General features: G+C 40.7%; 3 protein-coding genes across 5 annotated transcripts; 1 reads left to right on the forward strand and 2 right to left on the reverse strand.

Annotated features, from left to right (window-relative positions):
* Positions 1 to 16,726: 16,726 nt before the first annotated feature.
* Positions 16,727 to 22,927, forward strand: LOC128742573 (phenoloxidase-activating factor 2-like). 3 transcript variants are annotated; one of them, XR_008412263.1, is made up of 6 exons: positions 16,727 to 17,053; positions 17,126 to 17,214; positions 17,273 to 17,351; positions 17,434 to 17,533; positions 21,986 to 22,784; positions 22,854 to 22,927. XR_008412263.1 is itself a non-coding variant. In XM_053838976.1 (5 exons), exons 1-5 carry the CDS (start codon positions 16,982 to 16,984, stop codon positions 22,720 to 22,722), a joined length of 1,077 nt encoding a protein of 358 aa, XP_053694951.1. In that variant the 5' UTR covers positions 16,727 to 16,981; the 3' UTR covers positions 22,723 to 22,817. The 3 variants fall into 3 exon arrangements, 2 of the variants coding, with proteins under 2 accessions (XP_053694951.1, XP_053694952.1); XM_053838976.1 differs by lacking the exon at positions 22,854 to 22,927 and having other exon boundaries at positions 21,986 to 22,817; XM_053838977.1 differs by lacking the exon at positions 22,854 to 22,927 and having other exon boundaries at positions 17,288 to 17,351; positions 21,986 to 22,817.
* A 4,748-nt stretch (positions 22,928 to 27,675) lies between these two features.
* On the reverse strand, positions 27,676 to 37,418 carry LOC128739936 (uncharacterized). Its single transcript, XM_053835437.1, has 14 exons — positions 37,096 to 37,418; positions 36,869 to 37,028; positions 36,386 to 36,451; positions 36,279 to 36,330; positions 36,146 to 36,213; positions 35,935 to 36,089; positions 35,239 to 35,869; positions 32,675 to 33,075; positions 32,404 to 32,488; positions 32,053 to 32,104; positions 31,920 to 31,987; positions 28,582 to 28,986; positions 28,143 to 28,523; positions 27,676 to 28,086 (listed from the first exon to the last, which is right to left on the reverse strand). Exons 1-14 carry the CDS (start codon positions 37,416 to 37,418, stop codon positions 27,676 to 27,678), a joined length of 3,258 nt encoding a protein of 1,085 aa, XP_053691412.1.
* An 8,993-nt stretch (positions 37,419 to 46,411) lies between these two features.
* Positions 46,412 to 49,424, reverse strand: LOC128743848 (sodium-coupled monocarboxylate transporter 1-like). The gene is made up of 7 exons (XM_053840530.1): positions 49,171 to 49,424; positions 48,886 to 49,111; positions 48,775 to 48,826; positions 47,777 to 47,844; positions 47,555 to 47,709; positions 46,877 to 47,507; positions 46,412 to 46,810 (listed from the first exon to the last, which is right to left on the reverse strand). Exons 1-7 carry the CDS (start codon positions 49,422 to 49,424, stop codon positions 46,412 to 46,414), a joined length of 1,785 nt encoding a protein of 594 aa, XP_053696505.1.
* Positions 49,425 to 60,948: the final 11,524 nt, after the last annotated feature.

The following is a 60,948-nucleotide window of genomic DNA, read 5'->3' on the forward strand; positions in this document are numbered from 1 at the left end:
GAACATCGAATTTCGATGATTGATTGCCTTTGAATATTCATTATCAGTTTAAAACCAATCGTCTAGACAATATTCCACCCTTAACACAAACAATAGTGTCTGCATTAGCATTTGTTTGTTTGTCCGGAAAAGGACGAACGCAGCGGACAAATGGCTAACGGCACCAGCATAACTGCTGCTTCTGATTTTATTACACGTTAGAAACCGAAAGAAATGCGGAAAATACCTCGAAAGTTGAGAGCAATGAATGAAAATGGAATAAAGCTAAAGAGAAATATTTGCCGTGACACTACTGTACTCATGGATGATTCACGCCAAAAGTAAAGCGCGCGGTCGCCTGCTCACTAATCATTAAAAGGCATCGAACATCCAAAAGGTTTTGAATACTTCGACAAAAGACTTGCCAATTTCGATTATATTTCTTTGAAATTTGTGTTTTTGACGTAGGACTACGTCTTTGTTAACTATACTGGGACTGGGTAGCACTTTGTAAAAACGAAAATAGAAGTGGAACGTTTGAATGAAAGATTTCAAATGCTAATAACTACTAAAATACTGAATGAAACTGAAAAATTTATATGTCGTCGGATAGATAAAATAACCAGCAATTTTATGGGGAGGTAAGAGACCGATTTTAAGGAGGGAATAAGAAGGGGCTCCCATGCAAATGAGAGTCAAATTTCCTCAAAACTCGAGAACTAATCAAGCAAATGGAACCAAATTTGGCATGTGGAAGTTTCAGAAGGTAGGATTTTTTTCTATGGTATACTGAGACCCTTTCCCTTTCTAAGAGGCAGGGAGGGGGGCTTCCATACAAATGAAATACAAATTTCCTCATAACTCTAGAACTGATCAAGCAAATGGAACCAAATTTGGCATGTGGGGGTTATTGGAGGTATGAATTTATTTTATGATGGTTTGAGGATAAGGGCTCTCATACAAATAAAGCAGAAATGTTTGCCTATGAGCCATATTTTCTGCTATATAACAAGTGGTAAGTTGTGAAAGTAAACTAGTAAAATCTTCTCGGAGCAAAAGGCAGTGAATCGACGCCGCTAACTTACGTGCCTGGTTGCCATTCTTATCAAAAGAGAAGGACATTCGAATGGCACGTCATATTTGCGATGAACGTGCTTTGGCTTTATTGTTATTTGTAACCAATGGCCCTTTTAAAGGCCACAAGTGAGTTAAAGTAAGATTATTGAAACATGTCAAACTACGCATAATCATATTCAATACAATAATCTGGGGCTGGTCATTCATTACCATTTCAACCTCTATGATGCACACAAGTGATTTTTAAAAGAAATCTCTATGTCTCAATGGTTGCACGCCTTGTACTTATGAACCCCCGTCCACGTCCACGTTCAAAGCGACCATTGCATTCAATAAAGAATTAAATTTGAATATTTCGATCTTTTTTAAAAATTTAATTAAACAATGGCACTAACAGATTCTTATAAACATACATATACCAGAAATGCAGTTTACATTAGTCCTTGATCTAATGATCTGATATAGTCCTACGTCACCCTTTCGTGCAACCCTTAGGACTGTATACCTTATAGTTTTTTTGTTGAATTCTTATTATGGTTATTCTGAGTTTTGCACACTTGCAACTAAAAGGTATTTTTAAAGACTATAGACATCAGGACTATTAAATATCTGCCGATAAGGTTATACGCCCTCCACGGATAATCTGACGGTGGTATGCCAGTTTGTATCCCGCATTTTGCACCTTACTGGACACCGCAGTCTAAAAGTGCGACTGGCACAAAAAGTGCGACAATGCAAATGCTGTGAGTGAGAATGAGAAAGAGTGACAATTCCTATGTTGCTATTTTGTCATATACGTTGGCATTAGAGAAAATAATTTGGAATAAAATCCAGGTACAGCTGCAAAGCACAATATTTGTACTAGTTATTACTTTAACATCTCTACCACAGGGATCTCCGTAGCCGCAAGGTTGCCGAGTCTGCTTTGACAACGAGTGGCCGTGGATTCAAATCTTAGTAGAATCAAAGTTTTCAATGTCAAGCAACTTTAGCATGGGTTTATTCTCAGGCCCTTTATTACCCTTCCTTCATGGTGAATTCTATACTATAGGAAACCTCTTGACAGTGCAAAAGTCACTCGTAGGTATAGTTGAGTGTATTGGTCAGAGAAACGTAATGGGTCGTCGCCAGGAACGGCTATATGAGGTGAGGAACGTAACGTAAAGCTAGTTGTGAAGGAAGTGTAAACCACATTCCAAATTAGCTAGAATTTGCAGCATTTAACTTCTTTTTTGACCCCCAATCGAATTCCGATAGAAAAACGGAAAATGAGTGAGCACACGTACTTTGCGGCGACGGACGTTAGACTGCTTCAGCCGCGCGAGATTTGACCGAGACTTGTGTCGGTTACGAAGGTTGTTCACAACGGAGAGTTTAGGGCGCATCTTAATGTTTTGGGCAGCGATCGTATCACGCTCTAACTGCGCGTAGAAGTCCACCTCTTCATCATAGAGACTTCAGATCATCATCATAGATACCGTACCGAGGGCTGTGCACGTTGATGATGCTTATGTTGAAGAACCAGCACTTGATTCCCAAACTGCACATTCGGCGATTGATTGGCCACTACCCAATCACACGTTTCCGCATCTAGCCCATTGCTATGAAAGCTATTCCCAGCTTGTTGCGACGTAGATTTCAAATAACCCCTGTTCGGATAAAATAGTGATACAGTCCTGCGGCTTATTTATTATCGACAGTGCAATAAAGAGTAAGTGGAAGGGAATCTAACCCTCTTTTGTTTAGTCATCGCGACAGTCCACGCTGCAACTTCTAAAAGGCGTCGCTAAATTTATTATATACTAGCTGACCCGACAAACTTCGTATTGCCACAAATCAACCTGTGTTGTACATAAAACATGAATCTCGGATGATCTTTGTCACAATCTCGAGTTTTGCAAGTTTCTGAGGAGCTCAACCTTAGATGATTCATTTTGGCAGTTACGTAACTATGAATGCATCCCAGGTAACCAATAAGCATCACCAATGCTATTCAAATATAGGCCAATAAGCATTTCAGTCGCTTTAAGTGCTACTTAAATGCTATTTTGGCAAAATATACAGCTACTTTACTGATAACCTTCTTATAATGCTGACAATGCTAATTTCCAGCTAATTACCGACACGAAGAATTTGAATACAATTTTGGATGCCAATTTACAACACCTTTGCAGTCAAAAAGCTAATATACAAATACGTGCAGTATAAAATGCCAGATACGCTGATTTGCTGCCTATATTAATGCTTATTAGTTACTAGGGATGAGTAGTTTAATATACAAATTTGCAATTTTTCCTCATAGTAAAGTAGAAAACAACTCCCCTGTCCCCTCATTGCATAGCCAGAAAGCGGATAATAATATTCGCCATGATTGTACAACATTTCGCCGAATATCATTTTGCAGAAAACCTTAAGCGGAATGTACCATTTCACGGAAAACTTTTTTGTGGAAAGTACCATTTTGCGATCCTCTCCCTACTCGCTGTCGCACAGTGGGACCATTCTGGAAAAAGGCGGTCAAAAGTTTTGTCTCGCTTTTCCTGACGTTTTCGAGCTTAGGTGTCTTAGGAGAATTAATTGACGTCATTAACAATTTTTTGAAAACATTTTCGTTTGACAATATTCTGTTCAGAAATCAGATTATTTCAATAATTACATAAAATCATGATTCATTACTGTTAACATACCTTGAACATTTACGTGCACGCTTTATGTCTTTGATACGGTACTCTTGCGGTTCTTCCGAAAGACGACCGACTGGTAGAACAGCTGCATCTATTATTTTTTCTATTACCGTGAATTAACGACAATATCGACAAACGAAGATGTTTTCAGAAGATTGTTAATGACGTCGGATCCATTGATTTCAACTTTAAGAAGACCAACAGTAAAAAAAATCAATGCGGTTGTTACCAGCAGCATACAAACTTTTACAAAAATCCCAGAACGAAAATAATTCTGCAACAGATAACGAAACAGACGTGGACGAGGTCCTGTGAAATTATTATGAACATGTACGAACAAAAAAACCCTGATAACTTACTAAAACCAGCATATATGTATGTAATTCATCATTGAAATAACCAAAATGCCCGGCCAGACCCGGCCAAAATTTTTTGGCACACTTATACTACATTCTATGGCGGTTCAAGCGATGCTAACTTTAGCTGCCAGTAGCTGCCTATTTACGGAAAAAATTAGTTGTAAAACCGTTAAAACTTATGCTTCAAATCCATTTTTAAAGCAAATAAAGCAATATATGATATATATACCTTCTAGAAAGTTACGTATTTTGATAGTATCCAAAAGTTTGTAGAACATGTCGAACCTGTTAGATGAGGTTTTGTGTACAAGAAGTTTAAAAAACTGATTTTAAGGGGGTCACGACAGAAAGTCAATTATATTTCGCAAACCATATGATGCAGATACATAGTATCTTCGGCAAAGTTTAATGAAATTCAAAATTCACTTTGCCGAACCCCGAACACATGACCATGCCATCTAGTTTCTATAAAAAATTAATTTTTTCAAATTTGTTATCCCCTTAATATATAATTATATGAAAATGTCATTAGATGCAGAATACTTTTTTATGAAACTTCTCCTAAGACACCTAAGCTCGAAAACGTCAGGAAAAGCGAGAAAAGACTTTTGACCGCCTTTTTCCAGAATGGTCCCACTGTGTGTCGCTCATTCCAGGAAACCCAGGAAGACCTAGGAAAACAATTAAACCTAGACAGTAGTGATTTTTGCGGGGAGTTGCCTCCCCCCAGTGGGCGGCACCTCCGACGGCGGGTCGCCGGCAACATTCGTGGCCGTCTTGTCCTGAATGATCTAGAGTTACTATAGATAGTTTTTGTGGTCTTGTTAATGACTAATGTTTTATGGAAGAGTCTCGATTTTCTCAAGTTCGATTAGTTTTTGAGTTTCTGTTTTATTTGTATGAGAGTCCATATCCCCCTACCACAGGGGTGAGAGGTCTCTAACTATCATAAAATAAATTCAAGACTCCAAAATCTCCCACATGCCAAATTTGGTTCCATTTGCTTGATTACTTCTCGAGTTATGAGGAAACTTGTTTTTCATTTGTACAGGAGCCCCCCCGCTTAAAGGGGAGAGGAGTCATAATTCCCCTTCTAAAGAGGGGAGGGGTCTCAATTTACCATAGAATAAATTCTTGACACCAAAAACACTCACATGCCAAATTTTGTTCTATTTACTTGATTAGTTCTCGAGTTATGCAGAAATTTGTGTTTCATTTGTATGGGAGCCCCCTCCTAGTGGTGGGAGGGGTCTCTAATCATCACTAAAACCTTTCCTGGCCCCAAAAACCTCTACATGCAAATTTTCACGGCGATTGGTTCAGTAGTTTTTGATTCTATAAGGAACATCCCGACAGACAGACAGACAGACAGACAGAAATCCATTTTTATATAGAAGATAATATAAAGTGTGTTAATTAAAATTCTAAATGTAAACGATAATTATCAATTTTAGTACATTCAAATGAAAGGTATGTTAGTCAGTGATATTCCCGCGCTTTACCAATAAAACAAGCTAATTTTCTGTGTAGGTTAGAGTCATCGCACAGAAAACAATCATCAAGAATAGGCAGACGCCAAAATTCTATTGTTTGTAACCACAAAAGATTATATGATTTCGGAAAATTTGTCATCGAACGATCTCAGTTTAAGACTAATTGTAAGTAATACCTTAAAACTTTGTTACTCCATATTTGTTCAATAAAATTGATTTCAGTTCGAGTCTCGTCGAACAAACGGACTACGAAAAGTTTTAACACAGCTCATGTGTGTTGCTACAGCTCTGGTAAGTGGTATGTCCATCTCCGAACGTATGTACCGTTGAGCTCCTTCAGCATAGAGATTGCTGACGTTTACCGCACGCACACTTCGCGCGTATACGTCTACGCGATTTGTATTCATCGCGAATTTTTATTTTTCCATAGCGAAATCGTTTCCCAATGCACACAAACCGTCAATACAGTCACACACTAGCAACCCTTATACATCTGAGCCTTAAGGAGAAACCAAAAGTGGCTCATATGTTCGTTGAAAACATAACGTTTATTTGAATGTTGCATTAGTATTAGTAATATATGTCAAATAGCAGAGCTTGCAAATGTAAACACAGCTGATCCGCAGCCAACCGCACCGACTCCAAATTCCCGAAATATGGTTTGTTTTCTTTATCCAGACATTCCGATTCATTAAAGATTTCCAGCAGCAACTGAATAATGCATAGGGTCAATAGGATAGTTAATTAATCCGTTTGCATTGAAGGCCAGTTCCGTGTGTTTACTTTACTCTAAGCTTTTCTATGCGTCAAAAGCTGAAAGCTCTTTAAAAGCTTATTGATGTGGCGAAACTTTGAGACCGTGGTGCAGTTTTTTCGGAAATCGCTAGTGCAAAGAAATATGTGCGCAACCAAATATCTATTAACTAATTCCAGATTGTACGTTTTATGAACACGTAATGATCTATATGATCAGTTAAATTTATTTTCCATTAACAATTATGTTTTGCTGAGCGTTTGTTGATATATAGCGGATCGATAAATGAAATGACAAGTTTTAGGAAATTAGAACAGCACTGGAAGCACTGATTACGTGGCGAAAGCGTGCTCTGCCCATACAGATGCATTTTTAAGGCACCAAACAATACATGCATCAAACGGTAGCCATCCAGCCATCTTTGAGCCATTTTCGGTTTCCCCTTAAGGCCGAAGCAGCGCAAGTATCAAACAGTGTTGCTGCGATCGAGAAAGATAGCATTTTAAAAATCTTAAATATTTCTTAAATAACGCTACGGCATAGTTTTTCGAATACATCATTGTGTGTACCTGATATGTCATGTCACTACAGTTGGGTATTCAAAACCATCTAATAAAAGCGCACTCTCATTGAAAATTTTACATCGTCTTTTTTCTCTCTCTAGTGCGCTAACTCGGCCTTAAGTCTATGTGAAATATACTCTAAGGCTCAATAATAATAAATAGACAGGTTAGGAGGAAAGGCATGTTTGATTATGTTAGTAAAGAAAGCAGATTCAATGAACTATGTGATCAGGGCAACTATTTCATGTGGTCAAAAAACAATAACAACAAAACAAACTTTGAGACGTAGCTCCCAAGCGCTTCGATTACTTTTACTGTACGCTACAGGCGTGGTACTAATACGCTTATATCATCTGCCTAACCTGTGCTTGATTATCATTGTCCAAAGCTTGCTGGTACTTTGTAGTGTGTGATTTTTTGAAGCTTTGCTCCTCTTTTGCCAATGTCATGAATAAAATCTAAATAGAACCAACATAAGGGCGTATGTCGCGAATGTAATCAAACTGAAATATCATTACCATTAGAAAAACGGTAGAAAATGCTACATATTAAACACCAGTCTCAGAGTTTTTGAAAAATTTAGAAAAATTTTACAAAATGAAATACATGTAAAGAGGCGAAAGTCGTTTTCCACACGGTAAACAAATTGTCATGCTTCTTTCGCCCCAGAATTGATACAGTGTAGAAAAGGGCGAAACTAGCATCAGCTTATTTTCACATGTGCAAACAAAATACCCTACTCAAGTAAGTGCTAAAAGTTTTACGCATTTAATAAAAATGGATTCAACACGGAATATTCATTCGGAGTTCAATGGTCTTACGATTCTGCTAGGTAATATCTAATATTCTCATCAGCAATCTTATTTATTCAGTATTCTACACAAACAGATGCTGCAAAAATGCTTTTAGATCCAAGTTATTCTGCACAACGTACATGCCAACTAGTAGAAGACTCGTGCATTGCACTGAAAAGAAAAAGTTCCGTAGCAACGCTGCATACGTTGGCCAAAGCAAGAAAACTGAACCCGATGATGCATGTAACAAGCTTTGCAGGTATGTAATATATTTCCTTTGACGTTTTTCGAGAAAATTTAAAATTACCTCATACAGACAATAGCTAACTAATTTTGGGACATTGTTTGAAAATACAGTTTTAGGAAACAACAAAACCATCAGCGAAGTGACTATTAACAGCTCAAACGACGCGTCCTTCAATTAAATGTTTTCTTACTCAAAATATATGATCGGATTATTTTGTAAATTTTTAGCAATTTGTTTGCATCGACTCCAAAAGATAGTTATTTATCAGTAGATTTTGCGGAGAATCAAATCGTACATTCATATGTAGATTGTACCGACAATCCTGAACAAAATGTCATTAATGATGAAGGCGAATCCGACAAATAACAATGTTGAACAAATAATTAATTTCAAACATATATCTTGTTTTTAACACTAGATATACCAGACCAGTCATTTTGACTGGTCGTGCAATTTCAATTTGAAATTTCTACAACATCTAACATTTGATTTTAGAAACGATGTTATGACTTTTGTAGCTATAAGTAGAGAATACATTTTATGAACTTAATGTTACTTTATATATATTAGCAGCAAATATAATTTTTGTTTTTGCCATTTATACCAGCACCAGTCAAAATGACTGGTGCAAGATTCTATCAAGAAATGTAGCATTTCGGGAGAACGGTGAGTCCGAAGCATGAAATTATTCAGTAAAATGCCGTTCCTAATGGTTCTAGGTCATTTTTAAAGAGTTTTGTCGAGAGTCGGTCCTTTTCGGCGGTTCTATTCATCAGCTGACCGATTTCTCGCCGGATCTCTTTGAGATCGGAAGTCGAAACGCTCTTAGGCTCTCATACGTTGACCTTTGCTCCATTTCCTTTTGCTATATCAGCAATTGAGATCCCTATCAAAGAACTGCTTCCACTCACCAACCACTATACGCTCGTTTGTGGCCAGGTTTCCCTGCTCGTTTCTATACATATCAGGCCTCGGTGTGTATCCTTTACGAGATCGGCTCACCTTCTCATAGAACTTGCGCATCTCACTAATCTGAACTAGTGGTTCTAGCTCTCCTTCTGGCGTTTTGCAGCCTCACTGATGGCCGAACGTATCCTGCTACATTTATCTTCGAGGGTCGAAGCACCTGGCCACAGAGGAAGGCACATAGTATGCGCGTAGTTCTCATCACATTCCGGGTTGTCTAATTATCGACTGTTTAACCGAGGGTGGCTTTGTCGTGAGGTATATATTGTCGATAATTTTGAGCGCACGTGTACTGCTACTAGGTAATGATCTGAGTCGATATCCGTACCCCGTAGGGAGCGTACGTTGGTGATGTTCGAGAAAACCCGACCTTCGATGAGAATATGGTCGATTAGGTTCAATGTTAGTTGGTCAGGTGATCTCCTGGTGGTTTTGTAGATCTATCCCAAGTAGCACACTTTTGTCATTTCTGGTTGCTGCAACCTATTTATGATTGAAATCAGTCGTTAATCGGTTACCACAACTAGTTTATGACAACTGTGCTAGTAGGGATGTGGGAAAAGAATGTGTTTCTGATCCCCAGGCCTCGGGAAGCTGCAAATTTGATGCATCGCTGGCCGTTATCACTATACATTGCTTCCCTGTCGATCTGATCGTTCATGTCCCCAATGACGATGATATCCCGTGGCGAGAACTCGAGCAGCTATCGTATGTTGCCTCCAGCTGGACATAGAACGCTTTTTTCTCGTCGTCGGGTCTACCTTCGTCCGGCCAGTGCACGTTTATGATGGTGTAGTTGAAGAAGCGGCCTGTTATCCTCAACACACATATCCTCTCCCGATCCTGCATTCTGTCCATCACTACGAAGCCCGTTCCCAGTTCGTTAGTTGCTCCACCGTTCTGGCAAAATTGGGCCTTGCCGCCACGGATCCCCCAAACCTTCCCGCCTTTGCGACAGATCTCCTGTAGTGGCACAATGTCGAACTTTTGCGGTTCTAACTGAACGAGCAACATTCTGTCGCAATCCACGAAATTTGGTTTTTCAGTTCTAGGTAGGAAGCATCCATTCCAAATCCGTGTTTCATCGCCTGTTCATGCTAAATGTTTCGAGTTGAATTTTCTTGATTTTTCGTAATATTATATTAGATATAAAAAGCTTGCCTGACTAGGGCTATGCTGCCGAGTCTCATGATGGGGCTGCCATCGTATAGTTCCGAGACAAGACAGTGCCTCCTTGCCTGTCGGTATACGACCTTAGTTACCACCAGGGTTGATTACCACATCTCTGCTAAGATTGCTCGTATTCCGACTGGTAGGATAATCAACCTATTTTGGACCCCATCTGTAGCTGTACATAATTTTGACACTTACAGCAAAATCAAATGAAAGTGTCTAAATTATGTACAGCTGCAGATGAGGTCCAAAACAGGTTGGTTACCCTACCACGAGGAGGTGAAGATAGAAGTTGCTGGATAAGAGGCTAAGGACCACTATAGGGTCTGTGTTGCACATTATTCAGTCGTTCACCAACCGTTTCTTATCCACCAGTCATTTTGACTGGTTTTGGTATAAATAGGTATATATAAAATGCTGTATATCTAGTGTTAATATCGTCCAATTACGCCAGTTATGCTGTATTACAAATGCGGATTAGATGATGCACAGTAATTCGTCATGAACTACAAAGTTTTTCAGTTTCCTGAACTTACCACCAATTTCAGTTAAGCCGATACTCCTTCCACAGAAAATGTTAGAAGACCTCAGAAAATGGATAGATTATGTATCAAAAAAAAAGAATATTACGCAACTCTGTTGAAGCAGTTAATGCCACCGAGAAAAGGAAGATCAGTAAAAAATACGGAGGAGGACGATTTTGATAAGGACTTGGAAATTGGGTATTTTAGCGGTATATAGCTGATAGCTTAGCGGTTTCCCGATCGATTTTAAATATTTTTGCACCAATCGATCGGAAAATCTACGCATCAACCTCAATATAGAAACCTATTGATTTCAAAATACGCCATCATAGTTTTAACGTATTTTTAGAAAAAAAAAGTGACAAAATCTCCCCGTCCCAAGAGATCGAAGATTCTTTACGACGATTGAACTTAGGCCAATTTGATATCTGTGCTTGGGATGTACGCCACAAAGAGTGACAAAGTCTCCCCGTCCCAACAAAATTCCTAACGAACGCGATTAAACCTAGTCCAATTTGATATCTGTGCCTGGGAAGTACACCAGAGTGTCAAACCACCCCTCTTTTTCAACCGGTGTTATCGTTTAAACATTAAACCTAGTCTAATTTGATGTCCTGAACGTAAACAATTTTATTGAAATGTAAAACCACCCCTTTCATTCAACCAATATCACCTTTGAGCATTAAATCTAGCCCAATTTGATGTCCTGAAAGTGAAACTTCATAGAAAAGCGAGCGACCACCGTTTTCTTTTGCCAGATTGTATCCATATACTGCAAGAATTTGTTCGGAACTATTATCTTGTTCGGAAACAGAGCTGAAGGGATATTTGTGCATGTGACGTAACGCATTTTTGCCCAATTTCACCAATTCGATCCCTTTTTATCAGTAGTACCTACATCCTTGCCATAACACACACACTTAAAAAAGCACCGAATGTGGTAAAATTATGCAGAAATCTCAACAGCCGACCGTTTGGTAAATTTTTTTATGTCACCAAACATTACTAAATATCCGTAAACGTCGATATGCACCATCGACATTTTTACCGGACGTTTGGCTGTTGAGATTTCGGCAAAATTTTACTGAATTCGGTACTTTTTATTTAAGTGTGCAATACATTCTCTACTCTTCCAAAGAAATGACAGACGCACGCTATGTCTGAAAGGTGCGATTATGCAACTTTGATGTACATAAAATTTTCTTTCACAACATGTTAGTACAGGTCTTCACGATTCAGAATATGCTAATTTAAAAAAAATCCATCGGGAAAAAATTGAAAAAAGTCAATTTGAATATTTTAGCTATAATCAACCGGGTACAGGTGTATGCGGTTGGTAAACGGCTGGATAATGCGGAATATAGACCCCATAGTGGTCGTTAGCCTCTTATCCAGCCACTCCGATCCCGACCTCCTCGTGGTACTAGCCGGAATACGAGCAACCTTAGCGGAGATCGGGTAACCAACCCCGGTGGAAACTAAGGTCGTATACTAACCGGGAAGGAGGTAGTGAGTCTCGGCACTATAAGATGGCAGCCCCATCACGAGACTCGGTAGTGTTGCCCCAGTACGGCTACACACCTAAACAACACAAACTAACAACATTCAAGCATATACGGAGCGGAATATTCGGCATCGACCTAGGCGACGGAATAAGGACGACGAATGGAGACTCGGGACTTGGAACTGCAGATCGCTAAATTTCGCAGGTTGCGAGCGGGTGCTGATTGAACAGCTGGAACCCCGCAAACTCGGCATCGTAACTCTGCAGGAAATCTGTCGCAAAGCAGAGAAGGTATGGAAGATCCATGGCGGAAAGGCCCAGTTTTACCAGAGCGGTGGCGCTACCAACGAACTGGGGACGGGCTTTGTAGTGCTGGGCGGAATGCAGGATCGCGTGATTGATTGGAAGGCGATCAACGAGAGAATGTGTGTATTGAGGATAAAGGGCCGTTTCTTCAATTATAGCATCATTAACGTGCACTGCCGCACGAAGGTAGACCCGACGATGAGAAAGACGCGTTCTACGCGAGGCTGGAGGCGACGTACGACAGCTGCTCGTCACGGGACATCAAGATCGTCATCGGGGATATGAACACCCAGGTCGGTAGGGAAGAAATGTATAGACCGGTGGTAGGACCCCATAGCCTGCACACCGACACAAACGATAATGGCCAACGATGTATAAACTTCGCAGCTTCCCGAGGCCTGGTGATCCGAAGCACCTTTTTCCCGCGCAAGGATATCCACAAAGCCACCTGGAGATCACCTGACCAACGTACAATGAACCAAATTGACCACGTTCTCATAGAGGGCCGGTTCTTCTCTAACATCACGAACGTACGCTCCCGTCGGGGTGCGGATATTGATTCTGACCATTACCTAGTAGCAGTACATGTGCGCTCAAAGCTGTCCACCGTATACCGGACACGTCAAAGCCGCCCTCCTCGGCTGAACATCAGGCAGCTAGACAACCCACAAGCTGCCGAGAACTACGCGCTAGTACTGAATGAGGCACTGCCATCTTCCGAGGAGTTAGGTGCTTCAAACCTCGAAGACGGTTGGGGCAGAATACGTTCAGCCATCGGAGAGGCCGCTACCACGGCACTAGGTATTGAGCCTCGGAGTACACAAAATGATTGGTTTGATGGGGAATGCCAACAAGCGGTAGAAGAGAAAAAAAATGCTTGGAGAAATTATCTAAGTATTGCCACTAGAGGGAACCTGGCCAAGTACCGACGAGCTAGGAACCAGTTGACCACGATCCTGAGGAGAAAAAAGCGCCAAAAGGAGGACAGAGATCGTGAAGAATTAGAGCAACTATTCCGAGCTAATGACACGCGCAAGTTTTATGAGAAGGTGAACCAAACTCGAAAGGGCTACACACCGAAACCTGACATGTGTAGGGACGAGGGAGGGAATCTAATTACAAACGAGCGCGAAGTGGTCGACAGGTGGAAGCAGTTCTTCGATGAACACCTCAATGGCGAAGTCGCAGAAGGAGGCGGAACGGAAATTAACCTAGGAGCGCCCATGGAAGATAGTGATGTCCTAGCACCTGATCTCCAAGAAGTCAAACGAGAAATCAGGCTGCTGAAGACCAATAAAGCGACTGGGAAGGACCGACTACCGGCAGAGCTTTATAAACATGGCGGAGAAACGCTAGCAAAGGCTCTACACTGGGTTATTTCGAGGATTTGGGAGGAGGAAAAGCTACCGGAGGAATGGATGGAAGGAGTGGTTTGTCCCATCTACAAAAAGGGTGATCGGCTAGACTGCTGCAACTATCGTGGTATTACGTTGGTAAATGCCGCCTACAAGGTACTCTCCCAGATCCTGTTACGCCGGCTGTCACCGATAGCACAAGGTTTCGTAGGGAATTATCAGGCGGGTTTCATGGGGGCTCGCGCAACTACGGACCAAATTTTTACTATCCGACAGATCTTGCAGAAATGTCGGGAGTACAACGTGCCCACGCATCACATCTTTATTGATTTCAAAGCAGCATACGATACAGCCGATCGAGACAAGCTATGGCAGATAATGCACCATTACGGTTTTCCGGACAAACTGACGCGACTGATCAGAGCTACATTGGATCGAGTGATGTGTTTCGTACGCATCTCTGGGACACTCTCGAGTCCCTTCGAAACGTGACGAGGGTTGAGACAAGGTGACGGTCTATCCTGCATGCTGTTCAACATCGCCCTTGAGGGGGTGATCCGACGAGCGGGCATCGAAACGAGAAGCACGATTTTTACCAAGAGTAGCCAACTTCTAGGCTTTGCAGATGACTTCGATATCATTGCCAGGAACTTTGCGACGGCGGAGGCAATCTACGCCAGACTGAAAGCGGAGTCTAGGAGAATTGGGCTAAAAATAAATGCGTCGAAGACCAAATACATGAAAGGAAGAGGCTCAAAGGAAACAAATGCGCGCCTCCCATGGACGGTAACCGTTGACGGCGACGAACTAGAAGGGTAGAAGAGTTCGTGTATTTGGGATCGCTGGTGACCGCGGACAACAACACTAGTAAAGAGATCCAGCGGCGCATCCAAGCGGGAAATCGGGCCTACTTTGCCCTTCGTAAAACGCTACGATCAGGAAGCATACGCCGCCGCACGAAGCTAACAATGTACAAAACCATTATTAGACCGGTAGTTCTTTATGGACTTGAAGCCGTGACGCTGCTTACGGAGGACATACGCGCTCTTGCCGCGTTTGAGCGGAAAGTGCTGCGGACGATATTTGGCGGAGTACAAACTGAAAGCGGAGAGTGGCGGAGGCGTAAGAATCACGAGCTACAGGCACTGCTTGGGGAGACTCCCATCGTACATCTAGCGAAAGTTAGCAGGCTACGGTGGGCCGGACACGTCGTAAGGATGCCGCACGACTGTGCGACGAAAATAGTCCTCTTCAACAACCCCACCGGCACCAGGAACAGGGGGGCCCAACGTGCACGATGGCTCGACCAGGTCGAAAGCGATTTGCGACTTCTGAGACGACTAGGAAATTGGCGACGAGTGGCCCAAGACCGAGTTGAATGGAGACGAGTGCTTGAAACAGCACGAGCCGCCCCGGCTCTATGCTGCTGAAGAAGAAGAATAAGTATACAGCTCTAAAGGTTGTACGAAAGGGTGACGTAGGATTATATCAGATCAATAGATCAAAGACTAATGTAAACTGCATTTCTGGCATATGTATGTTTATAAGAATCTGTAAGTGCCATTATTTAAGTGAATGTTTAAAAGAGAAGCGCGAAATATTCAGATTCAATTCTTCATTGAAGGCAATGTAGACGGGGATTCATAAGTCCAACGCCTGCAACCATTGAGACATAGAGATTAATTTTAAAAATCACTTGTATGCATCATAAAGGTTGAAATAGTAATGAATGACCAGCCCACAGATTATTGTTTTAAATATGATTATGCGTAGCTTAAAATGTTTCAATAGCATGTTACTTTAACTCGCTTGTAACCTTTAAAAGGACCATTGGTTACAAATAACATTAATTCACTGTCTCTTGCTGTGAGAAGATTTTACTAGTTTACCATTACAGCTTATCGCTTGTTTATTTGTATGAGAGTCCTTATCCTCTTACCACAGGGGTAAGGGTTCTAAAACCATCATAAAATAAATTCATGCCTTCAAAAACCCCCACATGCCAAATTTGGTTCCATATGCTTGATTAGTTCTCGAGTTATAAGGAAATTTGTATTTCATTTGTATGGAAGTCCGTCTTAGAAGGGAAGGGGGTTTCAGTATACCTTACAAAAATATCCTGCCTTCTAAAACCCCCACATGCCAAATTTGGTTCCATTTGCTTGATTAGTTCTTGAGTTTTGAGAAATTTTTTGTTTTATTTGTAAAGGAGCCCCCCCCCCTCTTACTCCTGCCATAAAATTGCTCTCTTACCCCCTCCATAAAAATGCTGGTCATTTTATCTATCCAACGACATATAAATTGTTCAGTTTCGTTCAGTAGTTTAGTAGTTATTACCATTTGAAATGTTTCATTCAAACGCTACACTTCTATTTCTGTGTTCACAAATTGCTACCCAGTCCCAGTATAGTAAACAAAGACGTAGTCCTACGTCAAAAATGACAGCCATGCTTAAGTTTCTAGTCTAAGTCTTGTTTTAATCGTGCAATTGATATTACACGTCATGCCAAAATATATTTTGACACTAATACCGAAACAACCATTTCGGCGAGGGACCTGATTGATAATCATTCAACCTTTGCGGTATGAATAGCGCACTAAACCCAATTCATGTTCTGAGTGGAGGGAATTTCATTGATAAATGTGTCCACATGCTACACTAGAGTGAAAAATGAATATGCTTAATACAATCAAATATTTTCATGCACTTTTCGTCATAATATAAATTAAAAAGTAATATTAAGGAAAAATGACAAATAAATCAGTAAGGCATGCGTTCTTACCACTAAAATTATGAAAACGTTTTCCTTTTGGCATCGCTTTATGGCTAATGAAACGAAACCTGCACTCACTGTAATTATTTACATCTAGAATAACTCTCAGCGAACCAATTCGTAACAAGCGCTCAGTTCAGTTGCAGTCGTTGGAGACTTCGGAAGTCACGTTGTCGTATTCACAAATAAAGCGGAAGTGTTTCGGGGAGGTCGGTCAGCGATTGATTGGCCGCATTAGTTCTCAGTGCAATTCTTGTTCTCATGTGTATTATCTATTTTATGCATTTCCAAACTTCTCATAAAGTGAACGATTGAAAATGACTAAAGGACTCCAACAGAAACAGCAGCAGCACTACTACGATCAGTAAACGAAAAAAAAAGTCAACGATAAGCAGAGCACGCACTCTTTACTTCCATTTTTATGAACAGATGCGCTGTCGATTGTGTGCACTGGTGATCCTGTTGCAGTTTCTTGTAACAATATCAGCCAGAGAAAAGCGGGTGAGATCAAAGGCTGCTACCTACATTGTTTCTACTGTGCATTAAAATAATTCGGCTTTGTTGCATTTGTAGAAATGTATCGGCGGACTTTGTATTCCACCAGAATTATGCCGACCCGTCAATACCAACGTATACGACGAAATTCATCTGGACTTCTTCAGGTAGTATCTATGTTGCATCGGAAAGTGCATGCCGGTAATTCGGATATTCGGAAAACAGTTTCGATCGTTCCAGCTCCAACGAGTGCCGACGCGGAAATCTAAAATGCTGTCCATATGAACGGATTGTACGAGCGCCGGTATGATCGACTACAACAACTGATAAGCCTTGTGCATATAATGTAGCGTGGTTCGCTGTATGTATACTCTTTGCATTTGCAGGAGACCGAGGCGCCGGATGAGAATGAGGTGGTGTGCGCCGCGAGAAATAACAACGGGGTTGGCAACTTCATTTACAACGACAAATCGAAGGCTAAATACGGTGAGTAGCTGCAGATTAAGAACAAGCTATGGATGCATTCCGCGTTCTTATTGCATGTATTATGTATACATTTTAAACACGATTTTTCGCTCTTTTTTATGCGATGATTTTCAAACGGTTTATATCCCCCGTGTAAAAGCAAGGTTAACTGTATTTCTAATCACCTCTTACTTGCGTATGTGCAGTTGGATGCCATGAATTTTAATCACTTAGGTGTGTAGGGATTATGCAGCTAACGAATCCTCGGTAAAACATTTTTATGGAGGATCTTGAACGCGGTAATCATGAATCCATTTAACGGGCTCAATGAGGTTTTAAAAATGAGACTGCAGTCAACAAATTGTGCTGATATTTAAAAATAATTGCAAAATAAATAAAAATCAAACACTTCATAAAATTTAATTGAAAAGTGAGAACACATGGAAAGGCATCTTTTCAATACGGCAAATTATTTTTTCTCTTTTTCATAATGTAACTAAAATATAAAAATAGCACAAAAATGCCAAATTTATATTTGGCATGAAGAACTATTGAGCTCTCAAAGTAAATCTTGGTTGTATGTGAAAATGTTCTGTATACACTTACACATATGTATATGTATGTCTAGTAAATCACAATTTTCCAGCTCGAATGAATGAACGGCAAATCTCATACCTACAAACGTTCTTCTATGTAATCATTTGATGCAAATGTTGAAGATATTATCAGTTAATGCCACTGTGTAAACCTTTTTTCTAGTAGCTAAGTAAGATGTAACACTGTGATCGACTGCTGAGACATTTTAGAGAACAATATCTTCTGATCAATGCTAAAGATTGACTGTTTGTCATGTACTGTACGGATCGTGATCTGTGCATGTAGCGATAACTCACAGATGTGATCAAAATCACTGATTTTCCATGCCTGCGCTAACCTAAAATTTCCGGTGTTCATTAACTACTGCTAATCTTGAAATATTTTACAAAAATTAGAAAAAATTGCGCGTCGAATGCAACTGGGTTTATCTAAAAATGACTTACTTTGTAGAAGTTATGGTCGTTTGAATTTCGTCAAAATTTTGCCTGTCCCGATCATTTTGTCAGCTCGTGGTTCATGAGCCACTCTCGACATTCCGTTTATACTTCTTCCATCTAGTACGTAAAGAACTATCTAGACACAGATTGTGCCTCTTCCACCGCCTCTCAATAAAAAATAACCCTTCAAAATAACTCGCCCAAAACTAACCCAGCAGTGTTGGTGGAGTTTAAATACGTCGTACGTCTAATAAGGCGTATGTGGAGTCTCCTTTTTATTCAGTCCCCTGTGGAGGAAAAATTCAGTAATACAGGCGATCCAAGGGAAAGAAGAAGTAGAATCCGGTTATAATTTTCTCCCACTACAGCATGCTTCGATCAGCTGATCACTCAGCCCAGGCAAAGAAAAACTGTACACCTTCAATGGCCCTTCCTTACCTAATTTTTCCCTTCACGTCTTGTTCCACTCTGTTTGGATAGGTACTTTAAATACCTTTGTTTCATTGCTCTTTTCTACCGTTCCCTATGTCAATTGTAAAGTGTGACACATATATATTCGAACGAAAATCATTTTATCATTTTTTTCCGTCGGCACGGCGATTCCGAAGTGATCTTTTCTGATGAGAAATTGTTTGTTCCTCAAACCCCACATCATGCTCAAAATGATCGGTTGTGGTCGGTTTCGATCATCAACCTTCCAAAGCACAAACAGAATGTACCACGATACCAAAATCCATTAGCGGTCATGGTATGGGGAGGCATTTCATAGGAAGGGAAACTTCCTGTTGTATTTATTGAAAAGGGAGAAGTCAACTAATTTACTCTGCATATCGATTTACCGTTGTGCGAGCAAGACAGTATCGTCGGTTAGGTCAAGGTCATTAAGTTGCATCATCGTTAGAGTATTCCAAGGCAATCCTCATCCAAGTCAATTGCTCCAACTAATGTCTCACCCATAACGATGAGAAACAGAAGCGGTGATAAAATGCAACCCTGTCTGACGCCAGCAGTAACCATCATAGTCGAACAAGACTCCATTGTGCAAAACCTTGCATCTTGCACTCGATGAAATGGACTAGCCTATCTGGAACTCCTCTACGCCTATGTGTGCCCCAGATGTTTTTGCGGTTGAGTTGTTTAAACGCCTTTTTAAGAGTCAACGAACACTGGAATGCGTTAACCTGCGCCTAAATGATGCGGAGCGTTGTGATATGGTCTACACATGATCAGCCAGCACGAAATCTAGTTTGCTGCCGCCGAAGAGTTGACACGATCTTCTCCTGAAACCCGGTTAAGGATTACCTTACAGAATTCTTTAAGGGTAATACAAAGCAACGTGATGCCACGCCAGTTACCGCATTCAGTTAGGTCTCTTTTTTAGGAACTTTGACCAGTATGCCCAGTCCACCGGAAAAGTTGCAGTTTTCCATGTATTTCTGAATAGCTGATGCATCATCAGGGCTGACAAAAATAGGTTAGCTTTGAGCATCTCGATGCAGTCATGGCGCCTCAGAGTTGATGCGATTAATACGCAAACTAATGGCACTGCGCACTACTAGTTTTGTTTTTCTCTGACATATGAAACTCGGAAGAGTTGTTCAAAATGTTTAGTCCATCGCTTAAGCTAGCTCTGTCCTTTAGCGGCATCTTTGTATTCATCCTGGCACCACTAAGGCGGCGAGAAATATCGTACAACAAACGGATATCACTATTAGCGGTAGCGGTTTCTCCTTGTTCGGCTAGGGAGTTAGTCTAGGCTCTCTTGTCTCGCCTACAAGCACGTTTAACAGCCCTCTTCAGTTCGACGTATCGCTGACGGGCAGCTGTCTTAGCCGATCCGGTTCGCGCTCGCTCAATGCCGGCTTTCGCCTCTCTCCGCTCGTCGATTTTCCTCCGAGTTTTATCCGAGATCCACTCCCTCTACCCACTGCGCACTTTGTCGAGGGATTCATCACTAGTCGTAAGGAAGGCGTTCTTGATACCGGTTCCTTGCTCTTCGACGGTTCCACCAGGTGGCAACTCCGAGGCTCGGGATTCAAGTTGTTCGACAAAGGATCTTTTCACCTCAGTCTTCTCCAATCGGCGCTCCAATATCATTGTTACGTTCATTGGGTGCATCAAGAAGGCTCCTTCGCCATTTTCGGCTGACGCAGATGTGGTCAATTTGGTTTTATGTTCAGCCATCGCTGGTAACCCATGTGACCTTATGTGCTGGTCTATGGGGAAAGACCGATCCACTAATGGCCATGTTGTTATTACCACAAAAGTCTGTAAACAGCTCTTCGTTTCGCTCATATCTCCTAGGCCATGGCCTAGCCCATGACACATTCAAGGTTCACGTTGTTTGAGCCAATCTTCGCGTTAAAGTTGCACAAGTGAATGTGGATGTCTCCCTTTGGGATTTTCTCAAACACGCTATTTAGCTGCCTGTTGAAAGTCTCTTTCTCCTGCAGGTCAGCAGTATCTGTTAGTGCATAGCACTGGATTGCTGTAAGCCCTACTAGCACGGTTGTTACAAAGTTGATGTGGTAACCGAAAAATGACTAATTTCAGTCGTAATTCGGTTGCTACAACTAAATCGACTTACAGTGTGCTACTTGGGAGGTTTCTAACTCGTGTTCTGAATCTGGCTACGATTATTCTTTCGTTTAGCAGTTTCACCTCGTATTCCAGAGTAGAGCAAAACTTGCCGGATGATGTCTTATGTTCGCCAGTAACAGGCCAGCGGACCTCGCTCAGCTGCAGGATTTCAAGCTTCAGGCAACCAGCATCTCTTGAAGTTGAACCAGCTTGCCCTTCTAGGCAAGGGTCAGTATATTCTATGTTCCGATTCGTGTCCGTGTTTTCATGCTAATGGCCGTTGCCATTAATCCAACTCGATTTCGTCTTTCATCTTTTGTAACGTAGAATTTTAGGGTATAGTAGGGTGTTAACCTAAGGTCCCTACCCTGCTGGCGAGGCTGCCGTCTTAAAGTGGGCGAGACCCACTGTGCCCCCTTCCCTGTTTGCGCGCGACCTAGGTAGCCTTTTGCCAACGATTCTGACAGAAATCCGATCGGAACATGAAATATGCGCTGTTTGTAACTGCCAACTAAATCAAACTACCAAAACGATAACAAAAAACAGAACGGCCAGTTCATACAAATTTCAGTATATTTAGGGTTGTCAGTTGTTCAAATTAAAAACTAACCCCGCTAGAATCGTTCAAATTAGCAGGGGTCCAAAGTATACAAACAGTATGCTTAGGAATCCGTCAATAAATGAAACTTTAGTCGGTGAGAAACGTATAAACTGTATAACTGTAACATGTAACACTTTTCTTTTTGCTGAAGAATTTACTTTTATGAGCTTTAACAATTAGTCCATTCATAGATTATGATGTAACAGAATATGTTGAGCACAGTTAGTACCTTTTCGTCACAGCATTCATTTATTGCAGGTGAATTTCCCTGGATGGCTTTCGTCTACACTGTACAGGCCGAGTATGAAATCTATCTTTGTGGTGGAACGTTGATCCAGTCGAAGGTCGTGCTTACGATTGCGCATTGCATTGAAGGTAAACATCCAGATCAGCTACGAGTGCGCTTCGGTGAATGGGACCTAGAAGATATGATCGAAATATATCCTCCACAAGACCGAGCCGTGCACAAAATTATAATCCATCCACATTTCTATGGAGAATTGCTGCAAAATGATATTGCCATACTGTTCATCGATGATCACGTGTGGTTCACTGAAGTCGTCGGAACGGTGTGCATGCCACCTCAAAACTCCAACTTTGACGATAAGCGTTGTGTGTTTTCCGGCTGGGGTGAAGATGTAAACGGTCGGAATTCATCAATTCTAAAAAGAACGAAATTGCCGATAGTCCCTAGAGGCCAATGTCAAAAGGCTTTAAGAAAACAACTGAATGATCGGTATTTTCAGCTACACGAGGGTTTCCTTTGTGCTGGTGGTGAATCCGGTAAGGATGCCTGCAAAGGGGACGGAGGTTCGCCGCTTGTTTGCAGAATACCGAACTCAGAGAATCAGTACTACCTCGTGGGAATCGTAGCATTCGGAGCGGAGTGCGGGGCACACGGTGTGCCGGGAGTATATGTAAATGTTCCTTACTATCGTGATTGGATTGACGGAGAGATTGCTAAAATGTATCATGTCGACATATTCGTGAACTGACTGGAAATAAACCGTTAGATAACAAACTTCATTACTGTTGATGAGTTCAACTGCACAGACTGGTAATAAATTTAATTAACTACTAGGTTCGGTCTTTGTAACAACTCGAAGTAAAACTTGTTCTATTTCAGATGATTATCTTGCTTCCTATCTAAACTGATCCGAAAACCTGTTTGAACTCCTTCATGGTGATAGAAATCAAAACAACCATAAAGATATTTTAAATCCTATAATTAAACGCAATAAAGTGATTTTTATGACCATAGAAAAGCATTGCATACAACTTGTTATTACCTCTTCAAGAGTTTTTTCGGTACATATTGCGAATGCACCCCGCGGGAAATAGTTACAAGTAGGAGACGTGATCGTAAAGCGAATAAACCAAATAATTAAATCAGCATACTGGTCAGCATTCCGCCTATGTAGATATATGACGTGTATGTATTTTCCGACAATTTAAATTACAAATCATTCGTTGGATAGAAGCAGACATGCGATAAACCGTTTATAATACTTTCAACATAATCATTACATTTTAATTATAAATTGTACAAACTTTATGTTGCCGGTGTGATGACAGCGACGAGAAGAATCATTAAACTACCACTTTAAAATATTATCTGAAAAACGATGAGACAAACATTCAAATAAAATTGTAATAGAAATCAACTTTCCATCATTAAAACATTTCAGGTTTAATATTATCAAAGTAAGACTTAGTTACCAATAATTTTGTTTTTTGATGATTGGCCAACTGATGAATGTCGGATGTACTCTTAAGTGTCCTAAAACGGTGACGATTCGAGATCTATAAACTGCTGCTACTAATGACATTTTCTGCTTTTGTAACTCTGAACCAGGTATATACATAGCTCGTTTGTGAGGTTTATCTTCATCCAATACCCCTTCGGAAGTTCTCTGCTAAATCCACACCGAGTATGTATATGTATGTATGTATGAGGACTTCCACATATCTTAGCAGAACAACTGTTCATAGCAATGGGCCTGTTTTGACAAGGGGAATTGTACAAACATAACGATTGGTCACGCTTACTAGCTCCTGTATGAAGGGCCAAAAAGGAATCGGTCAGCAAACACATCACTTGCACGTACCAGGGGTATTTAAGAATCTCCTTCCAGAATCACATGAGTCAATCGTTAAGTAAGCCCTCCCAATGCAGAATGACCCCAATAGGTGGGGAGAAGGGTCCGCTTATTATCCACAATATGTTGTTAGCCGGGCCAAGGTTAACCTTAGGAAGTTGACCACTTCACTCTCCCTAAGCAAACTGCTTCAAACAAGTACCCTGATGGGTCCCATTCATTGATGTTAGTGTTTTTGTGTAGTTTAAAGGTTTGATTAATTACTTCTGTCGTTGCACTTATTTATAGTCTTTGGGTTATAGGTCATAGTTGTATTATGCTCTTCTATATAATGTGTTATAATGGTGTATTATTGGATCACAATGATGTATTAACTTTAAGATAGTTTCCATTTTCATTTTATTTTTGGTATTTGAAGTGGTTTCATTATGCTTTTCAATTTTAGGCAATCCGAAATATGGATATAAGAAAAAAGCTACGAGAAATAAGTTTACCAACACCGAAGGTTATGTACTATCAACCTATTTGACCTGGCCGAAATCGCGCGCGAGCAGTTATTAGATACCGTACACATTTGTCACTATACGCGAAAGCCGTCTTGAGACAAACGGGTTTATTTTGGCATTTATATCAAAAACCGTAGCTGCGCGAGATACCTTTTGGCATCCTTCGATCATAAAATATACTAAAAAAACCCCTAAACACTATCGGGGAGCTGTTCAAAACTATCAAATTTTGATATTCAATAATCATATAATGGAAATTACGCGCGCGGTGTTCTTAGCTATCCTGTTTCACGATTTCAATGAGCGAGATACCTCGTTTATAACGCTTCAATATAAGTCACGGTTTATAAACACGTCAATGTTAGGTGAGCTCAAGCAAATTCAAAATGAATTTTAGAAACAAACGCTGCCGGAAAAATGCAACGAGCGAGGCACAAAAGCAAACGATGCGAAATTGCTATACGAAACGACACTCAGTATGTAAGCACCAATTATATGAGACTGACTTTGATACTCGAAAATTTTCTTGTAAAGCCAATAATTACGAAAATAAGATATATAATATATTTATTATAAATTTAATATATCTAATGGTAATGGAACTCATAAGCAGCCATAATTTGTAAATTTACAGCGAAAAATACTATGCACATGTGAGATTTATAATGGTTCGAAAACCATGTTACAACTTAAATTTATTCTACCTGAGAATAAAAATCAGGCATAATGAAACATTAGCTCGTTTAGCTATTCGCTAAGTTAATAAGCATTTCCTCTTACCAACACTAATATGCAGAGATATAGCGCCCTACACGCTTTGTCTGCTAAATCCACACCTAGTATAAAGTCAACCATGCAGAGCACAGGTCTATCAATGATTAACCTCCCAGTTAGCCTCGAGGTAGGACGCGGGTGTAACAAGCCAGTTGTCGTATGTTCGAATCTCGGCTGGGAGAGGTTGTTAGAGTCAATAGCTTCTTGGCAACCCCGCAAATTTCTTGTACTGTAACAAGTAACAGCTGGCTACGCCGTTTATTAAACAAAAATAGTAAGTTTCAGTATTATGTGTAAAAATATATCCTTGTTAGAGAATATGTCCACAAATTTGGTGATATTTCGTAATCACCAGACAATATTGGTCAAATTTTATTCGCTAAATTATAGCATGTTATTGATAAAGAATCAATGCGATCCTGCATTATGTCCATCACTATAAAGCCCGTTTCAAGTTCATTGGTCGCTCTGGTAAAATTGGGCCTTGCTGCCACAGATCTTCCACACCTTCTCGCATTTGCGACAGTTCTCCTGCAGTACCACGATGCCGAACTTTCGGGGTTCCAGCAGCACCCTGTCACCGGCCACAAAATTCAGCGATCTGCAATTCCAGGTATCAAACATTTATTTCTTGTCCTTGTTTCGTCGCCTTTGTGCCTTTGTCTATGCTGAATGTTTGGAGTCGAATTTTCTAGATTTTTCGTAGTTAATTTGGTTTGAGTGGTTGCATTACTAGGACCTACCGAGTCTCGTGACGGGGCTGTAGTAGTGCCGAGACAACACATTTGTTAATTCAGCCGCCCGCTCTGGATCAAACGTTGTCATGAGCCGCTCCTAATCTGGAAAACAATCGCGCATTTGGTTGGAGAATCGTCAAGCCATGGTGACATGAGAACAGACGCTCAAGGCTGACAAGACTATAAGGCACCGATGTTACGCATTATTCAGCCCTTAACCAACAAAAACACCACTATTGTTATTGTCAGCCGAAACGGGACATCAATTGGTGATAAATACAGCGGTTGGTGCCTCCCAGTTGGCTTCGAGGTATGACGCTGGCCTAATAAGCCAGTCGTCGTAGGTTCGAATTTCGTCTGGGAAAGGCTGTTAGAGTTAATAGGATCGTAGCAACTGGCCCTGCAATTGTCCTGCACTCTAACAACTGGCTGCGAAGTCTGTCGTAGAAAAACAGAAGGTCAAGTTTCGATAACGGAATGTAGCACCTAGGCTTTGCTTTTTTACAGCGGTTGGTTTGGGTTGTCCTTTCTGCTGTATTGGGGATATTTAACTATAGCTGCTTATTATTCCATAATATTGGCAAATAGAATTCCACTTTGATTTTAAGAATTGTGCAACATGAATTGTGTAAAAATAACATTTCATTTATTTTGTAAAGATATATTTTTATGGTTAAAGACATTAAGTCCCGTCAAATGAAATATCGGCACGTGCTTGATGAATAAAGTAAACGTTTTATATAGCACCTGACATTTCAATAAGAGATTAATTAAGGAATTAGTAATTGGACACGTGCAACTTTAGTCTTCATAATGTGCAGGCTTATCTATTCGCTACGTGCGCGAAACGATGCTGCCACCTGGATAAGTTTGTCCGATTTGTGAAGCAGAATAGGGATTTGTTAGAGAATATTGCTGATTGCAAGGAAAATTGTACCATCCAAAGTGGGATATCGCTCATAAAAGTGCTATTTTACTTTAAATCGTTTCGGTATCTTCGGTGCACTTTTTCGTTACATTCCAAGCAATAAGTGCGCGGAAGAGACCGAAACGATTTAGGCTAAAATAGCACTTTTAAGAGCGATTTCGCACTTATGAATTGGACAATTTTTCTTGCAATTAGCAATAATACTTTGTAAAAGCTTTCCCAAATATTGCATATGGCAGTTCCATGAAAGTACAAGAGATTAATTTGTGCTAACAGTAGTTAATTTTTTCTACATAAATGAACATCGAATCACTATTAAGATTTAAACAATGGATTATCCACAGAATAACAGACGTAACACTGAAGCATTGCTAAATTTATAGCAAACTACTCTGACCTAAAAATAAAAAATAAGAAAACTTATCCAATTTAATTCTACTATGTGTATTTTATTCAATGACAGATACGTATTTCGCCTACGACTTGCAGGCTTCCTCAGAGTCTGTTTTCGAGCTCAGACACAAAACGAAACGGTTCGAAAACAGACACTGAGGAAGCCTGCAAGTCGTAGGCGAAATACGTATCTGTCATTGAATAAAATACACATAGTAGAATTAAATTGGATAAGTTTTCTTATTTTTTATTTTTAGGTTTCGTATTCTACTAAGACGCTCCAAAAACTTCAGTCAAACTACTCTGCGTAACGCGAAGACTGCACTAGGTGATGCTAGTGTTTTTTCTAAGTTTTAGGAGTGTCACTGAAACGATGTTTTGTTGGAAATTTTGTTCGAAGTGTTACGTCTATTAGTCTGTGGATTATCGATTTGCAGATATTTTAAACTATACCACAACATTGATCCTGGACATCATTTCACTATAACGGGAAAACGATGTGGTAATATATTTATTCTGGTTGACGAATATCTACATTAACAGGTGAAATTTCATTCAGTGGAGTTTGTTCAGCTTTTTCAGTCCTATTCGAAATGAATTTTCTAATGAATGGTGCTAGCAGATTCAAGTCTGTTTGAGTGCCCTCAACGTTTCGCAGCAACAAGCTCATTACGGATCCAACGGTGCACGATACGATGGTGCCGAAAAGAGTGAAGTAAAGATACGACACATGATGGAGAGTCTTTTCCATCTCGTCAAATGTTGGCTGTGGTTTATCAGTTATTGTATATTGGTATAAACATCCAGAAACGGATACCTCTTTGCTGGAATAGATTATATCACCAGTAGCCAACGATGCTTGTGATCTAAAACAAAGGTAACACATCGAAAGTAATCCAGCAATTCCTCCGTACAGTGCTCCCTGAAATTAAAATTTAGTTACTTGTTTATACCTTCTTCGAGCATTCGTTTACTCACTGTAGCTGTAACCCAGGGCATCAAAATGCCCATTACAAAAAGTCCAAACAACGGACCACCAGCAGTTGAGCTAAGCGTCATTGTGAGTTGCATCACAGCACCCAGGTGCTCCACAATGTAAATGAATATTACCGAAATGGCTCCAAACAACAGAACAGATCCTCTAAGCACATAACTTATTTGAGTTTCTGACAGATTATTTCCAAAATAGGGTTTACAAAAGTCTTCATAAGTAATTGCTGCTAAAGCATTCAAAGCTGACGATAAAGAACTTAGTGCAGCACTAAATATTCCCGCAACGAAGACTCCGGCAGCCCCTGGATAGTCTTTAAAAATATCCATCACAAATAGAGGTACTAGTTGATCTTTGGCTTTGGCTAACTAAAAAGTTTAAAGAACATCGTTTTATTACGTTTACTATAATGCTTGGATAACATACATTTGTGCTCAACGGGTCACATTCGTGATATGTAGCGTAGATTAGCATTCCCAAACTGAATAATATAGAAAAGGTCAACACCAACCCGCAAATGAACCCCCTGCAAGCTTTCCTAGCATCATTCAACGTTGGTAACGACAAAAACCGTTGGATCATATCTTGACTGCAGGAAACTCCGTACGAATACCAAACCGTACCACCAATCAAGATTGTCCAAGCGGAATGCCGAATCGTTGGGTTCGGATCAAAGTTTGGTGCTTCGATTCGTTTACTGCTGAAGTTTCGTTCCCAAATGATTGCCGGACCACCAACGTCGATTACCCCTTTTACCAGCACCACCAGCAGAGCGCCCAAAGTGACTCCCGACTGTACAACATCCGTCCAGATAACCGCTTTTAAACCGCCCTAGAAATATTATAGAAAGACTAGAAAATCAGTCATTCATATAGAGTAAGGAGGGGTAAAAGTGCGACGGGGGTAAAAGTGTGATTCAATGATTTATCGATGCAGATTCCGAGTAAATTGACTACAGCATGTATGGGTAACTACTTTGACAACTTGAATCTAACGTAAACTTTGGTTGCTTACGAAGCATAGTTGCTAAGTTATGTGCCAATGTTATGTTACACGGCAAATACGATATAAACAGGAGAATATTACTTGTTGAAAATTTGTAGCAGCGTTTTACATCACTCACATACAGGGATGCCAGGTAATTTTTTGAAAAGTCTTCACGAAGCAAGGAAAAATGTCTTCATTTGTCTTCCTTCGGCTTTCCGCCCATTTAAACTGCATGGTGAAGACATGTCTTCACATGTCTTCAAGTGAAGACATTTCACTTTTTTGTAACAAAAATGTCTTCAAAATGAAGACATGTCTTCACTTCTGGCATCTCTGCTCACATATCTGTTTTGAAAATACAGTGGAAAGAATTTACAAAATATATTTCGCTTTTCCGTAATTAAATCAAACCCCGTCAAGCGCCTAGTGGGGTAAAAGTGCGATTCACGGACGGGGTAAAAGTGCGATTCTAGTGAAAAGCAGAGATGCAGAATTGAAAAAAACTTAGATTCATGGTCGAGGCAAAAATGTATAGCAAATTATATACAGCTTTATACACTATATAACAGTTACTAGAAATGGAAAATCTTCAGAAAACTTTGTGCTCTACAGATTTTGGCCGAAGAGGAAAACAATGTTTTTCCGCTGATGAAACAAAAAACAAACGTTTGGAAAAGTTTCAATCTGTCGGAGGCTGCAACACACCCACGCAAAATAGGAAAGGTGCAAATTGAGTATATTTCTTACTGAAACATACCGCAGATTGAAGATAATATGGTTCCGTTAGCTACTACTGTGCTAATTTCATGGATTCTAGCTTCGCACTTTCGCCCCGCAGTATGCGAACTTTTGCCCCGCGGGTGGGGTAAGAACGCACTATTTCACCGGGCCCACTCTTTATTACAGCGCGGCTCAGATACACCCTATCTCAATTCAGATTTCCACTTAACACGACACACATACAAGCAAAATAACACACAACAAGACAAAAATTACCGTTATCTAATCTCGTGGTCTCCCTTATTGCGGCGATGGTGTGTAGAACGCGGTCCCCGAGGTACCTTGCTGACGAAGGTGACGATCAGCTAGCTGCCAAAACACAAACACGTGCAGCTAATGTGGTGTTTTATCTTAAGAATCGTATCACAGATGCCTGGTTCTTCTTGAATTTTTATCCACCCGTAACCGTTTTATCGAACCGGCAAACACGTTTACCGGGCAAACGCTCTACTTCACACGCGGCCACAACGTACGGATCAAACGCGTATCTCGTATGCTTACTCGGGACAAAATCTCTCTTGCCTTATCGCCCTTTTGATGTCCGCCATTCGCCGCTTGGATTTTTTTTTCGGGTCGCGCGTCGCCCAATCGTCGCACGACGACGATCGAGACTCCCACTTCAGCTCTCGTTGCGTTGTGCAACATGCACACATACTATGCGATCACCCTTGCTGTCTCTGTTGCCGAATTCAGCGACCAAACCCAGCGCTTGGTTTCTATTTACCGCGGGAGACGTACGAGCTATCTATACCTAACCGTTTATTTACATATGACAAATTATCTAACTATCTATCTGGACATTTGGACAATCGTTCACCGATCGAAAACCTAACACAAACAAACTAACTTCGGTGAACGATTTCCGTGCTTAGTGGTGAGCACGGTTGCCAAATAAAACACAAAAACAAATCGTTTCCACTCAGTAGTGAAATTGTGACCGTGAAGGTTACAACTTGATCAAAAGAATGAAGAATTTATATTGCATAACACTATTATTCCAGATGATTTATAGTTGAATGTGAAGACATTAGTTACTGCATCACTATAAAATATATTTGGTTGTTGTCCTTCTGTATCCAGCTTTTTACGACCCATAATGGCGGACGTGTTCGTAATATTTGAACACCATTTTTGACATTTCCCTAATACATCGCACGTTTTCTTTCCGTGCGTTCACGGAAAAACTAAAGGAATGTACGGAAAGAAAACGTGCGATGTATTAGGGAAATGTCAAATATGCTGTTCAAATATTACGAACACGTGCGCCATTATGACTCGTAAAAAGCTGGATATCTCACGAAAATTGATTACAACTTCAAACATCGCACTTATCCCCCGCCCTTCTCTAAGCAATATATATTTTAAGAAATTGGACGATTTTAGTAGGTTTTATTATCAATCTGAAATTACGGAGAGAATAACAAAGTAAATGAAAAATAGTTTTACAATACGTAAAATACCTAGCAGGAATGAATCTGCTACCATTTGGGTTTACGTTGAGTCGATTTTTGAAGTACAACTCTACCACAGACAAACAAACGTAACACTCATGGTTCCGTTCTGCACACGCTATAACAGTCAATCCAAGTTTGTTGTTGATTGGGAATGGTTGGTTGTAAAGAGCTATACAAGTTGTACCTTTTTAACCAGGCCTTATGTTTTTTTACCGGGGGAAAACAAACACAAATTTTCAAAATCTGCCAATAGCAACAACAAATCGCGCGACGAAGTACGGATAAGGCAATCATCAGCAAATTTAATGTCTTCGTATTCGTCATAATTGTATTTTTAAACGAAATACTCCTGGCGTAAGTTAACATTGGGTTAATATATGTCGATCGTATATTTTGCTAATGTGATGCAAAGTATGCAAAATGTTATTTTTTGAAGGATCTTCTTCAAATAGTTATATCTGTTTGTCCGTGATACTACTTAAGAATTAATTTGGTTCGTAGATGTGCTTAAAGAAATAAATATATTTTGATCCATTTACTTACCACACTAGTGTAAAAGATGCATATTAGACATACAATCGGTGTGATGGTGTGAATATTAATACCAGTAACTGCAAGTCAAGTATATATCGATAAAATAATTATATCCATCTAGAAATGGAATAGTTATTTATACCTTGATTAAATGCCAGAGCAGGCACGTAAATAACGATAGGCATCCATAATAACTGAAAGTAATATAAATCTAATTTAGGTATACTGAATGGATTCCTTGCGTTTTTTAAACATTTTAAAAACAATAGGGGAATTCACGTGGCGCTTGCTATATGCTGCGTATACGATGTATTCCGTGTATAAACTGCCGCTATTTGCATAACAGTCCCAGTTTCTATGGAGATGGAACAGTTATAATATTAGCGGCAGTATATACACGAATGTTTATCGATATCGTGGTATGGTAATGCGAAATCTCCGCCAATTCTGAACAAAAATGTGGTATCAGCGTTAATTCTACATAATTACTTACACAAGCCACAGTGAAAAGAATTGATCCGAAAATTCTCATTCGTTGATCGAACCGCAGCTGCAAATACTGGAAAATACCAAAAAAACTAGTACAATAAACTTTTTCAATTCATAACGTACAGTAACGCTTCCGCATCAAGGCTTTCTCAAAGCGAAGCACAGCAAAGCTCGTGTTATATATCCATTCAGTCTTGAAATATTTCACTTTATTTCAGCTTTCGTACGTCACCCTAATAGAAACTACTTAAAGTTGAATGTCTTTGGTTTCAAACTCGTGTAGCACCTCTGCCATGTTTTTAACTTTTCTTGTTTGATGATACTTTCGTAAGAACGGTGCCAGCAGAAGTGGATCGATATCTATATCTTCCGGTCGATATCCAATGGTGAAACTCATTACAACCGAACAAAGATAGCCGATAATGGTGGGTACTAGCGAACCTATCATGGTATAGTACAAAAACGACACATGATGTAGCGATTTTTCTACCGACATTTCAGATTCACTGGCGGGAAGCGAAGAAGTTTTGTTTAACGGAATAAAATCGTAAGCACAGCCAGCGACCGTCACTGGTTTCTCAGCGAACACCATCTCTCCCAGTGCGATTGAAATTTGTGATCGAATCACAATATAAGCCATCGTTGCCAAACCGCCAATAGTTCCAATGATAGCACACTGCAGAAGTAAGGGAATTATTTAACAACGCATACCGCTGGTTATTATACGTCAAAAGTATTTATTTTCAGAGTATCATGATCCTGTTTCTATGTTTCGGGTTAATTCTTTAATCCATGATAATGACAATGTCTAACTGATATAGTACATTGATAAAAAAGATCAATTCCTTACAAATAACGGGTGGCAACTAAAACTTTGGAATTTTTTCGCGGCCCTTATGCTCAACAACAAACGTGCTCAGAAATGAGAGTATGTAGGCGTTAGCTCTGTCTCCTCTTTTTGTTAATATTTTTTGTTTTGTTTATGCTTGCTGCCCAGTTTTGCTAAAAATGGCGTCGAAACCAGAAGCATTTCGGAAGCGCGTTGTACAGTTCTACGAACTGCAACAGAAATCTCGGCAAAAAGTATACGGTACAACATTTAAAAAGCAAATATGTTGCGGCTCCGACTGTTTACCATATCCTAAGATGCCCAACAACTATTCGCAAGCAAGGTAGTGGAAGACCAGCCAAAATTATGGACGCAGAAGGAAATCGTTCTCTTTCTCGTTTCTTCAACAACAAGCCCTCTGGTTTGGCTATCAATTAAGATGCACCAGACGAATGTTTGCGGAAAATTTTGATCCCCTTTCTACAAAAACATCATGCAGATGAACAATACGTGTTTTGGCCGGACAGAGCATCATCGCATTACGTCAAAAAACACAATCATTTCTGGATACCCATTCGATCCCATTTTTACCCAAAAACCACGACCCGAAAAATCTGTCTCAGTGTGTCCAATCGAAGATTTCTTCGGGATTTTGAGTTCCTCGGTGTACAAAAATAACTGGAGAGCCACGAATTGCAAACAATTGATTGGTAGAATCAAGAATGCATCGCAAAGTTGGCATGACGACCGAACAACGCTCCAGTTTCGACGTCAAACTAAAGCTTCGCCGAACAACCGATTACGGACCGTTTTCAAATGTACACTAATTTTTTTAACAATGGATAATGTATCTTTAATTTCGGTAAATCAGATCTTCTTCATGTATCTTTGTCTTTTTTTGACAGATTGAGAAAAAATTCCAAAATTTTAGTTGCCACCGTCAATTAACATGTCTGTTGACTACTTTTTTGTAAACTTCAACAAACTTCTTTTTTCCTTTCTTTTGTGCAAATTTTTCATTTTGTATTATGAAGGAGATAACAAAAACTCTAATACGTACCGATTTCGCATGAATTTAGCCATCTACTAAATCCTAAATTTGCCTACTAAAGCATCTTCGCAGATTCTGTTTCCCAAAACTTATCTAGCTTATTATTTTCAAAAAGTCTAGTGATAATTTCTTATAAAAACAAATATATTTGTCAAAGAAGAGACTTTTAGAATAAAACCGTTTCAGTATTTACTTTCATAAAACATTTAGGTTTGAAATAGTTGCCATCGATTTTTTATTTTAAAAGCAGGTATAAAGCTCAAAAAGGGTGAAAAATATTAAAAGTAGGGGCAAATGAGCGAAATGAGGCACTTCCCGATGATAAACAGGAAAGGGGTCGGCACCACGCGATTCTCCGGAAAATTTTATATAAGATCACTTATATTTTATAAGCCTGCAGGCCGTATCTTAATTGCGTCCGTTTTATCTCTCGTTTTTGGCCATAGTGCGACGTTGCCGAATTCATGGGGTTTGAACTGTTCGAGGAACACGTAATACAGTAATCTGAAACCGAGTTTCCATTTTCACCGTCCTTGTTTCGTTGCCTTGGTCGGCGCCAATTTTTCCAATCTATATTAGATTGCTTTAGTAAGGCCACGCTACCGAGTCTCATAATAAAGCCATTGATTAATTCAGTAGCCCGCTCCGGATCAGACGCTGCCGTGAGCCGCGTTTTTACCAACCATTGTTAAACCTAACCGTATTAAATAGTTGGTGCTACAAAAATTTAACTTTGTGGTTTTATAATATATTGACACAGACAGTGTCTTTCGCAAAATTACACAGTCTTACTAAAAAAATTCCTTGAAAAAGTCATTTTAAGTTTAAGCTAAACATTTTGAAATATAAGATAATGGTGAATTTACGAACTCAATATTCATGGTAGCCATTTGCTAGAAAAATATTGCGGAAAAAGGATCAAGATACTCTGATTGAAAAGCAAGAGGTCATAAACTTACCGTTCCATTAATGCGTGGAAAAAATATCCCCATCAAAAATAAACCGAACAGCGGTCCCAATGTAACTGGTCCCAAACTCATTGACAATTGAAGTACTGCTCCCATCTTCTCAACTATCACTACCAGAACTACCGCTAAGGCTCCGAAAATTAGAACGGTTGCTCTCATTAAATATCTTGTTTGTGTTTCACTCAAAGGACGTTTAACGAAAGGTTTACAAAAATCTTCCAACACGATGGCGGAGAGTGAGTTCAGACCAGTGGAGAGCGAACTTAATGCTGCACTAAATATACCAGCAACGAAAAGCCCTGCTAGTCCAGGGTAGATCGCCAAAACTTCCATAACGAGCAATGGAACCAACTGATCTTTAGCCTTGGCAAGACCGGTACTGAGAGGATCGCAGTCATGGTGCATTGCATAAATCAACAGACCGTTGTAACAGCATAGCGCCAGAATTGCCGTCGTTCCAACCATAAAAATAAGTAAAGCCTTTCGCGCATCGCCTAACGTGGGAAGAGCCAAATAACGCTGAAGCATATTTTGATTGATCGCGTTGGTTGAAGTCCAAAAGAATGTTCCTCCAATAAAAAGATTCCAAAAGGTATTTCTGGTTGTTGGGTCTAAATCGAAACTAAAATGTGGACATTTTATAAATGGTTATGGACAAAGCCTAGAGCAGAAAATAATATTACGTACTCTGGCTTGTCGAACCTCTCTCCTATAGAGTTTCGTTCTATAACCACATCGAGCCCTCCAACATCCAGGGTCCCTTTCACGATAACGATGATCATCGCACCAACCATGACAGCCATCTGAATGACATCTGTCCATACTACAGCTCTTACTCCACCCTAGAATGGATGATATCAGAAGATAACTTGCTCAACTTTCGACAAAACTAACTCACCACACTAGTGTAGAATATACAAACGAGGCAAACAATTGGGGTAATAACATGAATATTGACTCCGGACACTAGTGGAAAGTATATTGAGTAGTTAGATGAAGGTAGAGGTAGAATTAGAATCTAAATATCCTACCTTGGTTGAATGCCAACGCTGGTACGTAAACAACGATTGGAAGCCAGAGAAGCTACAACGAAAAGAGTAAGTTAAAAGCCAAACAACCAGGGATAATTTTCACCTACCAAGGCCAAAGTGAACAATAGTGAACCTAATAGTCTCATCCGCTTGTCGAATCGCAGCTGTAAGTACTAGAAATAGACAAAGAATTTGTACAATCTTCGATATCAGACCCTCTCAAACCAATTGTAAATTAAGCGGAGTAGAAATATGTGCCTAACGATACATTTGTTTTGCGGAACCATTTTCTGACCTCTAGCAATTTTTTAACTACGTTTCGACACGAGTAGAACTAAATACATATTTTTTCAACATGTTTTCTCCAATGACTGCAAAGCAATAAAACACGAACTTTTAAGTGCTGACTCCTTCGAGAAAGTTAAACTAACACACTGAAACTGAGACATGAGGACGTTATATGAGCAGCAAAACGATTATCACATGTTTAAATCAAAATCATTACAAATCAGACATGTTTTCAAGCCGATTTTTGGTGTTCTAACCTAACATTCATCAATGATGATCATGCTATTCGAAAAAATACTTACCTCATATGCCGAAGTAATTTGTAAATCGTGAAACACAGGCAGGAATATATAATGCATAACAAATCCCATTACTATGACTGCAAACACTATATAACAATACTGTGTACCATAAACGTAGATCTCCGTGGAAGTACCCAGTAGCGATATTCCAGAAATCCAACTGTAGATTGATAAGAAAAAATCCATTAGACGGTCACTTTTTCCTATCATTAACCACATGAGCTCACCTGGCCACCAGCGACACCGCAACAGGAAAAATCTTCATCTTCCTACCACCAACCAAATAATCGAGAGCTTCTGAATCCCGCCGAGCAGTTTTCCGGCTTTTGTGCTTAACATGATCTTTGTAACCAAAAAATATTCCTATAAAAATGCAACTGACCAACATCAGCACAAATACCAGATAATCTGGCCAGTTGAACCGTTGTAATGAACGGCTTAATTCGTCCACACTCTGTCCATGGCCAAGGGCAGCATTGGATTCAGTAGCTGTCGACTGAAATAGCCACGCTTCGGAAACTGTAGGTACTACACTGTCTTCTTCGACCATGTTCACCAGTCACTCTACCTATACCAGCCGCACCGATCACTATGACGATGAACAAAATGATCTGCTGGAAATGGAGAGAAAGGATTTATATGAATGAATTCTGGTCGTTTGTTTGCGGATATAATCAGACTGATAACAATTTGGACGATCAACTCAGACATCAGTCTATCTTTGTGCGAGATTCTTTTGTTGATAGGAGATCTTATTTATGGCGAGTACAACTGACACTGATGAACGGATGGTTGAAGGCGAGCAAGCGTTGCTCAATTTATAATTCATTGTTGTTCAATGCCTTAACTTGATTTGAACATACTATTCAGAAAAACTGGAACATATACCGTCAAATCGGGTAACTTGCAACAGCGGGGTAACTTGCAACAACGCTATATCGGTCGAATTTATTGTATATTTTGATCTATTACATCATTCACAGAATCTTGCTGATAACAGATCATGGAAACCCTTGATACTGTTATGTTGATTTTATGCTGTTTTGGTGATTTAAAAAAAACCTCTCTACATGGTGTTAAATTCATTTGTTCGTTTGTAAAACGTTTGTTTCGCCCACAAGCACTTCACATATTTTTTATAGTAAAGTGAATAATAAGGAAACAAAATAATTGATTTATTATGACTAGTTTTGTTTATCCTGTTGAATAATGTGGTAAATTCGTACAACGGGGTAACTTGCAACAGCTGGTAAATTTAAAAAACTGTGTTCGTGAAGTTAACGACGAGGTAAGTTATTATTTTTGCAGTATTGCACCAGTAGTATTGCACTGGAGAATGTAAAATGCTTTCGGAAAGTTGGAAATATACCAGTTTTTCTCGGGATATACTGAAAATGGCCATAGAAGAGACCAACAAGAAAATATCATCATAACTCTGAACCTGAAAGTTCAGCGCATCTGCTCTGCTATTGCGGAGCTCTTGCATTATCAAGGCACAACTTCTTAGGAAGTTTCCTTCTTACTCCATATCAGGTATGGAGCCTAAATCCCAAAACGGTCATTGGCTTTATAAACCATGTAGTACCGAATTGGGGCACAGGATTACAACTATTCCGCTCAACTCCATCAATGGGTATGAGCGATCCGTAAACTGTGTACAGCAATCGGGGCCTGCCACAAAAGACGATCATTAAGACTGTCGCAGTGGCCTTTTAACCCAATGCCCTTCTGGCATACAAAAAAAAAAAAAAAAAAAAAAAATCATCACTGAGAGAGATAGCCAGCAAAATGATAGTGTCTAATTATGATCAGTCGTAACGTAAGGAACATTGATATATTACGTAAACAAGTGCAAGTACTCATAATTGAGAACTGTTGCAAGTTACTACGTTTGACAGTACCTAGAGTAATAAATAAAAGGCCATCACATATAAAATTCAGTTCTTTTTTTTTCTTTTTCCGTTTTTATCAGAGTAGCGGTCAATTTCCTGTAATATCAGTTTTTATATGTATATATTATATATATGTATATGTATATATTCAAACCATACGACTCAATTTCTGATCGCTCCTACATAGATCTTCTCACGCAGTTTTCCTCATTCTCTCTCTGTTTCACATCTTCTTTACACACATGCTCGCTCTTTCTTTTATACTCTCTCTCTCCCCCCTTTTTTCTCTTTCAATTCTTCTCATTAAAAAAAGCGACAGACTTTGCAGCCAGCTATAACAGTACAGGACAATAGCGGGGCTAGTGCGACGATCCTACTACGTACGACGACTGGCTTGCTAGACCAGCATCGTACCGCGAAGTATCTACAGTAACACTAGATCATTCAGGGCGAGACTGCAGCGAGTGTTACCGGCGACCCGCCGTCTAGACAGAAATCACCTCTGTCTAGGTTTATTTGTTTTCCTAGGTCTACTACAGACCTCTATTACTTTCCTTCAGTTGGGTCCGAACTAGCGACAGCGAGTAAGGGCAGGATCACGCCTGCGAAATGGTACTTTCTACGAAAAAGTTTTCCGTGAAATGGTACACTCCACTGAAGGTTTTTCGCGAAATGGTATTCTGCGAAATGTTGTACAATCACGGCGAATATTGCTATCCGCTTTCTGGCTAAGCAATGAGGGGAGTTGTTTTCTGCTTTACTGAGAGGAAAAATTGCAAATGTGTATATTAAACTACCCATCCCAGGTAACCAATAAGCATTAAGGGGAAACCGAAAGTGGCTCAAAGATGGCTGGATAAATGGCAAAGTTTCACCAAATCAATGAGCTTTTAAAGAGCTTTCAGCTTTCGCCGCAGCGATAAGCTTAGAGTGAAGTTAACAAACCAGCAATCAAAAACTTGCCTTCAATGCAAACGGATTAATGACCCATCCTATTGATCCTGCGCATTATTCAGTTGCTGCTGCAAATCTTAGATGAATCGGAATGTCTTGATACAGAAAACAAATCATATTTCGGGATGTTCGTGGTCGGTGCGGTTGGTTGCGGATCAGCTGTGTTCATGTTTGCAAGCTCTGCTGTTTGACATATATTACCAATACTAATGCAACATTCAAATTAAAGTTTAGGTTTTTCAATGAACACATGAGATGTACAGTAGAGTATTTGTCGCTCTAATACAATAACGTTAGTCACTTTCGGTTTCTCCTTAACATAAGCAGCATGTCATACTGCACGTTTATACTGACATTTCATACTGTACGTTGTTGTATATTAGCTTTTTGACTGCATAGGTGTTGTAAATTGGCAACCAAAATTCTATTCAAATTCTTCGTGTCGGTAATAAGCAGAAAAAAGCATTGTCAGCAGTCAGCATTATAAGAAGGTTAGCAGTAAAGAAGCTGTATATTCTGCCAAGATAGCATTTGAGTAGCATTTAAGGCGACTTACATGCTTATTGGCTTGCATTTGAATAGCATTGGTGATGCTTATTGGTTACCTGGGATGCTTTCAAGGTTACGTAACTGCCAAAATGAATCGTCTAAGGTTGAACTCCTCAGAAACTTGCAAAACTCGAGATTGTGACAAAGGTCATCCGAAATTCACGATTTATGTAGAACATAGTTTAATTTGTGGCAATACGGAGTTGGTCGGGTCAGCTAGTAGGTTTATGACATCAACGCGCCACTGAAATTTTGCAATTTTCGAAAACTGTTTGTTTTAATAAAATAAAAATATTCAGTTAATCAATCTCAATTTCTAGCAAAATCATTTTAGTTGCTTCCTCTGAACTTTCTTTCTGTAAAACACTTTGCTTTGACGAATTTTTGTTTGCGAGCTAAAACAAAATATTAGAATATGGCCATATGGCCTCACATAAAAAAATGATTTTGGTGTTGAACCTCGGTATTCTTTATAATAGCAGCAAAAAACTGTTTGGGCAGGGTGCTACCGATTTAATAGCTCTATAAAACTAACAGATTTATTGCGGTTTGACAAGCAACCGCGATAAGATCAATTTTGATTGGTGTGCCATTTTGTATTGCTACACCACAAGTTTATAAGAGACGCTGTGCAGCCAACCAGTTTTAACGTGGTAATATGAGCAACCTTGTGGATGGTAAATGGTTGAATAATGCGCTCCAGAACCACCATGAGGTTCCACAGCCTCTTATTCAGCAACTCCTATCTCGACCTCCTCGTGGTACCATCCGGGATACGTTCCTTAGTGGAAATCGGACAACCGGTGGAAACTAGGGTCGTATACGGACAGAGAAGGGGGCACTCATGCGAAGGCTGAAGTGTAAACTCTCCGCCTGCAGGACGGTTCTCTTGACTCCCAGAAACCAAAGCAGAGGGTCCAAAGCCCCTAAAGGAGATGGTTGTAATAGCTGTTATCCATGGCTATTATGTAAAAACTTGAATGGATAAACCCCTAATCCAAGGTGTGACGCGACCCGTGCGAGGGATGAATGGTGGAGGGGGCTCTATAAATTCTCTCGCCGCAACGGAGCCTGTGGAGTACCAGGCGCCCTCCTCAGCAATTTGCCCTTGCTGCATCAAGCAGGTCACTGATGCAGTGGACGACTTCTTACCGTGCAAGCTCTCTCTGCCGAAAAACATAGAAACGAATGAGATAGAGAGTAGAGTAGGGGAGGAGCAGGACTTGAACGATGCGCTAGCAGGCGTTCAGTCCTGATCCTGGTCTATCCTCAACACGCCGACTCGGTGTGAGACGACAAACGAAGATGTGGCTTCAAAACTTTCTACTCACGGGTCGAGATACACTCTGCCTGATCTCTGACTGTGTGCTGGAGGGTGGGCTGAAACAAAAGGAGAGCCGAATAGTTATGGCTAGTAGGATGGCTGTACAATCGCTCAAACAATCTAAATAAATATATAACGTCGAGTATCCACCCCTAGGTTACTCAAAAGTGGCTGAGTCTCAATAAGATAAGATAAGATCTCAGCAAGCTTACCGGTCTTGCGACAGGATATTGTCCGAGTAAATATCATCTTCGGAATCTCAGTTTCGTACAAGATGATATTTAACCTCGGATCCCTTGCTCTGCAATCGTGCAGCACAAATAGTACGCCGTTCAGTATCTTAAAAAGGGGAGATCTGATTGGCGGCGCCGATCAGGGTACTAGGTTCATAAACCTAGTCATCCCTGATTGGCACATGTCTCGCTCCAGCTACCAGCCTGTCCCTTCCTCAATAAGTGATAGGTAAGCTTGAAGCGTATAGTAAAACAATAAAACATACTACATACTAGTTCAAAATACATACTACAATAGTTCAAAATAATGGACGCAGTGGTAAGTGTACAAAACAGAGGAAAAGGATGAGCAACCACAATAAATATGCTTTATTAACAATTTTATTACGGTTTTCTAGCTAGCTATAAGTGTGTTTGGATTCGTATCCTCTTGGTATTGCGCAATACCACAATAAAACCATAGATAATGATTAATACCGCAATAAAACCTTTATAAAATTCAAGTGAAACCAACTGGCTTTAGAATTGCTACTTGGGTAGTTAACTAGTTTCGTGACGTTGGATAAACTACAGCAAAGGGATGCACTCTCTAACCTTCAATATTGCCTTGGAAGGAGCATTACAAAGAATAAACGTGGAATGGAACGGGACTATCATCAAGAAATCTCACATGCTCTTTGGTTTTGGGGATGACGTCTGCATCATCGGAATCAACCGTAGAGTAGTGGAAGATGCCCTTAGACCTTTTAAGTAAGCAGCATCGAGGTTTGGACCTACTATCAACACCACCAAAACGAAGTGTATGGTTTCCGGCAGGGAACATGGGAGTCCTAATGGTGTCGGTGCCGAGGTGGAGCTGGATGGGGAAGGATATGAAGTCGTAGAGAAGTTCATATACCTTGATACGCTCTTGATATGTGAAAACGATGTAAACTGCGAAGTAAAACGACGGATTTCAGCCGCGAATCGGGCTTACTACGGATAACATAGCCAGCTGTAGTCCCGTAATATGCAAATTCACACAAAACTGGTGCATTACAGAACATTCTGCCGGTCGGTGGCCCTTTACGGAATTGAACCATGAACGCTAAAGAAAGCTTGTAACCAGTGAACGTATGGCAACCCAAGAATGAAAAAAAAGAGACAAGAAAATAGTTGCTATTGGTCACAGGTATTGCCTCTAACAAATCCCACAAATGACACGACGAGAAGCAACCGCAGTACTTCTACCCACCGCCAGAGGACCCATGCGTGACAACAGACGGCCGAAGAAAAGCGGTGTAAACGACGGAAAATGGAGAGGAATTAATTGGAGCGCAGTTGGAGAGCGCGAAATGTTATCCGCCATCCTGAACGATCCAATAATCCGGCTAACCTGAAAGCGAAAGGTCGCCAAGATTAAAGACTGCAAACCAACATAAAAGGAAGCAGTAGAGCCACAAATATTGGCTAAATAAAGAGTAGAGTTAAAGCTGAAAGGTGAAAGGCGAAAGAGTGGAGAAGGGGATCCTGCCGGATATACTGGTCGTTCAGGTAAAATGTTAAGCCGGATGTAAGCGGAAAAAAGCTTCCAACTGACGGCCACCCTCCATTTTCTATTTCCCCCCATTGTGCTCACAGGACCTCATTGGCTACTATTGTATACCTCGTATACTGAGGATCAACCCGATCCGGTGGCCCGGTCGCTACAATACCGGCCGTAGGTGTGAACACGTTGGCATCAGGGACGGTGATCGACGTCCAAACGTATCCTCCCCATATCCAGAAGGGAAAGCGGCGGTGGTGTCCGGAAGGTGCGAAACGGAAGTAGGCGAATGCGAACGGAAAGGGGGCCCGAAGTGAAAGATAGAAAGCTAAAAGGTGGGAGATAGACAGTAAGAAAGTGGGTTGAATAAAATGTCGACAGAGAAGAATAAAAGGGAGTTTGCTTGAGATCGATTCCAAGTGTTTTCTTGTCCGGTAGCCAAGAGCGTATGCCGACCCTGAGGCAGTGAAGAGGGGAGTCCCCGCATTACTGTGTGTGTCCTCTACCCGCTAGTTACAAGCTGATCGACAAGTGCCTGGGATTTTCGAACGTAAAATTCTGCGATCTATATTTGGTGGCAAAAGGGAAAATGGAGTGTGGCGTAGATGAATAAACCAAGAGCTGTATCAAGATTACGAATATACTGATATAGTGAAGGTAGTACAATGTGGCAGGCTGCGGTGGGCTAGGCACGTGGTCTGAATGCCACAAATATTTTCAGTAGAACCAGGAAGAGCTAATATACTCCGAAGCCCGATGAGTGTGCTCTGTCGAGAATAATGCACGTTCAGCTAGTGTTTGAGAGGATTGGGGAACGGCAGCCCAAGACCGACAGTACTGGAAGATCATATTTCGTTCGGTCGGCACTAAAGTAAAGTAAGTAAGTGCTTCACGTGACTCCCAGTATTGAACCACAAGCAAGTTTGTTGTTCATTTAGCTTCTGTTGGGTTGATGTCTCTTTCGTCTACGGGCACCAGAAATGCAAGACATAAGGGCCTATTCTGCGAGGCGAGTGACGTGACAATTTTGCATTGCGCTGCTAGTCCGCCATGCCATGCCATGCCGAGGGAATTGACTTCAGTGGATAATTATACTTCTATTCCATCCAGTTAGATTCGTTGCATATTTAATTTGCTGTTCAAAGTGAACGGAACTGTAGATGTCTTTGATGGATTTATCCTGATTAGCGTTTTGTACGTCAGCTTTGTGTGGCGGCGTGTGTTCCTCGATCGAAACGTTTTGCGTAGGGTAAAGTAAGCACGACTTCCAGCTTGAATGCGTCGTTGAATCTCCTTACTAATATTGTTGTTGGTAATTACTAGAGGTCCCAAATATAACGTCAACTTCAAGTTTATCGCCGTCAATAGAAGTAGAAGGCGAACAGTTCCTCAGAGCCTCTTCCTATCATTTATTTGGTTTTCGATACATTGATTTTCAGCCCAGCTCCTCCTAGCCTCCATTGCTAGTCTAGCGCAGATTGTCTCTGCCGTTGCAAAGGTTTTAGTAATGATGTCAAGGTCATCTGCGAAGGCTGGCTACTTTTGCTGGCTACATCTCAAGTTGGCTACTTTTGCTGAAGATAATTTCTCTTTTTACTCACAGATGTGACTCTTTGCGATATTGCATTGATTAGGTTTCCAACTCTCACCAATTTTTTTCTCCGGTCAGACATCAACTTTGTCTAGACAAAAAATAAAGTAGGCGCATTATCCAGGCATCAGTATTAGCCCCAACAACTCTTATTGACATAGAACTTACTAATAGCGAATTCATTTATTGACCCAGATCAAATTGATTAACACAAGTTTCGGCAAGCCTCCTGTAAAAGTGTACATAAATAAATCGAGAATTCATCCCGATTAACCCGAAAGTGTTTATTTTAAAACCGTCTAGAATTACGGTTTATGGATCGATCTGTCAAACTTCAGATATCGGCAGTCGTTGCAAAATTCACAAAAATCTGAGTCTTTGACGTGATATTCATCCCCTTTGAACATAAACTATATACCTTTTTCACCGACAACGCATCTATCAACTTTTGCTTTTATCATGAACAACCCTGTTGATAAATGTCAAAATTTGTTTAAAAATTAAATGTTCAAAACTGAATGTTACCCATTTAATGGCTGACCGGAGGTGTCAAAAACAGTATCAGTATAAAGATCTAAAATGTATCCATTTAGTATGTTTTCAGATCATATACAGATACACCGATGCTATGCAGTGTGAATGTATGTGATTCATTTGTAAATTAAACAGAATTAAACAGTTTTTTTGGCTGAACATTGATGAACGACTTGCTGATATTTGAAACTTTTATTTATAACGTTTAGAAAAATAAACTCTATTATATGTACACCCTACCATCGACTTAAACATTATGTCAACGTCACGTTACACAAACAAGAAGACGTCAAAACAATTGAAAACTAAGGACACATTAAGAATGTTAACTTTGTTTACCAAGTATACCAAGTATATTATATTCACACATACAGGAAAACACACATTCAAAAACCACTTATAATCTTGATAAAAAAAATTGTCGAATGAAATATGACGTTCAACCCACCGGATGTCAGACGTCGTCAAACTTTTATCGCAGTATCAAATATTTACCTTTGAGGAGAGATCTTAAAATAGGTACTTTTCAACGAATAATTGGTGCCGCAAAATATGGAAAATTTTTCCTGTTCAGGAAAATATCTATACTTGTATCCGCTGGTTTCGCTGGTTCTAACTGGCGGAAAGGCCTTACTCAGACTAACCTAGCATCCGCCAGCGACGGACAGAGCAACCGTTACAGCCAAGCCGAGGGAGCTTGGCGTCAACTTGTCATAGTAAATTACAATGGTTTACTTACCTTGTCTCACTAGTGATAGCAGCCACGGTCTCAGGCTCACATGATTTACACTCGCAAAGTCGACCTATCTCTACAGGGTAAACATTGCGGACAGCCCTCGCGTGCATGTTGAGTGTGCCGCCTGGGGTAATCTGGGAAGTCTGTCTTTGAACTTTACTCAAACAATGTTTCGATTCTATAACCGAATTTTATTGAACGAGAATCACAACTTCGTGTCTGCTTCTTCAAAGCAATGAACTACACCAATTTTGTTGGAATTTTCTGGAGGATAAAAATATTTTCTAAGAAACGGTGCAATGAGAAGTGGGTTGAGCTTCGAAATATCCTGTTGACCAATACATGTTATGGATAGAAGGGCAGTCACAGACGTTATGACAGCTCCAATAAGTGTATAGTAAAGGAACGATACATGATGAATAGATTTCTCAACTGAGGCCGAATTTTCCTCCTGTACAGTACTGTTATCGAAGTCGTAAATACATCCTTCAGTCGAAACAGGTTTAACAGGATAAATGATTTCTTTAGAAGCAATTGCTATCTGAGCTCTAATGACGATGTAACCCATTGCTAGTAAGCCTGTTGCAGCTCCAATTAAAGCGCTCTGTGAATCAAAATTAAAAGTATAATTGGTATAGCATTAAAATATTAAAACAACCATTCTACATACCTTCGGTTTAATCCAAGGCAGCAACATTCCAGTTAGAAAAATTCCTAATAGTGGACCGAGTGATATTGGAACCAGACTCATGGATAGCTGAAGGACGGTACCAAGCTTTTCTACTACAATTACGAGTACTAGAGCTATAGCACCGAAAACGAATACAGTACCTCTCATCAAGTATCGGGTTTGGCGCTCCGTCAATCGATTTTTAAGAAGAGGTTTGACAAAGTCTTCTAGCACAATTGCTGCCAGGGAATTTAGACCTGTCGATAGCGAACTGAGTGAAGCGCTGAAAATGCCTGATATAAACAGTCCAGCCAAACCAGGATAGCCGCCTAGAACTTTCATCACCAATATTGGCAGTAATTGGTCTTTTGCTCGAGCGAGTTTTGTTGTCAATGGATCACAGTCATGGAACGTTGCGTAAATTAGTAAACCATTATAGAAACACATGGATAACAGGCATATTATACAGATCGTATATACGAATAAGGCCCGTTGAGCATCTCGGAATGTCGGTAATGATAAATATCTTTGAACCATCATCTGGTGAATCGAATTCTTTGCTATCCAGAAGACTCCGCCGCCAAAAACAATTGTCCAGAGAGTCATTCTTTCCGTAGGATCTAAATTCAAACTATAACAAATCTATGAATCAGATATAAATTTTAAACAAAGGCTTACTTGGGAGGTTCTATTCTACCGCTAGCCAAATTACGTTCAATTAGGACTCCGATTCCACCAATATCTGCAGTTCCCTTCCACATAATAAGCACCAATGATCCAACCATGACAATCGTTTGAAGAACATCTGTCCACACCACTGCCTTGATGCCTCCCTTTTAAGCAAAGATTTAATATATTTTTATCGAATAGTTATGGTGTGTAGAGCATATGATTACTTACAACTCCTGTATAAAAAATGCACACTGTGCAGACAACGGTTGTTATAAAATGAACATTAATCCCTGAAACTATGAAAATGTAATGAATGCGATTATTGTTGAACTATGTACTATATAATATTTGAAAAGCAAAGCCTATGTGGTACATTTCGCTTTCAAATTTATTTTTACAGCCTCTCCCAGCCGAGATTCGAACATAGGTCCTGACTTTTCAGGCCAAGTGCCGTATCTCGAGATAAAGTCTCTCGACTATACGGGAAAACCAACAACTATTGTGGCCTTGAAGGCAGTATTCACGGATTATTGGTGAGCATCGTAGCAAATTATCTTCCAAAAATCATACCGTCAATAATCCATGTCTGATGTCTGAGACAAACATTTCCATCCTTGTTTTGAATATTTTCATTTTATAAGATGCTTGGTGATTTCTCACCATTGATTGATAAATATATACGTATATTTTAAGCTAACACTCATATGACTAATAAACATAGTCAAAGCACCCAAGTTTTTGTTTTGACTAAATCTTTTCTTAAAAAACGCCATAAGAAATGCACATACAAAATGGCATAAAATCCCTTAAACGAATAAATTCAGTAGCAACATATGCAGTACATATTGAATTAAAAATTTTATTTGGCATATACTCATATACATAATTTGGGCCACAGACCGAAGCCAATTGTGATTCGGTTAGACGGCCTGGTGGTGTAATTGGTTAAACAACACGTTCAGCTAGAGATTGAGAGATTGAGAGCTGCGACTCTCACCCTCGCTTAGTCGATATTTTTAGTCTAAGATCAAGATTTTCTGTTCATCCTATTTTTGATATGTCACATTAAATTAACATTTACTCTTCCCGAAAGAAAACATTTAGTTTTTTTAGTGATCACTTCCCCTTTCTACGTTCTGCCATATCCATTTCTCACATGCGCTACGTATAACTACAAGCAATGAAACCACATACAATTTTTCAAGCCAGGTTTTACAACGACTTACCTTGATTAAACGCTAGCGCTGGTACGAATATTACAATAGGCAAATGGAGTAACTGAAATACCATTTAATTATGAAATTGGTTACGTACCCACAGGATCACGCATAACTTACCGTAGCTATCGTAAATAGAATTGATCCTAACAAACGAACTCTTTCGTCGAACCGTAGATAAAGATATTCATAAACAGACGTAATCTCCAAAGCATGGAATATGGGGATGAACAAAAAATTCATGCTAATGGCCATCATGATTATCCCAAAGAAAATGAAACCGAAGTGTATGCCGTACAAATATGTTTCTGTCGATGCACCAATCAGTGCTATTCCGGAAATGAAGCTGTTGAAGTATGTTCGAAAATCAGGTTATTGCTTAACAAAATTACTTAGGAATAATACCTTGCTACTAAGGACATTGCGACCGGAAAAATCTTAAGCTTACGGCCTCCGACCAGGTAATCTAGGGCTTCTGAGTTTCGTCTTGATGTTTTCTGTTGCCGACATCTTTTATGGTCTTTCCAACCAAAGTAAACTCCGATTATAAGACAGACTGCCAACATACACGAAAATACCGCATAATCAGCAGTTCCAAACCCTTGCAATGATTTACTTATATCTTGTACACTCAAAGCCTGAACAACTGTAGAATTCATTGCGAACTTACACCAATCACTATCACCACTCCATAGAGTATGATCCGTTCGTTTTAAACTCTTGAAAAAAATTTCTAGAGGATAGTACATATGCGCCATATAACGTACAGCGCAATGATTTACTGTAGGATTACATTCAGTAGCGAGTAATTACAGTTTATTACCGCAGTATCTTTCTCTAAAATAGGACTTTTTCAGTAGAAAAATGGCACATAGAGACTTATAGCTCACTTCAATTTTTGGTTTGGCACAAGTTGCCTCGATTTTAATACCTAAATTTTTTCAATTAAAATTTTCCCACTTTGCTATGCCCAATAAACAGTTTTAAGTAAATGTTTATTGGGTACATACATCTTCATTTCTTATATGTTATCGGGGCTTATTTTGGCCTTGACCACATCTGCTTCAGCTTTTCTCTTTCATAGAGTAATAAGAGCAAATTACACGAGGCAGGCTGTTTGCAGATCGAGCAGATAGATGGTGCTTTACTGGCCCAAAAAAGGTATTATATCGAATTCAAATCTCGTGAGACTTAGTAAATCAATATCTAACCGCGGAAGAAAGTTCAATATTCCACTTGAACAAATAGCGTGCTATTATTGCATGGGTGTGGCGACGGACCCCCAAACACTCTCCCAGTCACCTTCAATTGCAAATCGTCACTCGAAGCTTCGGTCAACTAATGCAACACCGCTTCACTTCAAAATTATCCTTTGCTGACGATCTGAAGATCTTTCGCGTCGTATCATCCAACAACGATTACGAGGTTCTGCAGATGGATTTGGAAGCTGCGCTAATCTGGTGCGGTAACAACGGATTACGCGTCAATAGCAAAAAAAAAGTAAAACAATATCTTTCACTCATGGTTGCAATTCAGTGCACCACCGATATTCGCTAGGTAAAGATCCTCGATAGGGTTACTTATTTATTTATACAACAGGTCAACAGGTTAAAAATAATCCCAATGACTCCACTTAAATTAACATACAGATAATACAATCATTTATAACATCTCAGCGATAACGCTCTTACAAAATTATTTTTAATAACACGTCTACACAAATTAAAATCGAAGCACTGAACTGTTTTCCTTACGACGGTTCTTCAAATACACGACACATATTTTTTATTGGCTCATGCATCCCATAGTTTGTCCTGGATCTCCCTATATCGAAGAACATATAGGAACGAAGAGCACGTCTGCGGATGTTCACGTCCAAGAGACCGAGAAGTTCAGGGCAGTCAATGTAGGACGTCAGTAAGCCGCTGATGAAACAAGCCTTGGCGACAGCTCTCCTAACGCTGAGTGAGTCAAGGCGGATTAACTTGCAGCGATCAGCATAACGAGGTAGGTTATTCCGGTCGTTCCATGGCAGGTGTCGTAGTGCATAACGTGCAAATTTGTTTTGGACGGTGTAAGTAAGGGGTTCACTTACGGCTAGACTCGAGCATGCAGACTTACCAGAAATCCCAGGGGGCGGCCTAACTGATCGACAATAAACGGAGCAACTATCCCCGGACGCTTGGCGGCTCCTGGTGGCTCGGACCGGGGTCGACGACGGGAGAGTAGCTTTATTGGCACTTCACCGGACACTAGTAAAAACCGTGGTGGCTCGGACCGGGATCGACGACGGGAGGGTGGTTTTTTTTGGCACTTCACCGGACACTAGTAAAAACCGTGGTGGCTCGGACCGGGATCGACGACGGGAGGGTGGTTTTTGTTGCACTTCACCGGACACTAGTAAAAACCGTGGTGGCTCGGACCGGGATCGACGACGGGAGGGTGGTTTTTTTAAGCACTTCACAGGACACTGGTGAAACCGCGTATTCTGGTGCGGTTTTCTGGCACATTAATCTCCCACTTGTACGGACGGGTATCGTGGCACGGAATGGCCGAATTAAATCTTCTCAATCCACCGACGATGGGGTCTATAACCACTTTTACCGCCACGTGGAAACCGTATGTAACACTCCAAACCGACTCAAGCAGCGGACTTTACGGCCCGTTCGATCGCCTTGCTTGCCCGAATACCCAAAAAGCCTCGATCCAGTTGCTCTCCGCTGGTAACTCCCTCTTGCGGGCTTCAGCCGAACTCCCAAGCGTTACGCGATCTCTCTGCTCCCGCTCGGTCGGTATAATGAAGCCATTGGTAACCGCGGCGTCTCGAGAGGGAGTTTTATTTTAAAAATTAACAATTATTTCCTACCTCCTAACATGCAAATACAAAATACAATTTTTACAACAATTTACATTTACTATGGGACATGGTCACATGTTACATTTCCCCCATAGCACAATAAAAAAAATGAAGAAATGAATTTTTTTTTTAAACCAAACAAAACAACTAAACCAAATCAAATAACAATTTCTCAACAAGAACAAACAAATTAACTACAACAAACTAACAATATTCAACAAATTTATTTGATTATTTAAAAGGAACGTCGAATCGAGTACACGCATTGGGGTGACCCTCGTGATCGGAGCAGGCCATCACGGCGAGTCTAGTTGGGTTTTCACTCGAAGCGATTCGAATTTCCGAAACTCTGTCCATAACAGAGTAGCGCTGGTCGACTATTTATCTTCGTCCCATCTAACGTAGTTGATAAATCTGCAAGCTCTCATCAGGCGTGTTGAGAGAGTTAAACTTCTTGGCGGGCAATCAACTATAACCGGAAATTATCCCTTCCGACAACTTTACCCAAGAATTGGCACTTTCACATTTCACACAAGTCCTTCATTGTAGACTAACCGTGTTCTGATCCGTCTTTCTTTAAAAGACACCTACAGGTTTGTCTATCTATCGTGGCTTCTACCTTTATAACCGCTAAGTAATTTTAATATACAAAAACAACCGGAGTGGCAAATATACGTCCCCAACCCATAATAGTGGAGCAAAGTTGCCCTACTCCTAAACGGTTTTAGGGTTTTCCCTACCATAATCCTACATCCTACCTAAAGTCGAAAAGCATCCCCCTTGCAGCATACAATTTTCTCTCTCTGTGCACCGGAAAGAGTAATTAAGCCGTGAGATGAGAAAAAAAATCTGTGTGCAGTGCCTGGGCTTCTGTTAACTAAAGCTCGAAACAATGGATAATTACCGGTACATAATATAAAGTACAACTTCCACGCCTCACGGTTTGAGGTGTTCGGCAGGCCAGGTGCCTAAGTTTTTGCCTCCAAGATCCTCAAGTTCGTAGGAACTAGAACCATGCTTCGCTAACACTCGACATGGCAAGTACATGGGTGCTAGCTTCGCATTATAATATTCCCCCGCGTTGGATTGTTTAAAATTCCGTCGATAAATTTGTTGACCCACTGTAAACTCTTGTGGTCTCGCTCGTTTTCGCAAGTTGTACCTATGAACATTAGCATTATACGCTTTTAATAAATTCTTTTTCACTATATCATAAATCTCTCCGCTAATACGCTTTTGTACGGTTTCGCGACTTTCCGGAGAATAATCCTCCTTTCCACGAAGTCGCAAGTGATCTTCCCCGTTAACTGCTATCTCCTGACACCTGGTCATAAAATATGGTGTCAAACCAGTGGAAGCGTGCATAGTGTTGTTGAACACATATTCAATATCAGCGACTTTGGAGTCCCAGCAACGCTGATCCTTCTGACAGTAAGTCCTTATGGCCGCATTTATGGACCGATTAAGTCGTTCTACGGGATTTCCCTGGCTGTGATGTCTGGAGGTAGTCCAATGTTTCACCCCGTGCTGGGCTAATAATGCTTTAAAATCTTTTGATAGAAACGTTGAGGCGTTGTCTGTCAACACAATCTCCGGAATGGAGTTTCTAAGAAACCAACCTTCTCGGAGTGTTTTGCAAAGGCTACCAGCCTCAATCCGGCGCATCAGGTGCAGTTGACACCATTTACTAAATAGATCTTGAATGACCAGCAGATACATGTGCCCGGATCGGCTTTTCGGCAAAGGGCCTACATAATCCAGAGCAATTATCTGCCAGGGATGGTCAGCTAGTTTTTGTTTTCCCATTATTGGGATCGTGGGTACCGTGGTGGGCTTACACTCCTTGCACACCTCACATTTTTGGAGGGCCTTTCGGACATCAGATGCCATGTGAGGCCAATAATACCGCAGCTGAAGCCGCGAGAGAATCTTTTCTGCACCTAAGTGGAAACATAATTCATGTTCGTTGTGAATAATTTTATTACGGTTTTCTGGAGGAGGGACCATTTTCCATTCGAACCTCACATCGAACGGTTTCTCGTCCACAGGCACAAATTTCCATAATTGTCCATCTTCGAAGCGGAAGTCAGAATACCGTTCAGGTTCGTTTTGGACTGACTGAAGCAAATTGTCGTATGAAGAAAGAGAGACATTGGCAGTCACCATGCAGATGCTACGTGAGAGTGCATCTGGGACGATATTATCGGCTCCTCGACGGTGCACGATAGTCATGTCTAGGTGCTGGAGATCTAAGCTCCATCTACTAAGTCGGGATGATGGGCGCCATTTATTGTTGCGGATATATTGTAACGCCGAAGCGTCAGTCACCAGTGTGAAGTGACTTCCTTCAATATATCCTCTGAATTTATCGATGGATAATAAGGCTGCCAACGCTTCTTTCTCCGTAGCGGAATAATTCTGTTGAGCCGAATTCAATTTTTGTGAAAAGAAACTAATGACCTTTTCGGTCCCCTCTTGGAACTGGGTGAGTACCCCGGCTACAGCACGATCACTTGCGTCTGTCTGTACCGTGAACTCTTGTTCGAAGTCGGGATTGGACAGAATTGGAGCAGTAATCAATCGCTCTTTAATCACTTTAAAAGCTTTCTCTGCTTCCTTAGTCCACTTTATTACTTTGGGTTTCCCCGAAAGAAGGTCAGATATAGGGGCAGTAATGTCGCTGAAATCGGAAACGAATCGACGATAATAATTTATCATCCCCAGAAATCTACGCACTTGGCGCACGGTTTTTGGGGCTTCAAAATCGAGAATTCCCTGAACTTTCGATGCGTCCGGGCGAAGTCCATCGCCAGATAGTAGATATCCCAGGAACGGTACCTCTGACCTGCAGAATTTGGACTTGTCAATATTTATTGACAGGTTAGCTGTCTGTAATCTTTTAGCCACCTCTCTTAGAAGCTGAAGGTGTTCCTCGAAACTGTCACTGGCTACAATGATATCGTCCAGATAGACGAAGACTTTCGGTTCAAGAGCGCCCGCTCCCAGGATCTTGTCCATCAGTCTCGACAACGTGGCCGGACTGTTAGTAAGTCCAAAGGGCAGACGGGTGTATTGAAACATTCCTCGTCCCTGAATGCAAAAGGCTGTGAGAGGTTTCGATTCCTCGCTCAACGGTATTTGAAGAAAGGCATCCTTGAGGTCAATGGTACTTAGATACCGAGTTTTCCCCAAACGACCCAATATACGCCCTATATGAGCTTGCGGATATGCATCACGCTTCGTGATGGCATTCAGCTTGCGCGCATCGAGACACAAACGGATCGACCCGTTTGGTTTTTTAATCGGGACGGCATTCAAAGACCAGTCAGAAACCGACTCCTCGATTATACCGAGCGAAAGTAAGCGATCGAGCTCTTCGTTTAGCGCCTTGTGAATGGCAGGCGAAAATGGAAATGGATTCACTCGGATGGGGGGAGTACTTTTGTACTCATCTTTAAGTTCTATTTTGTGTTGGGTCAGCGAGGTTACCTCAAGCTGACCGGACATAGCTGGCTTAAAAAGATTTTTTATTTGTTCTATTTGATTTCGCTGCTCGGAGCTAAGCTCAACGAGAGGAGTTGTGCAATGTTCGGGTAACTCATCCGAACCTATTTGGAATATCTGGAGGTCTTCCATTCCTATGTGTATTTCAAAAGTTTGGAAGAAATCCAAGCCTGCGATGCAGTTGACAGGCAGATTTTCGACCACAGTGGTCTCAACCACTTTTGTCATACCACCAAAACAGAACGGTAAATTAACACTTCCGATAACTTTTAGGAGGTCTCCTGAATATTTTCTTTATTCCTTGCACGCGACGCGCCCGATGACGGAAACAACATTAGACCTTCACTGTAATCATTCATTAACGGATGCATGCTTTGCGAAATACCTATCTCATTCTCTAACCCTATTGACGCAGCGGTTTGCAATCCTGACCTAATGTTCGATACGCTCGTTGGCTCGCTTGCTAACTCTCGCCTAGCATCAAATTGAATGTGTCGTGAGTGGTGGATACGAGACGAAACTTGGTAACGCGGGGTAGACCAGGTAGGTTGTATAAGTCCTTCTGATAAAGAGGGAAATGACAATGTACTGGTAACAGAAACTGCACGTGCTTCGCACACCGAAGTATTCCCAATCGCAAGATTGCTTATTTGAACAATAGATTCTATATCATTCACTGCTATTGCTACTGCCGACGGCTCTGTGCTAAAAGTCATTGCATCCAATGATTGCTCTGGCGCAGCACTTGAAATGATCGCAATAGGAATGGACGGAGTACATGCAGGCGGAGGAGGGATAGTTACACCATCACCAAAATAGGCTGTATAAGCCTGCACGACTTTGGAAACAATCCAGTGCGCATCATTAGCTGTATGATGTAATGCAAAAGTTCTTTTAAGAAGTTTTAAACGGTTGTATAAATGTAATAAACCTGATTTAGACACTTCCTTGGAAGGACCATCTGCTTTTATTTCGCGCCACACTCTTTCAAGTCTGCATCGGCACACAAGCAATTCGTTATTGGGATTTCGTTTATATTCATAAATTTTCTCAGCACCTTCGGTTTCTTCACGAAGAGCATTTTTAAGTTTCCTACGATTCACACTTAGACTATATTCCCTATCTTTCAGTAAATTTCGAATTTCTAGCTCGAACAATAACTCCTCTTCGGTAAGCGATGCCACCGACATGTGATCCAGATAAGCTTTATCCATATTCATCTTGCCTTAGACTCTCACCCTGCAAGCGTGGAAGTCGCACAATATATCACACCACTAGCACCTTCTATGACGAGTGCGGTGTAGAAACCGAAAAACCTGTGCACAGAGAATCTGCAATAGCACACAATGATCGACTATTCTACCGCATGTAATTGTATCACTGTTCTATGGGACCTATCGCTTATCCGAGCTTACAATATATCGCCACAATCTAACTTTTATAAGATCAAGGTCACCTTGTGCCACAGTAATTGTGCCAATTCTCGTCGAAGAAGAAAAGAATGAGATTTTCACACAATGAGAGTTTAATTTTTTTGAATTTAATTTCGCCAAGCGCCTACAGAAACTCTCCCAACGTCCGAGGAAAAAAATTAACTCTCGACAAAAATCGATCGATAATTTGTTTCGATGGATCGCCAGAATGTAAGTAAGGGGTTCACTTACGGCTAGACTCGAGCATGCAGACTTACCAGAAATCCCAGGGGGCGGCCTAACTGATCGACAATAAACGGAGCAACTATCCCCGGACGCTTGGCGGCTCCTGGTGGCTCGGACCGGGGTCGACGACGGGAGAGTAGCTTTATTGGCACTTCACCGGACACTAGTAAAAACCGTGGTGGCTCGGACCGGGATCGACGACGGGAGGGTGGTTTTTTTTGGCACTTCACCGGACACTAGTAAAAACCGTGGTGGCTCGGACCGGGATCGACGACGGGAGGGTGGTTTTTGTTGCACTTCACCGGACACTAGTAAAAACCGTGGTGGCTCGGACCGGGATCGACGACGGGAGGGTGGTTTTTTTAAGCACTTCACAGGACACTGGTGAAACCGCGTATTCTGGTGCGGTTTTCTGGCACATTAATCTCCCACTTGTACGGACGGGTATCGTGGCACGGAATGGCCGAATTAAATCTTCTCAATCCTCCGACGATGGGGTCTATAACCATTTTTACCGCCACGTGGAAACCGTATGTAACACTCCAAACCGACTCAAGCAGCGGACTTTACGGCCCGTTCGATCGCCTTGCTTGCCCGAATACCCAAAAAGCCTCGATCCAGTTGCTCTCCGCTGGTAACTCCCTCTTGCGGGCTTCAGCCGAACTCCCAAGCGTTACGCGATCTCTCTGCTCCCGCTCGGTCGGTATAATGAAGCCATTGGTAACCGCGGCGTCTCGAGAGGGAGTTTTATTTTAAAAATTAACAATTATTTCCTACCTCCTAACATGCAAATACAAAATACAATTTTTACAACAATTTACATTTACTATGGGACATGGTCACATGTTACAACGGCCTCGACTTTGATGATCCCATTTTAATAGAGCGGCGCCAAAATGACCGACAAATATTCGAGCGTTGAACGCACTAAAGTACAGTATAAAGCTTTGAGGCAGTAAACGTCCTGGAAATATTTGCCGAATCTAAGGATGAATCCCAACTGCGACGAGGCCTTGGAGATGATCTTTGAAAGTCAGTGAGGAATCAAGAAGTACGCCAAGATCTTTTACGGTGTTCTCACGTTTTAAAGATGTACCATCGAGAATGTAGTCGTGAAGGATTAGTGATCGTTTGCGCCCAAAGGAAATAACACAGTATTTCAAAGCATTCAAGACCATACGATTTGTTTTACACCAGGCTGCAAATGCTACTAGTTGTTGTTGAAGAGAGAGGGCATCACTTGGTTTGTTGATGGCGTAATAAAGTTTCAGGTCGTCAGCGTAAGATTTTTTATAACAATCCAGGATCAAGTTTGCGTCATTCATGTATAATAGGAAAAGAAACGGGCCAAGATGGCTGCCTTGTGAAACTCCGGATTTAACTGGAAACGAAGGGTGAATTCGATCTGCGATCTGGGTGTGTCTATCGACTCTAAAGTGAGATTCAGTGAACATATCGGAACCATCACCGCGAAGACGTTTTGTGCACTTGGGCTCATTCGTCGCCATCCTTCAATTTTACCGATGTACACACGCTCAAAACGCTGTATTGCTCGTTAGTACGAAGCATTCTTGAATAAGCTTCTCCAATCCCGGATCCGGAGCCCGAATCCGGAGCCCGAATCCGGAGCCCGGATTAGCTGACTCCATAGTGCGAGTGCAGAAAAAGTTTTTGCGATTCGCATTGCGCAATCTTCCATGGAACGATCCAGATAATCTTCCTAACTATCTAGACCGGTGCCAGTTGTTCAAGTGGGAAACTCTGTCAGTTAGGCATAGTTATCAGCAGAGAATGTTTGTCTTCGACATAATCAAAGGAACCACTGATTGTTCTGCATTACTGGAGCAGATTACGTTTAACACAGCTCAGCGACATCTCCGGGGTATGTCAATGCTGATCATTCCTCACCATCGCACGTATTATGGCCACTATAACCCGTGGGATTCTTGGCTCCGCGTATTCAACGAAGTTGGAGATTACTTCGACTTTGAGTCGACGAGAACAGTTTTCTCGAATAGAATAAGATCAAGCTAAACTTAATTTAAGATAAAGTAAAGTAAAGTAACCAGTAACTTTTACCGCAAATGAATTGAATTTAAGTAACATTTCCTACAATAAAACGCATATAATATTTAATCTAGTCAACATCGACAAATCGTGCCCGACTTACAGTTGTCGTCACTTGCAACAGTCACCAACTTCAGCTGACGCTTGCTTGAAACGTTCTGTTCAACAAATGTAACCAGTCGTGAAGGTAAAACGAAGTCAGCATCATTTATTTGTTTCGACGAAGCCGGGCCCTTTATGAGAGAACAAGAAAATTTGCGGGGCAGGTTGCACGATCCTCGTCGTCGTCGTCAGCAGATTAGAGCCGGGATGGTTCATGCTGTTTTAAGCTTCTTTCAACACGATCTCGCCCGTTTCCCAGGCGTTTCTGAAGTTGTAGTTTTTTTATTTTAAAAAATAAAATAATTTCGGCTTAGACCTATTCGAGCCATATCGCACGTTGAGTTGCTCTCTTCTGTGTGCCGGTGGGAACTGAACTGTTTTCCTTACGACGGCGACGGTTCACCGCAGCTTATTGACTATCGCCAAATCCGTGAGGGAAATATCGTTAACAAACAGGGTCCGCAGATTATGAGTGAAAGCCCGGAAGTAACTCGAAACGTATGGACAAACTGGCATTTACATTGATATTTATTTTCGCCGCAAACCGCCGATCACAAGAAGCAAACAATTTAAATTGCGCGATCAACTCAATTTAACAATTATAATGGATGATGAAAGTCGAAACTATTTTCACAATTAAATTTCGCTATTAATTTTATTCCGACAGGTACGCATTTCGCCTGCAACCTGCAGGCTTATCAGTATCTGTTTTCGAACTAATCCTGCTTTAGAAATATATTGGAACAAACTTTTTTTTGTTTTATTGGTAGAAGTTTGAAGAGGCCTTTCATAACTTTTCAGCTTTCCAAAAGAACAGCCTACGAAAAAGAAGAGAAAAAAAATTTGTCTTCTTATTTTCTGGCTTGTGTTTTGTGTACAAAATTCAAAGGTACCGCCATCCGGGGTGAGATTGGGCCACGGGGGTGAGATTGTGCCAAAAACCAAAAATGTTTATTTGCGAAAATTTATTATAGCTATAGAAACTGGTGACATAAATTCAAAATGATGATGAACATAACATATTTCTTCATAACTTAGAATGGAACACAGACAATATTAGCAAACGATTTAGCCTAAACAAGGTTTCAAAGTTCGCGATCAAAAATACGCGGAAATAACGCTTGTAAAAAATGTCCCGCATAAACCAACCCAAACAAGAACTCACATCAACTTGCTATTTTGAAGGTATATAAACTAATCATTTACAATGTATTGAAAGGCATTATGCGTTGGATAAATTTTGATTACGAAAATAATATTTTGCGAAACTTTGTACTTTTCGAGCTTCACGGGGGTGAGATTGTGCCAAGCCATAATGATCGATCTAATTTGTAGATTTCACATACACAGCCAAAATACGTCAGTATACACCAGTACACTCACATTCTTTACTATTGAGCACAATATTTTGACAGATTAGATTGCATCATCCATTTTGGAGCAAACAGCATCATAGGTCTGCTAAATAATTTAAACTAATTTTTACTTTTTCTTTGGAAATTTCAGATACTTTGAATAAACACTCTATTATAAGACGAATATATTATACCGTGTATAAACAGCCAGTGCTAAGGAGGGGGGAGGGGGTGGGATAGGCCACATGCTCTGCGGCCGCGGGTTCTCGAACGAAGTAATGGTTACTTTTGTTAAATGATCAAATCGGAATGCCCCCTAAGGATACACTCCTTCATATATCTCCCCCTTGTAAACCCTAGAAACGCTACTGGCTATATAAAGGCTGTGCATTGACTACGAACTCTTTTTTAGTTATTTCAGACCTCTCCGGGTTATTTTCGTTCATACTTTTTGTATGATGCGTTGTTTTTGGCCGACCCCCTGCCCCTAATAGTCCACTTAGTACATGGACGACCCTATGTGAACTACTTTACACTGATATTTATGTGTATTCTTTATAAACATGATAATGTTCACTGTTTAGGTTTTTAGCCTAACTTTACGTTTTTGGCACAATGTCACCCCCTAGAAGGGGTGAAA

Source organism: Sabethes cyaneus, chromosome 3 (assembly GCF_943734655.1).
Source record: "Sabethes cyaneus chromosome 3, idSabCyanKW18_F2, whole genome shotgun sequence".
Lineage (NCBI taxonomy): Eukaryota > Metazoa > Arthropoda > Insecta > Diptera > Culicidae > Sabethes > Sabethes cyaneus.

What these genes read in the sequence shown, in the direction of transcription:
- LOC128739936 (XM_053835437.1), bottom strand. Translation starts at nt 37,418, where the DNA reads ATGGTCGAAGAAGACAGTGTAGTACCTACAGTTTCCGAAGCGTGGCTA. An exon ending in TATTGTTCACTTTGGCCTTG is followed by an intron (nt 36,331 to 36,385) that starts GTAGGTGAAAAT and finishes TTTTCGTTGTAG; the next exon opens with CTTCTCTGGCTTCCAATCGT. An exon ending in TGCCCTGGGTTACAGCTACA is followed by an intron (nt 28,087 to 28,142) that starts GTGAGTAAACGA and finishes TTTTAATTTCAG; the next exon opens with GGAGCACTGTACGGAGGAAT.
- LOC128742573 (XM_053838976.1), top strand. Translation starts at nt 16,982, where the DNA reads ATGCGCTGTCGATTGTGTGCACTGGTGATCCTGTTGCAGTTTCTTGTA. An exon ending in TATCAGCCAGAGAAAAGCGG is followed by an intron (nt 17,054 to 17,125) that starts GTGAGATCAAAG and finishes TTGCATTTGTAG; the next exon opens with AAATGTATCGGCGGACTTTG. An exon ending in CAAATCGAAGGCTAAATACG is followed by an intron (nt 17,534 to 21,985) that starts GTGAGTAGCTGC and finishes CATTTATTGCAG; the next exon opens with GTGAATTTCCCTGGATGGCT.
- LOC128743848 (XM_053840530.1), bottom strand. Translation starts at nt 49,424, where the DNA reads ATGAATTCTACAGTTGTTCAGGCTTTGAGTGTACAAGATATAAGTAAA. An exon ending in GGTAGAATAGAACCTCCCAA is followed by an intron (nt 47,508 to 47,554) that starts GTAAGCCTTTGT and finishes GATTTGTTATAG; the next exon opens with TTTGAATTTAGATCCTACGG. An exon ending in TGCCTTGGATTAAACCGAAG is followed by an intron (nt 46,811 to 46,876) that starts GTATGTAGAATG and finishes TTTGATTCACAG; the next exon opens with AGCGCTTTAATTGGAGCTGC.